Source organism: Pan paniscus, chromosome 19 (assembly GCF_029289425.2).
Source record: "Pan paniscus chromosome 19, NHGRI_mPanPan1-v2.0_pri, whole genome shotgun sequence".
Lineage (NCBI taxonomy): Eukaryota > Metazoa > Chordata > Mammalia > Primates > Hominidae > Pan > Pan paniscus.
This window is the reverse complement of record NC_073268.2, coordinates 88,296,877-88,368,965: the sequence shown is the minus strand read 5'-3', so window position 1 is coordinate 88,368,965 and position 72,089 is coordinate 88,296,877. Positions and strand designations below refer to the sequence as shown.

Genomic DNA, 72,089 nt, shown 5'->3' with positions numbered 1-72,089 from the left:
CAGGTGACAGAAACAGCCCTTGGCTGGTGGGGAGAGGATGATGAGGGTCGGGGGAGGGGATGGACAAATGCCTGCTGAATAGATATGTGGAGAGGTCATGGTGAACGGTCACCTCGGTGGACACGGCATTTTAGAGATGAACCAGGTCCTCTGAATGTCCTCAAGATGCTCCCCATCTAGCAGGCAGAGTCCTGTGTTTGCTGCATGGGTCTCAGGTGTCTGGGAGGCTTCCCTGTGCTGGGAAGCATCCGGTGGGTAGAGTATGCCACAGTCTGGCTCTAAGAGATACTTCGGGATGCCCCTCCATGAGACGCCCCTCCTTGAGACGCCCCAAACTGGGGGAGGGTCCAGAAGCCGCATGGCAGCACCAAGACCCAGTTTCTATGTCTGGAGAGAAGGGGAGAAAGGGGCTTAGTCTGTCTACACAGCCCTTGGCCCACCCTGTCCGGAGCTCAGGAGGGCAGGACTGGTTGTGGGTGGGAGGAGCGGATGGGTGGGTGGACACACCTTCCAACTCAGCTAGCCATGACTCAGCCTCCCGGTCTACTTTAAAGGGCAAAAATGAGAAGCATAGTTTAAGTTACCAGGTCTTAGACATACAAACACTATTTTGGAGTCAAGAGCTTGGGCAATTTAGGGCCTCCTGCCAGCAGGCCTGGGTCCCTGGTTTTTTGTATCCTGAAGTGGAGGATGTGAGCTGGTAACTCTCTTGCGAGGCTCAGTCCACAGTGTGGGAGAGCCAGAGCCTGCAGTGGAGTCAAGAGAGGACCTGGGTTCAGAGGCCTGGGGCTAGTGAAGGCCTTGCCCCTGCTTCGCTGTGTGGCTTTGAGGCAGTTCCTTAACTTTTTTGAACCTCACTTATTTTTTATGGTTTTCTTTTTATTTTTATTTTTTAATTTCACTTTAAGTTCTGGGATACATGTGCAGAATGTACAGGTTTGTTATATAGCTATACATGTGCCATGGTGGTGTGCTGCACCTATCAACCCATCATCCAGGTTTTAAGCCCTGCATGCATTAGGTATTTGTCCTAATGCTCTCCCTCCCCTTGCCCCCCACACCCGACAGGCCCTGGTGTGTGATGTTCCCCTCCCTGTGTCCATGTGTTCTCATCATTCAACTCCCACTTATGAGTAAGAACATGCGGTGGTTGGTTTTCTGTTCTTGTGTTAGTTTGCTGAGAATGATGGCTTCCAGCTTCATCCATGTCCCTGCAAAGGACATGAACTCATCCTTTTTTATGTCTGCATAGTATGCCATGGTGTATATCTGCCACATTTTCTTTATCCAGTCTATCCTTGATGGGCATTTGGGTTGGTTCCAAGTCTTTGCTATTGTAAATAGTGCTGCAATGAACCTTACTTATTTACTGCAATTAAAGTATTCTGCCTCATGTAGCTTCCAGAATCAGAATGACAATCAAGTCAGGTGAGATCTAGTTGAAAGTGTCTTCTGAAAAATACTCTAAAAATGTCAGGTGCTGTTGGTGTTTGTTTCAGGGGGTGCTCAGCCGGGCTCACATGAGCTCAACCCTGAGACAACCCACTTTCCCCCTTTAGCTGGGTTCTCCGCAACTTCTCTAAATCAAGATGTTGGGGCGGTGGCTCACGCCTGTAATCCCAGCACTTTGGAAGGCCAAGGCGGGTGGATCATGTGAGGTCAGGAGTTCAATACCAGCCTGGCCAACTTGGTGAAACCCTGTCTCTACTAAAAATACTAAAAATTAGCTGGGCGTGGTGGTGGGCGCCTGTAATCCCAGCTACTCTGGAGGGTGAGGCAGGAGAATCGCTTGAACCCAGGAGGCGAAGGTTGCAGCGAGCTGAGATCCCACCAGCCTGGGTGACAGAGAAAGACTCCGTCTCAAAAAAATAAAAAAATTTAAAAAAGGAAGTTGTTTTCGCTTATTTGTTTTATCTTCTGATAAAGACAGAAGGCCTCATGAGAGGTAGAGAGTCTCCTGACAGCCAGGCCGATGCCCAAAACTTCTGACCTAGATACTGCCTTCTGGACGCCAGGGCTCCGGTGATCATCAACACCACATGTGGTTTCTCTGCAGAAAGTGGGGACACGTGAAGTTTGGCAAACTGTGCTACTGACCCTTCCAGCTCCTCCTGGAAAAAGCCTGCTCCATACTTCCAGGGGCAATCTGGTCCCTTTGAGCTGGGCCAATTTCTAGTTTTACCTGTGACAAAGTCCATTTCCTAGCTTGTTCCGTCCTAACCCCGCTCATCATGAAACACCACATAAGCCAATGGCGTGTCTCTCCAGGGCTCTCTGACGTATCCTAATTCCTTAATTTTAGAGCACGGTCAACTATTTATAAAAGAAATCTTGTTTTATACATTTAACTTGAGTGTCCACTATAAGCAAAGATACAGAAAAGGTTGATGGGTAAGTTAATGGAAAAGTTACGGAAAACAACAGGCCTATGTTCCATTGCAGGGATTAAGAAATACGAACTTGAACACAAAATGTAGTGAAGCAGAGGGCTTGTAAGGCAAGGCTTGTAAGGATCCATTTTGTCCAAACTCATTTTCGGAAATGAGTAGCCCCCACTTTGGGAGGCAGAGGCAGGCGGATCACCTGAGGTCAGGAGTTCGAGACCAGCCTGGCCAACATTGTAAAACCCCGTCTCTACTGAAAATACAAAAATTAGCCAGGCATGGTGGCGTGTGCCTGTAGTCCCAGCTACTAGGGAGGCTGAGGCAGGAGAATCACTTGAACCCAGGAGGCAGAGGTTGCAGTATGCCGAGATTGTGCCACTGCACTCCAGCCTGGGTGACAGAGTGAGACTCCGTCTTAAAAAAAAAAAAGAAAGAAGGAAAGAAAAGAAAGGAGTAGCTCCAAAGGTTTCTTATTTTTGGAGGGCTCACCCTTCATTTTATCAAAAGCATTAAAATACACCCACATTTTTAAAAATTTCATCTTATGGGGATGCAGAAATGAGGGAGTCTTCATAATTTTTGTAACTTTGAGATTTAAGAAAAAATAGCTACAGTTGGCCTTCTCTATCCATGAGTTCTGTATCTTCAGATTCTACCAAACTCATACCGCAGATAGGGAGGGCCAACTGTATTCTTAATTGAAATTTTATATTCACTGGTAACTACTTGAGGATTGAGTTAAATTACCATTGGCTAGTTAACAGTGTTATTTTGTAAATATTTAACTAAATATTTGGTGAAAATAGGTTTTGTAGGTTTTTTTTTGTTTGTTTTTTTTTGAGACAGTCTCACTCTGTTGCCCGGTCTGGAGTGCAGTGGTGTGATCTCAGCTCACTGCAACCTCCGCCTCCCAGGTTCAAGCGATTCTCATGCCTCAGCCTCCCGAGTAGCTAGGACTACAGGTGTGTGCCACCAAGCCCTGCTAATTTTTTTGTATTTTTAGTAGGGACAGGGTTTTGCCATGTTGCCCACACTGGTCTTGACCTCCTGAGCTCAGGCGATCTGCCCACCTTGGCCTCCCAAAGTGCTAGGATTACAGGCTTGTGTAGTTCTTTATGTCCTGGAGTCAGTCCTTTGTTTTGTTTTTGTTTCTGTTTTTGTTTTAAAGGGTTCAAATGTTTTCATTGGCCCTTAAAAACCTTTAGGCTTTAGTCACTGCCTATATGACCATAAGTCTTGCTGGAGTTGGAGGCATGAGTTTGATTGCTGGTTTTTTCCAGACCAAGTGTTCACTGTGTGATCCCTTTAGTCTCGCTTCCTCCATCTGTAAATGGGGCTAATTTGCTCGCACTGTTCATATAATTGTTGTGAAGATCATCTGAGATAATGAATGAATGGTACACAGCCCAGTGCCTCACTCCTACGTATAAAGTTATCTGGGTAAATACATTCACATTAAAAAGCAAATTAACAAAAGACATATGATTCTAGAGTGTGAAAAAAGAAATGACCTGAATTTGGATGATTTTCTCTTATACCCAAGTAAGATCCTGCAAGCTCAGATTTTTTTTTTTTAAAAAAAGATTGTAATTATCAAGGATTTCATTCATTAAGAATTCAGAATAATTTCACCCTGTCTTAGGTTCACCTTTATTTTTTTTGTGATAAAACAGTTTGTCCAGGGAACTAACGATGTAAACAATATTTAATGGAGAGGGGGAGTTTTTGGTCTACTCAAGCAAACAAGCTCTTCAAGCCCTTAGAAACATCTACTTGGAAACAATTAGCGTGTTAATTAGGGTGGATTCTTATCAGATCCCACAGAACCTCTTCTTGGCCACGCTCTCTCAGCCGAGGTACTGCATACTTGGAAATCATACAGACATCCCTCTCTTCCATAGCTTTCTGTAGCTAAGAGTTTTACCAATTCACACCAGCCCTCCTCACTGAGTTTGACCTCCGGAGCATGTGGAGGTGGGGTTTGATGGTTGTCATGAGGGTCCCCAGGAGGCCTTTCCCCAAGTACAAGATGAACATGAACACGCATGTGACGTGAGTCATGCCTGAATGACTCCAGGTAGTTTTCCCAACACAATATTTTGCAGTCATATTTCTTGTCTTTCTAATTGGAGGGGCAAAGAAGTGGACTGGTGAATGGCAAATTGCAAGCTGGAAAATATGTGGGCATTTCAGAGGAAGTGCTAACAGCCACATGGCGCCACTTTAGTGGGGCCAGTTTCTGCTTCAAGGCCATGGTCTCTTGGTACACTGTGCACACATTAGATTCTTGATGATGGGAAAGCATTGAGATTCAGGACATCTACATTCCAGCTTGGGTTCTGTTAATAATAAACTGTATGACTTCAGATACGTTGCTATGACCATGGATTAGTTAGGGTTTATAGCGTATTGAGTTCAACAAGAATGATATATTGGGGGAAATTAGATGCTTTCAAAGAGTAAGCACTAAATGAATGAGGTTTTACTTGACTTTATCGTCTGGTTAACAGAGTAAATGTGAGCTGGTAAATGGTCTTGTTCGACAGATTCCCAGATGGCTAAACAACCATACCCAAGGTATCAATCAAAGGCTCATTTCAAATCGTAGTTGTGCTATCAGGCTTCATCCTGGTCTAAATCTGTATTGGTGACTTGCCCAAAGATCTGGAAAGGCCAAAGATGCCACTGGGCTAGGAGCGAAGCTGATATGATGGATGTAACATCAGGATCCTTGATAATCTCTGCAGACCCAAATGCCCAGCCAAACCCAGCAAGAGGGAAGACTTTCAACAACTGTTGTTCAGTTTCATGTGGTTTCAAATTCAGAAGCACAAGAACTAGATTAGAGAGCCCTCCGTTGGCAGCAGTTCACAAGAAAGAAATCTGGAAGTTTTAGTTGACCACAAGCATAATACGATCCAACAGTGTGACTGTTGCTAAAAATGCTAAAGTATATGTAGGCTGTCTTCATAGACATGTGGTGTCCAGATCCAGGGAGGTGATGTTGCTGGGTCTTCTGGCATGAGCAGGCCATGTCTAGAGGGTAGGTTTAGTCCTCCTGAGCATCACGTTTGGGGAGAACAAGCATGACCCCTGGGGGCATGTCATGGAGGAGCAGTTGGAGACATTGAAGTGGATTAACTGGTCTGGTGGAGACCAGCTGGATGCTCAGCATTGCATATTCTCTTCCTCGGCATGCTGGAAGTCGGCATTCCCCAGCCTCTCCTGGGGTTAGCTCGGACCATTGGACTAGCTTCTGGCTGATGGAATATGGGCAGAGCCGGTCCACTCTGTTTCCAGTGATGCTTCATGCTGCCCTTTTCCTGAGAGTCTGACAGGACAAGATGGATGGAACGGGGCACCTTGAATCATTTGGAATCCCACTTGGAAGGCTCCCTCCCAAATATCCACTTAGACTGAGACAAGAATGAAAAAATAAACCTTTATTTTGTGAAACCACTGGGATTTTGTCATGGCAGCTGGCAGGAATGACTCTCATACAGCGGTGGAAAAGAAAACCCAAGGAAGATGGATAGTTAAGTACTAATTATATAAACTAATTATATATGTGGCAGATTTTTTTTTTTTTTTGAGACAGAGTCTTGCTCTGTTGCCCAGGCTGGAGTGCAGTGGTGTGACCTCGGCTCACTGCAAGCTCCACCTCCCGGGTTCACGCCATTCTCCTCTCTCAGCCTCCCGAGTAGCTGGGACTACAGGCACTCGCCACCACGCCCGGCTAATTTTTTTGTATTTTTGGTAGAGACGAGGTTTCACGGTGTTAGCCAGGATGGTCTCCATCTCCTGACTTGTGATCCGCCCATCTCGGCCTCCCAAAGTGCTGGGATTACAGTCGTGAGCCACCGTGCCCAGCTAATCCACTGAGATACTGCCTTGGTCTCACAACTACTGGGCACTAAAGAGAACAGAATGGTGATTTTATCCTCCTGGAAAGATTCTTGGGAAAATGGCTACTACTGGGCAGTTATAACCCCTCCCTAAACACCCCCTCCAGTGATAGTTTTTGGTTTTGTTTTCAATGGTCTAATCAGACCTCCCTCGCTTGCTAGTTATATGACCTTGAGCAAGTTACTTGGCTGCTCTGTGCCTCAGTTTCCCTATACATGAAAAGGTTATAATACCAGCACCTGCTTCGTGGAGTCTTCGTGATGATTAAATGAGTTTATCATACAACATACAACAGTGTCAATATGTGTTCTCTTTTTTTTTTTTTTGGTTTTTTGTTTTTCTCTTCTTAAGGGGCTGTCCTCAAGAAACTTGTCACTTAGGTCTTTGTTTGGAAGGTGAGCTGCCGCACTGTCCAAGCTCCCCACAACTGGGGCAGAAATAAGATTTTTTTTTCTTTTTTCCGTAGATGATGAATTCCTAGTTTGGCCTGACCTTCCATGCCTAGTTTAGGGTGGGGGGCGTATGTGACTGCAGGGATTCTTGCAGGGAAGAGTGGTGGCAGGAAGAGGCTAGATGTTCATATGCAGAGGTGGAGCCAGGGGAGGACCCAGCGAGAGAGGTGGTATCTGACCCTGGGGAGGGACCAACACTGAAGCCGGTGTTATGGAAACTGAAGATGGAGGCTGTGATCTGGAACACAGCAACCAGACCTTCCTCTCTGTTCCAGGGGCCACGGGAACCCCGGGGTTTGGAGAGAATGTCCGTAAAGGGCACTCTTAAAAGAGGCTGGGGATTATCTGGCATGGGGCAGATCAGTCCACAGTTACAGGGAGACTGTTGTTGAGGATCCCCGTGTTCCCTCCGTCTCTGCTTTGTAATTGCTGTGTGCCATTGGAAGGGCCACTTAACCCCTCTGCATTTTGCCTTTTCCGTCTGTAAAATGGGAATAACAATATCTACTCTGTCATCTTCAAGGGATGAAAACAAGCAGGGCTGTGGAAGTGGAAGATTTTTCATACTCCTCAATCAGTCACAGAGAACTACCCAAATGTCAGCGTCTTTAGCTCCGTTTTGGCTAAGAAGGAACTTTCTAACCTCTAAAATAGGAGTGAGGTGTTTCACGAGGCAAAAGGCACCTGGGAATCAGATGTGAGGCCAAGAATGTAGGAGAAATGGTCTTACACAAGTGAAGATGGAACTAGACACATGCCGAGGGGACTGTTTTCAGGGCAATAGCTCCCGAAAGAGGTCATGGTTCTGGGAGGACAATGCCCATGCAGCTCTGTAGCTCTTGGATTTTCCCAGCCTTCACCTGAAAGTGAAATTGAGACACCCTCCAGCAACCAGTGGGGTGGGCCAGGGGGATGGGGGAGAGGAAAGCCTGACACCTGAGCATCTCACTCAATAATTCAGGGCTGGTTACAGCCCAGTGAGGTGTTTCACACTCTGCAAAGGCAGATAATGAAGCATTCTTCCAAAATGAGAGAATGTGCCTTTTCTTTTCTTCCCGCCTCTTTCCTAATAAAATCATTAAACCAGGATTTCCAGAGGCCTGCCACCCCACCCACCTTGGCTGTTTCTGTGGGGAGGGAAGGGTACTTGAGTTTTGGTGGGGGTGGGGAAGCTGAGCTAGGGAGGGGGCTTGGCTGGTGACAGAAGGAGAGCAGTCCTACTGAGAAGGGTGTTGGGGTCTCAGAGGGCAGGGGGAGGGGGCCTGCTGATTTCTCACCACCCCAGATGACATATGACTTAGCACGTCCCCAGGTCTCCAGGGCTGCAGCCGGCGCTGTGCTTTCCACATGTGTTTAGTATTATCGGTGTTTTTATAATAATAACTGTGGTCTTGAAAGGGACTAAAATTAATTAAAATGCCTGGCTGGAGAGAACCTCCTTGGGGTAAGTGCAGGGGGTATGGGCGGTCATCTTGTCCATCCCCCTGTCTCTGGTTGGGTCTGGACCCCTGTTGGCCCAATCAGCTGGTCTTAGAAGATGCCAGTGTGGGAGCATCTGCAGTCTTAGAGGTTAAAATTCTTTTAGGGAAATGTTTCTTGGTATTTAAACTACAGTAAGAAAGGAAGAGCAAACACTTAGATGTTGTGTTTGCAATTTGCAGAACCGCACTGAGAAAGCCCCCACTGGTTGTATTTATCAAACTCTGCTGCGTGCCCTCATCCAAAGACCCCTGTCTGAGAGCATCCCTTGGTTCAGAGATGAACAATTTGGCTCTTGATTTAGGGCAGGGTTTCTCAAGCTCATTGCAGCACTGTTGACGTTTGGAGCTGAATCACTCTTTGTGGGCAGGGGTTGTTCTGTGCACTGTAGGATGTTTAGCCGTGCCCTTGACCTCTACCCACTAGATGCCAGTAGCATTCCCAGCCTCACAAGTGTAAAAACTAAAAATGTCCTCAGACATTGCCAAATACCCCTGGGAACCAAATCGCCTCCAGTTGAGAACCACTGATTTAGGGCAAGGCTCTCTGGCATCTCAACCACCTACCCCCATTCCCACACCCCCTACTCCCCTACTCCAGGGAAGCAGTGCTCATCCAGGTTGTCATGACATGCAAATGTGTCACCATCACGCAGGAGAACAAGTGACGGGTTATGAATAACACCCTGAGGTTTGGGAGTGATTCACTTTTTAAAAACAAATCAGAGCAGGTACTAACATAGCAACATCCCTTTCACTCCCTCGCAGTCCAAGACGATTTTCCGAGTGGCCAGAGTTGCCCATTGCTCCTAGCCTGTCTCATGGAGGTCACAGCCAGGATGAGGTTAGCTGCTTTTGCTAATCAGCTGTGAGTAGTCTGGCGATGACAAGTTATTGCCATGTTTTATTGCCTCATCACATTTGGGTTTGTCTGTGGGATCATGCTGCACACAGATCACGTTGCTTTCTCGAAGTTCACTTGGAGGAGAACTGGACATCCAAGACTCTGTTGGCCCTGTTGGCCTCATCTCCTTTTCCTCTCTCATCTCTCAGCACTGTGCTCTATTCAGTTGCTTCTTCATGGACCTCCAATACAAGTCTTCCTTCCTACACTGCCTGGAGCCCTTTCCCGGCTCCTCTGAATATGGCTGGCTCCTCCTCCTCATGTCTCAGCTCACACATGCCCTTCTCAGAGGCAGGTGCACCTGACATCTAGCGAACCCGGCCCTCTTCTAGTAGTGAGTCAGCCTCTGTCCAGGGGCTCTGTTCTTTTTCCATAGCATGTGTCACTACCGACACTCGTGCTGGTGTGTATGTCCCCCACATACCAGTTGGGTTTCCAGGAAGCCAATGCAGAGATGGAGTTATGGGTTTATTGGGGGAATAGGCAACCTATGAGGGAAAAGGGGAGGGAGCTGGATTGGGCAGGGGGAACCATCAGAACGTGAAGGCAACCTGGGCAGTCTCCAGGAGCTTTGGAGCAGAGACTGCCCATTGGAGAAGTCCCATGTGGGTAGAAATGGGTTGGCCCTTGTGCCACCACCTTGCATAGTCATTAGCTAGGGCTGCCTCAAGAACAGCATGACCTCAGCCTGAAAACTGACGAGGACCTCGAAGACACCAGTGCAGTGGCTGTCAGCCAGTCAAGCTCCTCTCAGTCAGGCAGCAAGTCCTTTTTGAAGGATCTGAGCCATGCATCTCCATGTCTACCCTTCCGGGGTGGAATGGACACTCCCTGAGAGCAGGAACCCTGTAGATCTTGCTTATGCCTGATCCCATTCCCTACAGCAGAGCCTGGTGCATAGTAGGAGATCAAACCTGAGCTGATTTTAGTTTTCAGAGAGTAATTTGGTTGCCCTGGTTGCCCTAAACTCAGATTTCTGAGTTTACAAACTCAGAAATAGAAATATTGTAGGCTGGGTGCGGTGGCTCACACCTGTAATCCCAGCAGTTTGGGAGGCCGAGGCGGTCGGATCACAAGGTCAAGAGATCGAGACTATCCTGGCCAACATGGTGAAACCCCGTCTCTACTAAAAATACAACAATTAGCTGGGCATGGTAGCGTGTGCCTGTAGTCCCAGCTACTTGGGAGGCTGAGGCAGGAGAATCGCTTGAACCTGGGAGGCGGAGGTTGCAGTGAGCCAAGATTGCACCACTGCACTTCAGCCTGGTGACAGAGTGAGATTCCATCAAAAAAAAAAAAAAAAAAAAGAAAAGGAAAAGAAATATTTTAGAAAGACAAACATGTGCTGCAGGGGGAAATGGCAGAGAACCACTGCTGCAAGGTATCTCAAACCATGGTTCACCCTGCAGTACTTCCAAGGTTTTGAAAGCTAAAAAAAAAAAAATCATGATGTTGGGGCATCCTGTAACTTGCCTCTTGTAGGGTTAGAAGATGTTAGCTGGGTGACATCTCTCCAGCCAGGTGAGAAGGGGGGAACAGAAGCTCGGGGGATCTCAGAAGAAAAGGCAAACAGAACTATCTGGTGGGTCAAAGGCACATACCAGGGGGCCATGGGTGCCTGTCTAACCGGAATGGTTATCTGGTCTGGCAGAGCCCAGCATCTTGGGTGGCCAAACAAACCTCAGATACAGTGTTCCCAGAGATGGGGGGTTGGAGGATATTATGCTTTCCCTTTAGCCTGTCTCTTGCCTCAGTATCTACCTCTGCCAGAGGATCTGAACTGGGATGGGCTTGTCACCTTGGCTGCTGTCCTTTGATGGGGCAGGTCAAAGTCCAAGACTCCAAGAGAACAGGTCTGGCTGTGCAGAAGCCCGCATGGGTGCAGTGGGCAGGGGGGTGGAGGAGTCTTCTGGGTGGCAGAGATACCCACGGGGCAGGTGCCCAGCAGCCTTGCAGTGAGGAGGGGAGGGAGCAAACTCTATGCACTGTGTGGAGAGGGAGCGGGTGGCAGAGATCTGTCTCGGGGAGGTGCCTGACTCAGACAGCCAGCGTGAACCTCAGTTTACAAACTCAGAAATGCAAGAAATAGAACTCATATTATCTGATAACTCAATTGCACTGGGGCATTTCAGATCCTTCCTACCCTTTTCATGGGTGTTGCCTCTAAGTTCAGGGAACAGGGAAGGCTAACAATGCTCTGGCAATTACGGAGTGGGACAATGTGCTCTCTACATCACATGTCTGCACCGGGCTCATCTGAGACCTCCAACAGGCTGCTATGGGTTCCTCAGCCGTTCATTCACCCTGGGCACTGCCGAGTAGTCTTTTGATCCCAACCAGAGGACATGCCTCTGTCTACTTATTCAGAGCACCCTGGTAGTACCCCTGACTCAGTACCTGGCATATCATCTCAGTACTCAGCAGTACCCCTGACTCAGTACCTGGCATATCATCTCAGTACTCAGTAGTACCCCTGACTCAGTACTTGGCATATCATCTCACTCTCTGCTTTGAGCCTGGCTCCCTTTGCTCCCCCAACACGGAATCTCTCAGCTTTTATCTAAGGGCCGCTTCACTAGACCTCAGCACATGTTCTTCCAAATCTGTTGTATTTGCAATACCTTTCAAAAACCTTCTTTGAAACTCAAGAACCAGGGTGTATTATGCTATTGCTTTGATTTGGGGGTATTATCCACACTCTAACGCAGCAAATTCAATAGGGCCTCACTAACTAGACGAGGAAAGACCAAGTTGTGCAAGGAAATATTGTGTTGGGGGAGACAGAGGTGAACGTTGGTTAAAATACAAAAAACATCCTCCCAGAACACTTGCTTTGGGGAGCTTTTCTGCCCAGAGCTCAGCTCCTCTCCTGCCTCACTTAAAGACTCTTCCCCCTTGTCATACAGGTTGCGCTGGCCCAGCCAGGAGAACTAAGCAGTTGGCACTGTCTTCCATTTCCAAGGGCAGCAAAAAATGTATTAATCATCAGGCACCAATGGGAGGTGAGGGAGGCTGGGTCTCTCCGTTTCTTTCCATAAGCAAGTCCTTCCTCTGCAATGTGGCTGGACCTCCTTGCAGGCAGTCAGGAGGGCAGGGAAGCAGACCCAGCTCTGGGAGGAACGGCACAGCCTACAGAATAGAAACAAACCTAACGACTGCCATTTTGGGACTTCAAGAGTCATTAAACCCAGACTGAAGTCAGTTTATCTGAATCCTCACCTAGGTGGTGTGTTGATGTGGACGGGCCTCCAAGGCCACCAAAGTCAGAGTGACCCAGGTTTAAGTATTAGCCCTACAGGTTAGTGGTCCTGAAAAACACACTTCATTTCCTTTGCCTCCATTTCCACATCTTTAAATGGGCATGATATTTGCAATGATTCAATGCAATAATGTTTATAGAACCCTTAGAATCCTGCTTGGCCTGTCTATTCATTCTTAATTAATGTTAATTCTATTCCTTTCTCTTAGGAGGTCCACAGATGAAGAACAGCTCTCATCTCTATGGTCCCCAGTATTTATTTAAAGCTGAGAATTCACAGGTCAACCAAATCACTCCCTGAAAACTAAAATCAACCAAACGCAGAGGAAGAATCACTGAGACCCTCCTAGCATGTCTTTCTTAACTCTCATACCTGAAAGGATGGGTAATTGGGTGTTTCATATTGGCACGGACCCTAACATGGTGTGACTCAATCTCTTGCAATGCTGTGCATTGCTAGGGCACTGATTTCATTGTTGAGAGTCTCTCACTGGTAAGAAATATTTCCTTATTCAGTATCAATTTCTTCAGCTGATTGGCTCTATTCCACATCTCATTGTTATGGCTCCTCACCTAAGTACAGCTGCAATGCTTTAGAAAAAAATGCCCAGGAAAATTCTTGCCTTTGAGCAGGCCCACCTTATATTGAAACCAAAAGTCTGCAAGAAAAATGGTAGGGAATGACCTTTAAGCCTTGGAGGAAGAATTTATGAGCACAACTATAGCTTCTTCTTGGCATAAAGCTGTGTTCTGTATTCTTCAAAATTCTCAGATTTTGTGCACTGTTGGTTCAAGGTCACAACAAAAAGCCCCTATGCTCTGAAGACAGAGACATGCTGGGATTTCAAGGGCATGGCCAGATTTGAGAGAAAGGAGACCTCAGAGCTTACGACTTGGAAAGGCAGAGTCCAACGACAATGGGTCATTCTCCTGTTTAGGATAAGGGCATGCAAATAGCATGTGAATTGCACATTACATTTCTCAGATGTGAGTATTTGGTTGAGGAATGGGGGCTGTTGGCAACACTTCTGGAAATTGAACTATCTTTATCCTCATTCACAGAGTTGTAGCTGAGCAGGGCATAGAGGAGAAAACAGGGCACTGAAATAGGTTTAAAAAAAAAGAAAACAAAAAAAGCTCTGTTACTACATTTCCCCACTTACCTGCCTCTTGTCTGGTGATGATGAATCAGCAATACCGCCTGTCAGTTCAACAGGGTAGATTTTACTTATTTTCCTTGGGTTCTTCCAGTGGGGAGCCCAGGCAGAGACAGTGTTAAGAACTGGCCCACTTTTGCAGACCTGTTTTGCCTTCTTTGTGCCAAGTAGAAGAGGCAGGATCTGCACAAAGACCCCTGCAGACTCATGACCTGGCACCAGCAGTTTCCAACCATAGAAAGGCTCAAGGCTCAGGTAGAGGGCTAGACTCAAGAGTTATGGCCATTAGAGCTGGAAAGAATCTTGGAAATAATTGGATTCACCCAGTACCCTCATCTTATGGATCAAAAAATTAGGGGCCCAGGACTGGAGTGGGAGGGTGCCCAAGAGCACAAAACCAGTTTGAGATGGAAGTGGAGCGCAGACAAAATACATACGCATAGCCAAATGGGAGCGTAATGTTTCAGCCAAAAATCTAGCTGTGATTGTGCATGGTTTTTCTCATTAGAATGGCTGCTGTGAGTGTGGATTTCCCTGCTTGCCCCTCTCCACTCTGCCCCACCCTGCTCTGTGCTCCAGGAGGCTAACCTGTATGAACTGCATCAACACTCTCCCTGCCCCCTAGGGCTTCTGGTTGGTTTTGGAAAATGGCGAAATTTGGTGGGGGATGGGAGAGAGTGAGGAGAGTGAGGCTGCGGTGTTCATTGTATTAAGGTTCTCTAGAGGGACAGAACTAATAGGAGAGATGTAGATATGAACGGGAATTTATTAAGGAGTATTGACTCGGAGGATCACAAGGTAAGGTCCCACAATAGGCCGTCTGTAAGCTGAGGAGCAAGGAAGCCAGTCTGAGTCCCAAAACCTCAAAGGTAGGGAAGCCGACAGTGCATGCAGCCTTCAGTCTGTGGTCGAAGGTCCAAGAGTCCAAAAGCTGAAGAACTTGGAGTTCGATGTTTGAGGGCAGGAAGCATCCAGCACGGGAGAAAGATGAAGGCTAGAAGACTAAGCTAGTCTAGTCCTTCCACGCTCCTCTGCCTGCTTTTATTCTGGCCGCACTGGCAGCTAATTACATGGTGCCCACCCAGATTGAGTGTGGGTCTGCCTTTCCTAGTCCACTGACTCAAATGTTAATCTCCTTTGGTAACACCCTCACAGACACACCCAGGAACAGTACTTTGCATTCTTCAGTCTGATCAAGTTGACACTCAGTATTAACCATCACACTGTCCCCTCCCCATTCTTCTTCTTTTTTTTTTTGAAACAGTCTCACTCTGTCCCCCAGGCTGGAGTGCAATGGGGCAGTCTCGGCTCACTGCCACTTCCACCTCCTGGGTTCAAGCAATTCTTCTGTCTCAGCCTCCCGAGTAGCTGGGACTATAGGTGCCTGCCACCACGTCTGGCTAATTTTTTATTTTTAGTAGAGATGGGGTTTCACCATGTTGGCCAGGCTGGTCTCAAACTCCTGACTTCAGGTGATCTCCCGCCTTGGCCTCCCAAAGTGCTGGGATTACAGGCGTGAGCCACTGCGCCCAACCGTCCCCTCCCCATTCTATCCCCCTGTGTGGTCACTTGCAGCTGCTCCCTCGAGGGCAGTACTGGAGCCCTATGGGTGGCACTGTCCTGCATGACACACCTTGTACGATAACCCCTTTACTAACTCACCTCAGAATCACCTAACTTGAGTGTGTCATTTATTTCCTGCCAAGACCCTAAATGATACCATAACTGAAGGTTCAATGGAAAAATTTTAGCATTATGATGGCATTTGCTAACAATCTTGCTTACACACTCCTTAATAGTAAGCTAAACTTTTGACAGGCACCACCCAGGAGAATTTGGGGACTAGAGAAGATGGGACAATTCTGAAATAATGACAGGAACTAGCCTAAGTTTACTCACTTTCTTTGTTTATTGCTATTGTTACTGTTGTTGTTACTGTTATCTAAAATCATATAGATGACATGTGACTACATTCTGGTTAGAAACAATGGGATCGGTATATATAGGTTGACTAATTCCATCTCTCTTGCCCCACCACCCATCTCACTTTCCTCCTCTGGGTAACCACTAGAACAGCCTTGTATACTTTATTCTGGTCTTCTTTCTGGACACACATACACACAGTGCACACAAACACACAAATGAAGATAGAGCTTATAGATTTGGCTTATAGTATGCTATAGTCTGGATGTGTCCTCCCATAATTCATATGTTGAAATTCTAACCCCAAGGTGATGTATTGGGGGTAGGGCCTTTGGGAGGTGATTAGGTCATGAGGATGACACCCTTGTATATGGGATTAGTGCCCTTATAAAAGAAGCCTCAGGAAGCTATTTCCCCCTTTTGCCATGTGAGCACATCACAAGGGGTCAGCAGTCTGCAACCCAGAAAAGGACCCTCACCAGAACCCAACCATGCTGGTGCTCCGACCTTGAATCTCCAACTTCCAGAACTGAGAGAAGTAAATTTCTGTCATATATAAGCCACTCAGGCTATGATATTTTGTTGTAGTGGGCTGAACAGACTAAGACGTAGTATATGCATAGTTCTGCCGTTTCCCCATCAGTGTATATGTATACCTTATTCTTTTGTAACTGCAGTATGATATTCCATAGCATGGATATGTGATAAGTGATTTAACCATTTGCTACAAGTGGATAGCCTCTGGTTCAACTTCTGCATATAGTTGACTCTTGAACAATGTAGGAGTTAGGGGTGTTGAGCCACCAGGTAGTTGAAAACCTGTGTATAACTTTTGACTCCCCTGAAACCTAACTAATAGACTTGTATTGACTGGAAGACTTACCAGTGACATAGACATTATTTTAACACATATTTTGTATGTTATATGTACTATATACTGTATTACTACAATAAAGTAAGGTAGAGAAAAGACAATGGTATTAAGAAAATCATAAGGATAATTACCATTTGACCCAGCAATCCCATTACTGTGAGGCAATCCCATTACTGTGAGGCAATCCCATTACTGTGAGGCAATCCCATTGCTGTGAAGACATTTTGTGGATGTCATTAACATCAACAATCAGTTGACCTTGAGTAAAGGAGATTATCCTTGGGAATAAGGGTGGGCTTCATCCAATGAGTTGAAGGCCCTAAAAGCAAAATCTGAGGTTTTCTAGGGAAGAAGAAATTCTCCTCAAGAGTATACCATCAACTCCTGGCTGGGTTTCCCGCCTGCCAGCTTGCCTATAGATTTGGACCTCAAGATTGCAACATCCACAATTGCCACCCTATTGGCCTGCCCTACAGATTTCAGACCTCCCAGTGCCTACAATTGCTTGAGCTAATTCATTAAAATAGATTATCTGTCTATCTATCATCTATCTCTCTATCTATGTATCTATCTATGTATCTATGTATGTATGTATGTATGTATGTATCTATCTATCTATCTATCTATCTATCTATCTATCATCTATCTATCATCTATCATCTACTATTAGTTCTGATTCTCTGGAGGACCCTGACTGATACAGAGATTTAGTACCTTGCCCATGTTTCAACTTTAAGAATTGGGGCTGTAAGACTCAGAGGCTGCTGAGGCTGCAGAATAGAATCTCACAAAGCCATTCCAGCCCAGGTCCTGCCTGCTGCTTCCAGAGATACCTCACTGCTCCTGCTCCTATGCTCAGACATATCTGGCCTCTGGGTTTCCTAGCTGACTGGTCCCTGTCCTCTGTCAGCAACAGAGATCTTCTCCAATCCTTCCTGGTGTCTGTTCATACCATCCCCACGACAAGTCAGTGTCATTGTTTTGTGATCCCAGTCATCCGCGGACAGGCATACCTCCATGGGCCTGCCACTTCTGACTCCCTCCTTCCCAAGCCATCAGCTCCAGGAGCCTGCCCAGCTGTCTCGATTGGGTCACCTGCTGGAATTCCCCGCTAGTGACGACTTCTCCTCACAGGTGCTTGAGGAAGGCAAGACCTGCACAGGTTGCATTTCGGGAAAATCACTCATGATCGATCCTCATTTCCCCATTGAACCATCAGAACACACACAGTTCCCTATCACAGCAGCAAAACAAAAAGAAAAAGAAAAGTGCTTTGGAAAAGATTTGTCCTCTTAAAAAAAGTAATAAAAATAAGACCTCTTAGGCTATTCACCGTTGGGGTGAGGAAGAGGTGGAAACCTTGCCAGAACAGGTCTCCAAAGTTTCCTGTTTTCAGGCAAGCGAGGAGCAGAGTGCAAACATCCTTCTTCATTTACGGTCTTTGTTCTTGCTCAGTCAGTGTGCTGTGCGGCAGGGTGGCCTTCCAGGCGCATGCTCCCATCTGCGTTATCTGCCTCAGATCAAAAGAGAAAATGCATGAGAATGTGCTCGGAAGGCCTGGATAACGCATACATGCCAGCTATAATCATAATCATGAGTGCGTGGGCTGGGACCTCTTGGGGAATCTAAGCCTGTGTCTCTTTCTCTTCGATCTGTCTCCTCTGGTCTAACACTCATTGCATGTTAATGGGTCAGCACTAGGCTGAGCACTGGGTGAGGGGCTCCTCTCCGATGGATCCGTTTATGAACCAAATCGAAGGATGAGAGTTTCCGTTTCTCCCAGAGAACATGAGGACTAAAGAATTCATTCATTCAGCACCTTTGAGCATCCACTCTTCAGATTCTATCTGTGAAATTGCCTCTGCCTTCTCCCCAAAGATCTAAGAAATCCATAGTCATTTGCCCAAGACAGTCCTAGTCGGAGAGTAAACCCTAGGGTCTCACTGTTTATTGCCCCTCTGGGCAGCCCAGAAACAGCCAAGGACTTCTCCTAGGTGCTGGTATGAGGCTTGGCACTGAGAAGCATGCTTGCAAAGAAATGTTGTTGTCAAATGAATTTGGCTATTTGATTATCTAGGGAATTTGAAGCTGATGTAAAGTACAAGGCAGGGATCTGGGAAGGGCTGTGTTTGGCTTCCCGTACAACCCCCACCAAGTGGTTGAATGCTCAGGAAGAGTAAGCAACCAGTGATAGATGGGAGTGGAGTTGGGGACAATGTCCTTATACCAGGAAAAATTAGCCCCAGCTTTTAAATCCTAGCAGCAAGGTGCTGGGGATTCAGGTTAAGGTCTTCATGGAAGAAATTGGGCTTCAGGGCAGTGGCCGAGTTAAGTGAATAAACAAGTGTGGAAAGAATCAGTCTCTGAGCCTGATATTTTGGGCAAGATGTTGCCACACGCCTAGTGGGCTGGACGGCTAGGAATATGTGTCTTTTATTTAGAATTTGGCACACTGGGAAGTATATTTGCATATGTTCCCGCTTAGGGCTCACAGCATTGGGAGGTAGGAAGGATAGGTACTCTCATCCATGCTCTGTTATTTTTGAGGATGAGGAAACTTTTCCAACGCTGCACAGCTAAAAGGCAGCAGAATTCAGAATGTTGGTAAGCTCGACTTGAAGCCCAGTGCTCTTTTTACCTCGTTGTCACGGAGGCCATTTTTGAGGACTGGCAAAAGCACTTCGCATTCTGACAGGGGCTTGGCACTCTCTGCAAAGTGAGTTTGCTCATGGAACCAAGGTTGGGGTTTTGCTGCAGCAGTATTGTACTGTGAGTTGGGAGATGGGGGCAAAGCGGCTGTCACAAAACTGATGTTCTAAGGGATGGTGCTGGCTGATTTTCCTTTCCAATTTGCAGGACTCCTGCCCAGCACACAGCCAGGGGCAGGAACCCAGCCCTGGACACAGGGAGCAGAGGCCAGCCATGCAGGTTGTGTGCAGCGTGGCGAGATCGCGGCAGGGCTGGCTTCCCACTACGTGATTGGGAGCATGCGGAGGCAGGGCGGTTGAACTGCGGGTGACCCCGCGAAGCAAGGAGGCTAATTAAAGCTTCTCTTCCCCACACTTCAGTCACAAGCCCCTCCTGCCCTTCCTCCTGATGGTGCGGCTGATAAGGAGGGATTGAATTTATGAAAAGCGATGAAGATGTTTGGATAAGCCCCGGTACCAAGGCAAGCCGGCCGAACGAGTTAGGGCCTGACAGAGGCAGCAGGGTGGCTGAGAGCGTCCTTAGGGGCAGGCGAGGCAAGGAGTAGAGGGAAAGAGAACCAAATGCTAAACGTGACAGCCCGCAGGCCTGGCCTCGGACTGCACACCTTGGCAGTTCAGGTGGAAATGGACTTGCTGAGAGCTGGCTCTGCTGAGATCGCTGGGCTTGCAACCGACAGCTCTCAGACCTGCCACCAACTCTCCTGAGAGTAAATAGGAGGAAGTGAGGCTGATGAGTGGGAAAGCGGGGAGACTAGAACCTCCTGTCTCCTTTCTCGTGAATGGTGTGGTTGTTCTCATGACCATTGCATGGATGTGGAAAGTGAAGCTCAGAGAGGTTAGGTAACCTGGCCAAGGTCACACAGCTATAAGGGATCTAGGAATCAAAGCCAAACAGTGAACTGAAAAAACATAAAAAATCAAGCAGTGAAGTTAACCTGCTCCAAGCCAGTCCACGGTGCCACATGGCGAGATGGGTGTCCTGGTGTGTCTACCAGGATTGCAGGGTGAGATCTAACTTTTATCCCAGGCGGCCTCGATGCAGCCATTGTCCAGGTGGCTCCTTACCTGCCCCTCTCTATTGGCCCCTCTGGCTTTCTGCAAGGGGTTACAGGGAGCAGGTGCTATCCGCAGACCCGGAATTCTTCCACCCCAAACTCTCAATGTTGGCTGTGGAAGCACCAGTTTCCAAGGTCTTTAGAAGGGAAATGCCCCAACATCTGCCCAACCCCAAACACCCATGCCATGCTGTCCCAGAGGAGCCCTGGGGTTCTTACGGCCACCCGGTCTCCTGGCCTGGCCCACCTGGCCCCGCTCAGGGCTCCTTGCAGCTTCGCTCCTCCTAGGTGCTGCCCACTCCCAATCCTGTGCGTGATTCCTGGGTAGATGATGGAGGCAAGTGGCTGCCTCTGGTGTCCCTGAAGCTGGGGGTGGGTCCACGAGGAAGGCAGGCTAGCTGGCACAAGTATAATGTCCTATGAGATGGATGTGTCACTAACCTCTAAATTAAAAGGGACACCCCCAACCCCAGCATGCTTGGGAAGAAGGTAAGGGCAGAGGCAGGAGTGGGTGTCCTCAGCAGAGTTTCCCTAACTCGAATCTCCTGGGTTGTGACTTTCTCCTGCCTCCTAGAAACCAGCCTTGGAGTGAGGCCGGTAAGCCGCACCTGCAGAGATGGGTCCTCCCAACACGGAGTTGTCTTCCTCCCCAGCTTGCTCCCCTTCCTCCCCAGCATTGCTCATTCATAAAATGAGGACTCAACCCATTGGAATTAGCCAAATTTCATAGCATGCTCATTTCAGCCAACTCCAAAGTCAAAGTCAAATTTGCTCATTAATACATTATTTTGAACGCCAGATTTTCCATCCATTTCCCAGTTTTGGGGAATGCATTTTCACCAAGAAGGTAACACTATGATCCAGATAATTAAGGCCGGGACCATCTGGTTTGGTCTGGTCTGATCCAGTTGGGGCTGGGAGGTAGTCAGAAAGAATAAAACCAGGATGGAGGGAATGTCTGTGCATTTTGATATAAAATACCCACCATTCTGGTTAAATGCAAGGCACGATGTATAAATCAGCCTGAGTCATTTAAGTGAACAGTTCAGACTTGGCTTTAATGTTGGTCATGGTGCCCACGACTCACTTCATTAGTGTCAGTTTAACAGTTGGTTACATGGGCCAGGGGTAATATTAATGATTACTTATTAGTTAAGTGGACATGGAGCTTTTACATAAAATGCCAGTGGCACAGAGACCTTTCCAATGGCCGTGCAGGCTGTGATGGGCAGGGTAGGGCTGTGGACCTGGGAGAGTTGGAGCTCCCAGGAGGATGGCTTACAAAATATCCCCTGAACCCCAGCATGTCTGGCTGGGCCTCACCTGGAGCTCAGCCCAGGAGGCCCCTGGAAAGGTGAGCTGTTGCCCCTTTGGGGCCGAATCATTGTCTGAGCAAGAGCTTTCTCTGCAGAACCAGAGACCAGCCCAGGAGGCAGCTCCCTAGAGCCCAGAAGAAATGGAGAGAACGGCACCTGGGCCTCCCTCCTGGAGAAGAAGCTGCCTGTGCAGTCTGGATTGGGTTTTTCTTGTGCCAAGAGGGGAATGCACACCGATGATTTACGCAGACATTTATAGAAAGCATACGGCTTTGCTCATTCATAAAATGGAAGAACAGTGTGTTTTCTGCCCTGGCTGGGCTCTGGGGCAGCTCTCAGGGTAGTGCGGCTGATTGTAATTGTTTCTGGACATGCCCTGATTTGCCTGCGGGGAGAAGGCCAAGGTTGCATGGGAACAGGCCACAGATGGAGCCCCAAGTGCAGGCAGCCTGCCCCGTGGAACAGGGCCAAGTTGAACTGTTAGAAGGGTCCTCTCCAGGTCCTGCTGTCCCTCCAGCCCTCCACCTTCCCATGCCTCCTTCCACTCCTCCGTCTTCCAGAGCCTCCTGACTGCTAGGATGGCAGCAGCCAGGGTCAAGTGACATGAAGACATGGGGTTGGTGGCGGGGGCGCCTTGTGAGAATGCAAGGGAAAGGGGATTCTTCCTGGCCTGCCTGGTCAGTCAGGTAAGGGGCTTCTATGCAGCCTGAACTGATGCTGGCTGGCAGCCCCATAGGAGCCAAGGTCGGGTCTTCCTTTGCCTAAGCAGCCATTGTCTCAGGTGAGCTGACTGTTGACTCAGGGTTTCAGCATCTTCTCCACATCTGGCCCAGCAGCCTTGCCCCCCCAGTGGGTGAATGGGCAATAGAGAACTAGCTTGTCAGAAGCCATGGACCAACAGTGAGGGATTTTATTCAGTGCTGCTCTGATCCCCAGCTCTGATGTCAAGGGCTATGGCATGGGCTCTGGGGAGGGATGTGTGTGGTGCTAGTGGATCTGGACTGCGGTGTTTTTTGTTTTTTTTGTTTGTTTGTTTGTTTGTTTTACAGAGTTTCACTCTTGTCGCCCAGGCAATGGTGCAATCTCGGCTCACTGGAACCTCCGCCTCCCGGGTTCAAGCGATTCTCCTGCCTCAGCCTCCTGAAGTAGCTGGAATTACAGGTGCCCGCCACCATGCCCAGCTAATTTTTTTTTTTTTTTTTTTTTTTTTTGGTATTTTTAGTTGAAACGGGGTTTCACCATGATGGCCAGGCGGGTCTCGAACTCCCGACCTTGTGATCCACCCGCCGTGGCCTCCCAAAGTGCTGGGATTATAGGTGTAAGCCACCACACCTGGCTGATCTGGGCTGTTTTAAGTGAACGCTCGAGCTGGGCAAAATGAATAGTGGTGTCTTTTCTGTTTTCCACCCCCCTCTTTCAAGCCAAAGGCTCAGGAACTTGGTCAAAGAGGTTGGAGGCGTGGGCTAGATGACCCATCCCAATCCCATCCCCTGAGGAGTGAGTTCCAGCAACGCTTCACCGTGGGCCAGTTCTGGATGCTGGACACCGAAGGTCGGGGTGTCTGCAGGTTTTTTCTTTCCTCCCGAGGCCTCTCTGTGGCTTAAAAACTGGCTGCCTTCTCCCTCTTGCTGCGTTCTCAGCTGGTCTTTTTCTCTGTGCTTGCACATGTATGTGTCCTAATCTCTTCTTCTTCTTTTTCTTTTTTCTCTTTGTTTTCTGTTTTTTTTGTTTGTTTGTTTGTTTGTTGTTGTTGTTGTTGTTTTTTACGTTCCAGCTGGTCTCTTTTTTTCTTTTTTTAAAAGTCAATTTAATTTAATTTTAAAAAATCAACAAATAGTAACTGCGCATATTCATGGGGTACATAGCGATGTTTTGATCCACAGACTGTATAGTGATCAGATCTGAGTGATCAGCATAGCCATCATCTCAAACATTGATCTAATCTCCTCCTTTTATAAGGACATCAGTCGTATTGGAAATGGGCTCACCCATATCACCTCATTTTACCTTAATTACCTCTTTGAAGGCCTTTTCTAGAAATACAGCTGTGCTTTCAAAATATCGAGGCTTCTTCTGGTCACTGGGCTAAGCACAAGTGGAAAATACATTGTCTAAGTTCAATGAATCCTCAGGTTATGATACAGGATCAAACTCTACCTGAAAAACAGTTCAAAAGCTATGGAAACACATTATTATATCCTTGTGGCCCATGTTTATTAATTGTATGTTGTAACTTTAGCTCTAGTGATTAGCACTCATTTGCATTAAAGAATTATAAGGACAGGTGAGCTTAGAAAAAAAAGAAAAATACATTGTCTAATTTAACCATAACACAGCCCTGAGATGTCGGTATCATCACCCCCATTTACTGAGGAAACAGGCTCGTGGAGGTTAAAGGAAATTGTCCCAGATGCCTGATTCCAAAGCCCCATCTCTTAAGCAAAACAAAAATGCAAGGATGCTGGATGGAAAGCATCCAAGAATAAGGGTTATGTGGTGCCTGCATCAGAAACCGCCCTGCACTCTCTGCAGCCCTCTGGCCTCCCCATTTTGCTTAGGTGGAAACCACTGTTGTCTACAGTCCTGTTATGAGGGGCCAGTGACTCTGGTGTCCCCTCTAACTAGCACTGCCTGACCCATGTGGAAGCTGATAATTTCCTGTCCCTGGAGAGACCTTAAGGCAAGGCTTCTGAATTGGGGGAAACTCAGTGTCGCCATGTGTACAATGCGAGTGGAGAAACCTCGCCCAAGTATTATTTATTAGAAGATCAGCATAGGGGGATGGAGTAACCCAACAAAGAATTGGACAGTGCTGGCACCAAAAATGAAGATGGTCACAGGGACCCTTGTGTCCAGGCTGTGAACAACTGCTAAGAATGTGGCATGCAGAGCTGCACTGGTGGAAGGAAATCATATCTTCACAAGGCAGAGGCCTTGTGCCTCTACATCCTTTTCTTTTGGCTCCAAGAATCTGTTCTGAAAGGGAACCAGCACTTTCCATAGAGTTGATTCTTTGAGTTTCTTTGTTTCTTTTATTTTTTCTTTTCTTTTCTTTTCTTTCTTTCTTTTTTTTTTTTTTTTTTTTGACACAGAGTCTCACTCTATCACCCAGGCTGGAGTGCAGTAGCGTGATCTCGGCTCACTGCAACCTCTGCCTCCAAGGTTCAAGCGATTCTTGTGCCTCATCCTCCTGAGTAGCTGGGGTTACACCACCATGCTCAGCTAATTTTTGTATTTTTAGTAGACATGGGGTTTCACCACATTGGACAGGCTGACTTCAAGTGATCTGCCTGCCTCAGCTTCCCAAAGTGCTGGGATTACAGGCGTGAGCCACCGCACCCGGCCTAGGAACAGGATATTTGTATCATCTTAAAGTGTGTCCTTTCTGACTGCTTATTAATTTGCAAGGGAAGAGAAAAACCCACAAAAGCAACTATTATTTGTGGGAAAACTGGGCAATATCATAAGCAGGGGATCAAAAATACAATCACCCAAGAGGGCAGATGACATCTCGTGCCTCCAGAAGGGACACCATGAGGACATAGCATCACCTAGTAGCACAGCTGCCCGGAATGTACAAAGTCTATTTGTTCACCAGGAAACATCAGACAAAAGCCCTAGGCGGAACAGTCTATTAAAGGAAAAGAGGTGTAAGCTGGGACTGTATTCTTTAAAAACGTGATTGTTATAAAAGGGTGAGAAAGCTGTGCAATGTTTCAGATTGGAGGTGGCCAAAGAATCAAGGCAGCTTTATGCAACGCCAGTCTCTAGATTGGATTCTAAGCTGGAGGGAAACCATGGAAGAAAGGAAAGTATTGCATTAATTGACAAAACTGGAACATAGATGGAGATTAAAGTAGTTTATCAATGCAAATTTGGGAAGGTGGTGACTGCACTGTGGTTATATAGGAGAATATTGTGAATCCCAGAACTCTGGGAAGCTGAGGTGGGTGGATTGCTTGAGTCCAGGAGTTCGAGATCAGCCTGGACAACATGGCAAAACCCTGTCTCTACACACACACACACACACACACACACACACACAAAGCTGGGCATGGTGGCACATGCCTGTAGTTCTAGCCACTTGGGAGGCTGAGGTGGGAGGATTGCTTGAGCTGGGGGGAGCAGAGGTTTCAGGGATTTGTGATTGTACCACTGCACTCCAGCGTGGGTGACAGAGCAAGACCCTGTCTCAATAAAATAAAATGTTAATAATAGAAAACCCTAGGTGAAGGGTATACAGGCATTTCTTTTACTATTTCTGTAACTTTTTATAAATTTGAAATTTTCCCAAATACAAAGTTTAAAACATGGCCCAAAAGAGAAAGCATGCATTGCAGGAGCGCCACCTAGCATTCTGGTGTGCCGGATCAATTTTTCTTGACACCGTGAAAGGATCAGCATCCAGTTGGTAAAATAACCAAATCCTGTTGCTCTAGTCCACCTCCTCATCCCTGCCAGCTGCCTGGTACCAGCTTCATTCCCAGTGTTTGGCTTTGGCTTGTTTCTGCTGTCTGCAATGCCTTTCCCTCTTCTTTCTGCCTTCCTGGCTCTTGTCTATTCTTCAGAGCCTGTTTTGAGCCCATCTCCTCCATGAAGCCTTCCTGGACTGCTGCAGCTCACAGTGTATATTCCCCAAAGACACAAGACCAATTTTACATGTCTTTGTGTGATAGTCATTAATGCTGCTGCTGAATATTTCTAGCTTTCTGATTATGGTGAATTAGTTAGGACTGTACTTCCTGGCCCTTGTTGGGGTTGGGTGGGGTCATGTAACCAGTTATGGCCAATGAGTTATAAGCAGCAGGGTGTGTCACTTAAGGGCTGAGCCCTCCTTTTCATCTTCGCTGGTGACCAGCAATAATATTCCAGTTGTGGCTGCTCCATCAGCCTGGGTCAGAGAGTGGCCACAGCATGGAGCAGAGTCGCTAGCTGACTTGCAACGGACATGTAGCAAAAACAAGAAACAGACCTTTGTTATCTTAAGCCGTGGAGATTTGGAGGTTGATATGGTTAGGCTTTGTGTCCCCACCCAAATCTCATCTCGAATTGTAATCCCCAGGTGTTGAGGGAGAGACCTGGTGGGAGGTGATTGGATCATGGGGGCGGTTTCCCCCATGCTGTTCTCAGGATAGTGAGTGAGTTCTCACAAGATCTGATGGTTTTATAAGAGGCTCTTCCCCTTTCACTTTCTACACATGCTCTCTTACCTGCTGCCATGTAAGACATGACTGCTTTCCCTTCCACCATGATTGTAAGTTTCCTGAGGTCGCCCCAGCCATGTGGAACTGTGAGTCAATTTCTTTATAAATTACCCTGTCTCGGGCAGTTATTTATAGCAGTGTGAGAACGGACTAATACAGGGGTTATTCATTCTCTTATCTAACCTATCCTGTCCTGCACTTATACGTCATACCTTTACAAATGTTGTTCCCTCTACTTAGAATGTTCCCCCTCCTTTCACCTGGCAAGCGATCATTAATCTTCCAAAGCCCCGTTCGAGTATCACCTCTTCGCTAACGTCCTCTAGAGTTAGAAACATCCTTCCAGGCACTGCTTCTGTTTGGTCATTCAACATATCATGTGTTTACTGTATAGCAGGCTCTATGCTAGGTGCTGGGTTCATACAGCCTCCATACAACCAAGCCCCTGCCTTCCTGGGGCTTCCATAGGGAAGACTTAAGTTTACAGCCTCAGTCTCCTTCTCTTGATATAAATGCCACGAGGGTAGGACTCAGACCTAGTCACGTTTGTGTTTCAGCACCTGGCAGAGAGTAGGACGCCAGTAACTATTGATTAAAAGTCAGAGTTGCACCTCTTTTTTTTGAGAAAACCCAGCCCTCATCCATCCTACTCATGTATGCAATTCACACATGTTTTCATGACCCCTGTTTTGTCCCCCTTCCTGGATCTCGGGCCCTTTGGGAGTGAGGCTGTGCCTTACCGTTCTGTGCATGTGTGAGTCGGAGCTGCTGGTCCAGGGAGGCCTGAACACACGCGAGCTATGCAGCAGATATCTTGCTCACAGCTCATAGAGATGGGGATGGAGACCATCATAAACTCATTCCAACAATGACATTATTTATGCAGAAAGTGGCAAACAGGTGACATTGAGATCGAAGGCTTTCCATCTGCAGGTGCTGCTACTGTGTTGTGGGCTTGTCCTTGGGAATGAACAGTAGACTGGAGACAGAGTCCTAGGCATAGCCCCAGAGTCACTGGTGACTCTGTTGGTCATTGGGCTGGTCCTGTCCCTTCTCTGGGCTTTGATGTCCACTTTTCCAAAATGGGGAGTGGTTGGGGGATCTTCACTTCTCTGTTTCCTCAAAGGCAACCTAAGCAGGTTCATGTGGGATAACCCCAGAAAGATCCCAGGAGGAGCATGTGGGGGAACCTCCTTTTTATGCATAGTTTAAGGGGAGGGAGAACAGCTCTGGCCTGGTCCAAGCCATTGCACACACTGTCCTTGTGGCCTGGACTCCCGGGAACATTTCTGGCATTTGGGGGGAAGGTTTGAGTTTGCTATTTTCCAAGCAGCGCTGCTTCCCCGTCCCAAGAGAAAAAAACTGGCAGAGGAGAGCCGTGCCCTCTCACCCCTCCTCTCTGCATGGTGGTAACACTTCAGTGGGCTCTCTAATGAGCCTGCACCCCTCCCTAAAGCCATGGCTTGTTTGCTTCTCCCGGGAGCCTGGCACTGAGCCCTAGATGCTGTCATTGTCTTGGGGACAGACTCCCCTCTCCCCAGCTCCTTACGTGGCTCACACCACTAGGTTGGGCAACTTTGCCCCGAACCAGGCTCGCACTCTGGAGATCCTTGAGCGGTTCCCCCATCCCCGGTGGCTGCTGAGAGCAGCACAAATCGGCTCAGCTGGTGCTGTGTGCACGTGTGCGCCTTTCCGTCTGGAAAGTTCTCAGACTGGGCGAGGGGGGCCGATCTGCAGACATTTCATTCACAACTTGTTGTTGGTCAGTATTTCTCTTCCAAGGGAGGTGGAGGTGTGGTTGCAAAATAAATCTTAGTTTTTTTTTTTCTCCTCCCCAAAGAAATCATTGTGTTGTAATGCGGGGAGAGCCCGAGACGATGACATTTTTATGGGGCTGCCTCTGGTGAAGACTGTAGTGTCTGCTCGGGTCATCCAGAGGGTCCGTAGATCTCTTTCTCTCTCCCATCGCCATCCCCCGCCCCCTTTCTCTCACAGTAATACAACTTCAGTTCAATACTTGTCTAGAATTCTCAGTGGGGCTACCTAGGCTAAGAGGGGGCGGGGGCGGGGGAGATGACATCATATCCTCACCAGCGGATTGGCTGCTTGCAGGCTTCAGGAATGATATCATCTGGGCTTGTGCCTCCCCACCCCCCTTTACTTCCAGTCCTTTCCTGGCCGGGCAAGGCCCCCCTCCCCAGCACCCCACCCCAGGATACCCCGTTGCCTTGGAGACCACAGTTTTCCACCCCGTTGTCTGAAGGAATAGCAATTCATTATATGTGTGACGTGGGGGTGAAGGGTGCAGGGAGGGAGACCCGGGCTGGACGGTTGGGAAGGAAGGTCGTGGACAACAAAATAATGAACAAAAATATGTTTCACGCATGAGAAGCTGTCCGAGATGGCAGTGAGGGAGAGGTCATGGCAAACGGTGTTTATGGCATGGAAAAGTGAAGATTCAAAAAAAAACCCAAGGAGAGGCCAAGATAGTGTGGAAAATATCCACCCCCTCCCACAGACAGCTCATTAGGAAGGTTTTGGAGGGAGACTCGCAGGAGGTCAGGGGCTGCTGTGTTATCTTTGGAGGAAAGGCCATTCCTTCTCTTCCCCTCCGCAGACGTATCCAGTGAGACAACTCTCTCCCCAGCAAGCTTTCTCAGGGAGCAGGCAGTTTCTTGAAAAAATGAACCAGATGAGGATCCACCCACCTCCAGAAACAAAGACTGTGGCTGTCTCCAAGAATGAAGCACCAGTCTCTTAGTTGGTATCCCCAGGAGACCAAGGTGGGAGGGAAGCATTGCCCATCGAGGTTGTATGTGGTGTATGTCTGTATCTGGGTATGTTTCCATGATCTGTGGATGAACTGCATATGCCAATCATATTCACTAGGGAATATTTCAATCCTTATTTCCCTGGGACAGGTTAAAGACAGCAGCTCACAAATTCCCCTGGGTCCTGTCCTACCTCCTTGCACGCCTTCCCCACTCTTGTCTCTTTCCAGAGGCACTCAATCTCTCTGCTTGCACTGTTCATATGTGTCTATTTATTGTATTTCTCTAGGTGTGTTTAATGTTGATTTTCTTGTCCAGGGCATTCTTTAGATTCAGCAATTCAAGGTTTGAGGTTTAGAATATTGGCGGGGACTCCTGGCAGGGATTCTGCTTTTTTGGATCCCTAATGATGTGTCAACCCCCAACTCTGTCTCTTCTTGGCCTCTCATAGGCTACCTCTGAGGCTGTTACAGGTGATTCTGAAACTACAGCTTTCTAGTTAGAAGGAAAATAATCACATGGCAAAAAGAGATGTTAAACAGCTACCCGCACCTACCTGAGTGTTGAAGAATGTTGGGTAATAAGGAGAGAGTCAATAGATGCATTTTAGGAACAGATTGTTTTAAAATGTGTGTGCAGAGATTGGTGTATATTTTTTTCCCTATGTCTACAACATACTAACAACTCAATAAATGTTGGCTATTGTTATCTTCTTGTTTATTCTTACAGATTTTGTCAGCTAAAAGTGCATTTTAAATACCAGCTAAAATGGATGAAAACTATATACACTATACACAAACATACACATACATGTGCGGGTCTGTGTGTACGTGCATGTCTCTATATATACATATATGTCTCTGTGTGTGGGTCTGTGTGTGTGTGTCTATGTGATTGCATTTCCTTATTTCTGTTTTTGAGCTTTCTCAAATGTTTTGCAGTGAGTAGGTATTACAAATATAATCAGGGAAAAGAAGCTATTTTAAAAAATCGGTCATTGGGCAGGATGTTCCAAAGGGCAGATGAATGTAACTTCCAAGATGAAGTAACCGGATGTCTGTCAACTCAGAAAACAAGGTATGCGTTTGTCCCCTGTGGGGTGGTGACGTGAACCTCTCTGGAGTCCTGTGGCTCCTCTTCATTCTGCCTTGGCCTCATTTCTCTGCTTTAGAGGAAACGCAGCTCCTCTGAGTGCCAGGAATGGAGGTGATCTCGGGCAGCCTTCTAATCCATCCTCCTCCCATCTAAACTGAAAAGTGGATATTAATCCAAGATTTCCACAATCTGTCACCTCAGAATCCACACGCCCAAAACCAAAGTCATAATTTCTGAAACTATCTCCTACCACCCCCTAAAGTTCCTGTGTTTGCCCCAAGAACTACTATTTTTATCCAAGCCAAAACATGTAAAGTCATTTTTGATTACTCTCCATATGTCAGTCTCTAAGAGTCACCAAGAACAGTTCATGTTTCCTTCCAAGTATGTCATTGCAGTCATCTTTTCCACTGTCCCACTTTTCTAATTCAAGCCATTTCTTTCAAATTCCAGCTTAAATGCCTTCTCTTCCATGAAGACTTCCTTGATCACTCCTGTCTTTACAGATGAACGGCTAACTGGAATACCAACAGAATAAACAGACTTTAGTCCTGCCATCCGCCCTGGCCCATGCAGCCTGGCATTGCTTAGGGGATCATACCTGGCTTCCCACCCAGGCCACATGACTCTAGAGGGCAAGACTTAGTAAGGTCACGTAGTAGGAGCTCAATATAATTTATTGGTTAGACAAGAGGAAACCACTTCTTCTCTTGACAAGCCATGTTGGTATTTTACCTTCTTCCTTTTGTAGATATACCCTCCCAAACACCTGCCCTGAATGCCTACCATTTAATTTAAGCTAGCTTTTCTCTCTCTTTCCTAGTCTAATTTCTCACATGTTCTTGTCCTTTACGATATTGATGAAACTCTACCTAAACTCCACCTTTAGAGTTTAATTATTCTCCCAGTAAGTAGTTGATTCTCTTAGTTGATTTGAAAGGCAGGACAGTCCAAGGTTTAAGGGTGTGGATTCTGGAGCCAGACCACCTAGATCCAGGGGGTCTAATATGGTAACAACTAGCCACATGCACCAAGTAAATTTCAATATATTATAGTTAAATAAAATTTAAAATTCACTTCCTCAGTTACACCAGTGACTTTTCAAGGACTTAATAGCCACATGTGGCAGTGGTGACCCCACTGGAAAGCATAGACATGGGACATGTCTATCACTGCAGAAAGTCCTAATGCAGAGCACAGGCTAGATCCACTGTGTGTGCAACCTTAAGCAGAAATACCGTATTTGACTTTCTGGGCCAATTTCCTCATGATTCCTACCTCGTTGAGTTGTTCAAGCCTTAAATGAGTGAATACACATAAAATACTTGGCATATGTCTAGTGCATAACCACCACTCACTCATAGTTAGTTGTTACATTCTGCGCAAGCTTGTGTTCTAGCTATCAATTCATCTCTGTGACCTCATCATGGGTCTGTCTTGCATTTTTTGGTAACAGCATTCTCAGGGCCTTCTGCCAAGGGCCCGCTTTGATCTCCCTTAAAGGACAGCATTATCTGACCAGAGGTATTCATGGGGCCCACCTTCCTACTCAGTCCCATACACATTTCTTTATAAAGCCATCAGCGCCCCCTTAGAAGTAAGAAGTGCTCCGTGTGGGAGCTGGGGAGGGGCTGTGAGGTTGGCAGTGAGCCCCTGTGGCTTTCAGGATGGGCTCCTTGTCTTGGTCACCACCAGGCCATGGAAGCTCTGTTTTCTCCCTGGGACCCGGTGCAGCGAGTAGAGAAGCTGGAATGATGTTTAATCAGCCTGGGCATTCCTCACTGGTGACCTAATGAGCCGGCATGACTAAATGACCATTAGACGGAATGTTTGTGTGAACTGCAATAGAAAAGTTCCTCTCAACTTCCTGAAAAGGAAGATAATATATCTAAATAGCTTCCTGTCTCTTTGCTGCCAAGCAGCAGCCGCAGCAGCAAAATAGATTCTGCAGCAGGGAAATATTTAGCACATTGGGTGTGCTCAGCCCCTCTCTGTTTGGAAGGGTGAACCCAGCAGGGAAGTGAGTGGGGCAGGAGACATTCCCAGATGCTTGTGATGTTTGGAGAGATGATTGACGATTTGTTTCTGGGGTGGAGATTAGGAAGACACGGGCCAGGTATAGAGGGTATTGAGGAGCATAGGACAGAGATGGGGTAACCTTTCAGGATCTTGTTGCTCACCTTGATGTGGTGTTGTCAGGGCCTGGAGCAATCTTTGCTTTGGTTCTTAGAAACCTCGGTTCATGTTTTAGCAGGAAAGGGAAGGACAGACTGCTTCCTGCCTGCCAGATTGCTTCCAAGCCCCTATGCATGTCTCTTTGGAAGACCTTGCCATTGCTGTTAAAAATATGCTTAGGGGCTTTGTTTTGAATGGAAACTGCTACTTTACGCAGTCAAACCACAAAACACAATCCAGAAAATCCCATCTTCCATTTGCCATGGCTCGAGAGGGAGGAGGAAGCACGAGGTGTGCCTGTCTGTGCTGCCCTGGCTGGCAGTGTCCCTGAGGACCAGCTCTTGCAGACTTAGCCAGGTACCTGTGGGCTCAGCTTTGCTAGGACTGTCCCAGGTGTGGGCCCTTCTCTCCACACCCCTCCCCAGACCTCGTTTATCCCTTTCTCTAACCACAGGCTACACCAAGCCCTATTAGCAGCTGTTCTTGGGATCCAGACCAGAGATTGGCAAACTTTTTCTTAAAGGGCCAGGAAGCAAAAAAATCCTAGGCTTTGTAGGCCAAGAGGCAAAGTTAAGGCTATTAGGGAGGTACTTATATAATCATTTTAAAATAAAAGAACGCTTTTTAGTTAGAGGGCCATGCAAAAGTGGGCAGTGGGCTGGATTTGGCCTGTGGGCCGTAGTTTGCTGACCCATGATATAGGTTGTAGACTGATGAACAATTTCTGTTTCATGGATGGGAAATATTCATTGAGAAGTTACTATGTACTGGATGCTGTACTGAATGCTGGGACATAGATGAAAAACAAAACAAAACAGTGGAACACAGGCTGTGTCTTTTCTAATTGCTCGCTTTCTCATGGGATGGTAGATTTATTAAGAAGTTGCTTCAATACTAGATTGTAGGTAAGTTCAGGGGCACACATGTTCAGAGGGATGGGGTTGGAGAGGAGTGTGTAGCCCAGCTACAGCACGTGGGGTGTGTGTGCGTGCAAGAGAGCGAGGAAGTGAGCAAGCAAGAGCTTGCCATATGTGGCTATTTCAACTTCAATGAAGTAAACTCAAATTAAAAATTCAGTGCTCGGTTGTACCAGCGACACTTCAAATGCTCAGTTGCCATGTGCAGCTAGTGGCAGCCATAATGGAAAGAGAAGGGGAGAGAAAGAGAGAAAAAAAGAGAGATGACGAGAGGGGAACACGGGATAACAAGAGAGGAGAAGATGGGATGACAGGAGAGGGGGAAGATGGGATGACAGGAGAGGGGGAAGATGGGATGATAGGAGGGGGGAAGATGGGATGACTGCAGAGGGGAAGATGGGACGACAGGAGGAGGAAGATGGGACGACAGGAGGGGGGAAGATGAGATGACAGGAGAGGGGAAGATGGGACGACAGGAGAGGGGAAGATGGGATGATAGGAGGGGGGAAGATGGGATGACAGGAGAGGGGAAGATGGGATGATAGGAGGGGGGAAGATGCGATAACAGGAGAGGGGAAGATGGGATGACAGGAGGGGGGAAGATGGGATGACTGCAGAGGGGAAGATGGGATGACAGGAGGGGGGAAGATGGGATGATAGGAGGGGGGAAGATGGGATGACAGGAGAGGGGAAGATGGGATGATAGGAGGGGGGAAGATGGGATGACAGGAGAGGGGAAGATGGGATGATAGGAGGGGGGAAGATGGGATGACAGGAGAGGGGAAGATGGGATGATAGGAGGGGGGAAGATGGGATGACAGGAGGAGGAAGATGGGATGACAGGAGAGGGGAAACAGGCTTTCTAGCTCAGAGCTCAGAAGATTCCCTATTCTTTAGGTCCCTTGAGATTGATCAGGAATTTTCTTGGCCAAGGCAAGGCAACCAGAAGGGCAGGGAATCCAGGCAGAAGGCATGACATAGGCAAAGATACCAAAGTTGAAAGTGCATGGAATTCTGGGAGCAAAAAACGCCAGCCAAGGAAGAGCAGGAGATGAGACTGGAGAGTAGGCAGGAAGGCAGAGCACCAGGTCTGCCTGTATTTGTTATTCTCTGGTGGAAGGGGTCACTAGGGGACTCGGCATCCATTGCCCTTGCCTCAAAACAACTGTGAAGTGCACTCTTGTGATTGTCTCTAACGTTACAGAAGAGGGGACTGAGGATCAATTTAAGTGATGCCCAAGGGCACAGAAAAGAGAAGATAGGGCTGTAGTGAAATCAGGACCTTTGTTTGTGCTCCTTATACCATCCCATCCTCTGTCCCTCATAAATGTCACCGAGCCACCCAGATGCTACTACTGTGCCCTTTGTTGCCCTCAGCCCACAGAGGTTTTGACAGGAGCTGTGGCTCTCCAAGCCACAAGCTCTCTGTGGCTATTTCAATTTCCATTAATCAACATGAAATAACATTTAACACTCAGTTGCTCATTTGTGCAAACCATATTTCAAGTGCCCAGTGGCCCCGTGTGGCTGGTGACCACCATATTGGACAGCACAGATATAGGACAGTTCCATCATCACAGCGAGTTCTGCTGGACAGCGCTGGTCTAGATTCACCAAACTTGGGAGCAGAAATCTCTGTTCTTTGCTGGGCTTTGGGAAGCTGTGAGACATGAAAAGAAGAAAAGAAAAGAAAGCTCAGCTCTTCTTCACAAATGGGCTGTCCCTTGCAATGTGGGAATGTGTCACCACCCCTCAGTGCAGTGACCGAGGGAGAGGAGGCACAAAATGGGGCTGAGGTGGGGACTTCGTGTTTTCCCCAATATTACTAAGCAACCGCGTCCTAAAATCTCCAAAGCCAGCCACAGAACTTTGTTTACCAGGAAGAAAACACTTGAAAAGGAGAATATTTGGCGGAAATGCACTTGGGATTAACAGGTCCCCCTCCCTTTCTTTTTCTTTTAATGCTGTTTTGTTTTTCTTCTGGGTTGTTCAAGGTAGTGACCTAGCACTCAGCCCCTTTTGCCAAGAAACTCTTTCCCTGCCTAATTAGCCTGCGGTATTGTTCCTGGGTTCTGGGAAGGGAGGGGAGGGGAGGGTGGAGGGAAGGAGGGCAGGGCTGGGCAGGGCCAATGAGGAACTGGAGAGAGGGGGCGCTGGGGCTGGTCATTAGATGCCGAGGTCTTGAAAATCTCTCTGTAATTAATTTTCTCCTGCATTCATTAGAGAAATGTTGGAACTGGTGGAAGAGGGAGGGATTTGTTGCCCCTGGGCTGCTTTTCAGGGCAACTTAAGGGAAAGATGGTAATCTGTTGGAGAGTTGGACTGAGGATGCCGTGGCCAGGGTTTGCAGGAGACTCTCCTGCCCATGATAGGAGAATACAACTCAAAACAGGGGCTACAGGGAGGCACAGGGTTCATTTCAACTCGAACTGGGTAATGGTATACAGCTCTTCAGAAACCTGGAGTGTGTGGGTTCGAGTGTGTGAGAATGTGTGTGCTTATATGTGTGCGTATGTATACACACACACACACACATACACACACAAATCACTGCTTCCCAAACATTCACCCATGGATTCTGAATATACAGATTTAGGACTCTCTCTCTCAAGAGCTGCTTCTCCCCTCTTCCTTGTCCCCAATCTTACAAATACAGTCGCCTTAAATGTAGATTGAGCGTTGCCGGCTTGCATTCCCTGAAACGATTCCATTTTAGTCTGAACAGATGTGATCATTTTCCCCGTGCTTTTTCTCAATTATTAAGAATTCATTGTGATTACTTTCTTACAATTGAGTTTCTAGCACTGTGGAAAAGAGTCCCAAGAAAATTCCAATAAACGCTTCTGGAACCTGCCAGCCCACAGATGTCCTATCCTGAGACCCCATGTGTTGACCATGACATTTGGAGGCTGAAAGTCAGCACACATTGAGAATTCAATGCCGATTCCCTGGTCCTGTTGGCCACTTTTATGGAAATTTGAGTTGAGCCCCATGTTTTCTAGATTCTGGTACTGTATGGATTCTATCAATTTGACCAGTGGCTTAGTAGGTTTTTATAAGTGGTGGTCCACATCCAACAAGCAGTAATACCATATCTTTAAGCTTGTCTCCAAGGCTAACACCTTCCATTTACAATTCAATGAAGTTCTGTCCAAAGAGGGAGGCTCAGCCTATTTGATCCTGCTACTATTTTCAAAGTGGTCAAACCAGTGAATAAGAAGTATGGGTTTAAGCTCTGGGATCATATGGCGTCCTCTTCACTGATTGTTAGCTAAAATTAATAGATCTCTGGTAGAAAGAGGTCGCACGGGATGGACAGGCTTGTTAATGGAATAGAAGACGGCTGGTTCACCTGGGACAAGTGCTTTGGCTCCAGCTGTCTTCTGCTATTGGCTGGGCCCAGGCAACTTGGGAGGCTAAGTCAGAAACAGCAACTCTGGCCCTCTAAACACAGAGGCACAGCTCCCAGACACTCCATCTGCAATCCCTGTTGCCTGGTGAATGCCTTGCTTCCCTAAGCCTTTCAGGCCAAGGGTGTTCTTGGTGGGACAAAGGCCCTGAGGACCACCTCCCCAGCTCTACCCACTGGCCATCACCAAGTCCTCCAGCAGTGGGAAGAATCTGACCCATTCCACTTGAGCACATGGCTCTTATTTCCTTTGATGGAGGGATTAGAGGAGAGAAGACACAAAATAAATGAGAAGAGTATGGGGTGCATGCCCCTGGTAGGAAATGGGGCTGGGAATGAGGGTGATAAGAACAAGATGGAATCTACTATCAGTGCCCCTGGGAAGCTGTCCGTGCCCTCTCTTTTCTCTGGCTCATCCCTACTGCATTCTTCCCAGCAGCTGTTTCAACTCTTCTCCTCCTTCCTCAGGCCTCCACATCCACCCCCATCATTCACAGAAGATGACTTCACCTCCAGCTCACTGAGAGGACTGAGCCATTGGTCTATACTGACTCCAAGTGGCCCACAAGTCTGGCTATGCCATTGGAAAGACCTGGATTTCAATCCACCTTCTGGCATTTTTATAGTGGTTTATGAGCAACTTAATTAACCTCTCTTGGGCTCAGTTTTCTCACATATAAAATGGGGCTGTTGTGAGGATTAAACAATGCAGAGAACTTGCATGTAAACAAAAAGTAAGATTAACCATTCATTGTTACTACTAATGATGTTATAATACTACTACTATAGGCACCACCACCTGCAGCATTCACTCCCTCCAAGTGCAGCCTCGCTTCCTTCCAGAGTCCTACCTCTTGTCTAAGGATGGCCTCTCCACTGGAGCAGAAACCATCTGTTCCTACCTTATTCCAAATGGTTATCTCTGGGAACTTCACACCCCCTCTTCTTGCCACTGTCTTCCTCTTGGTGTTCAAATATGTTCAACTTCCACATTTAACTTCCCAAATGCTTCCCTGCCCCTTTTTTTAAAAAAATTATTCCCTCAAACCACAGTCTCATCTCTTTCCTTCTTTTCACTAACAGATTTATCCAAAGAATCATCTGTACTTATTGACACCACTTCCTTACCTCCCACTCCCTCTTCAACCCACTGAATTTGCCTCTGCCCCACTGTTCTGGTGCAATGGAACTTTCAAAGGTCTTTCCCATCGTCCTCTTCCAACCTACTCACTCCTGCAGGAGCGTCTGGCTCTGTTGATCCTGGCAGTCATCCCCAAACCTTCTTCTCCACAGGTGTCCATGAGCCTGTTTCTCCCTGAATCTTCTTTTCTTTTGCACAAGTCTCAGTATCATCTCAGTGTACCCTCACTGTCATCTTTTTGACCCTCTCCCTGGGTGGTCTCACACCCTCCCTCTTCAGCCATGATTGTCCCCAGGATTCTGCCATCTGCCAAATCCACATCTCCAGCTCTGGCCTCTTCTGTGCTCCAGATTTTCATTGCCAGCTCCTTGCCCTCTTACACAAGAATGTCCTACTCAGCCTGTCCAGTCCCCATATCTGATACTAAACTGTCAGTCATCTAGTGGGTCTGCTTATTTCTTTCTCCATCACTCGTCTGGTAATCAATCGGTCTTGTTGAATCTGCCTTCAAATTGGTCCTTTGATCTAGTACTTTGCCTTCCCATGAGTTCTCTGCCTTTGGAAGTCCCTACCTCCTGCTTGGATAGTTGATATGGCCTCTGAATGGCTCTCTGGTCCAGCCTCCTTTTGCCCCTGGTTTCTGTGTCCCATGGACAGCAGGGTGATCTAAACTGAGAGTGATCATGTAATTCTTCATCTAAAGGAAAGTGCTTTTATGAGTGAATGGGGGTTCCATTGATAATTATGCCAGCGGATTATCCTGGGCAGACAGAGATGTGCGTTCACTGTGTTAAAATGATGTTCTGATTATGTAATTTCCTGGTCTGAGAATCTTATGCGCCCCTCCCCCATGATAACATGTAATCTTGCTCATGTTTGTAATCTCAGTGATTTGGGAGGCTGAGGCAGGAGGATAGTTTGAGGCCAGGAGTTTGAGACCAGCCTGGGCAATATAGTGAGACCTCTGTCTCTATAAAAATAAAAAAGCTTATCCTGGCATGTTGGTACATGCCTATACTCCTAGATACTCTGAAGGCTGAGGCAGGAGGATGGCTTGAGCCCAGGAGGTGGAGGCTGCAGTGAGCTATTGTTGCACCACTCCTGCCTGGGCGATAGAACGAGACTCTGAGTCAAAACAAAACAAAACAAAACAAGAAAGAAACCATGCAATCTCAGCACTGCATCTGTGGCTCTGTCATGATCTGGCCTCCTTCAGTTCTTTAAGCCTCACTCATTCTGGGCTCTGTCTGCACCTGACTGTCCTTAATGCTTCATCATTTCCTGAAATGCTTGTCCCCTCCTGTCTTCAGCCTGTGCTCTCATGGTTCCCTCCCGGAAGCCCTGGCTGTTTCTCCATCCTTGTCCTTCAAGGCTCAGCTCAAATGCCGCCTCCTCCCTGAAGCCTTTAGTAATACTGGCTGTTTGGATGAATTTCTTCCTCTTTGTTCTGGCAGCACCTTTCACAGTGTGCCCAATATTCTGAATTACCTGTGTACACAAATGTTTTCCCTGAAGACTCAGCACTTGGGGGACAGGGCTGGGTAACATCCTTCTCTGCAACTCTGAGAGCTGTTAGCATGGTTTCTTGCTTCAAGAATGAAGTGCGGGTGGAATGTTCTAAGCACCTTCCCTGTGACAGGTGATCACATAGCCCCTGTTCCAGCTTCACAGCCCTGCATGATGGAGATCATATATATGCCTCCCACTCCCACCCTGTTCCTTTCTCTTTTTTATTTTTTATTTTTTGAGACAGAGTCTCACTCTGTCGCCTAGGCTGGAGTGCATTGGTGTGATCTCGGCTCACTGCAACCTCTGCCTCCCAGGTTCAAGCGATTCTCCTGCCTCAGCCTCCTGAGTAGCTGGGATTACAGACATCTGCCACAAAACCCGGCTAATTTATTTATTTTTAGTAGAGACGGGGTTTCACCATGTCAGTCAGGCTGGTCTCAAACTCCTGACCTCAGGTAATCTGCCCACCTCAGCCTCCCAAAGTGCTGGGATTACAGGCGTGAGCCACTGCGCCTGGCCATCTTTTCTTCCTTCAAATAGAAGGAAGATAAGCCTGGAGAGACGAAGTAATCCACATAGTTGGGGAGTGACAGAAATGCTTTTCAAACTGAGTCTTGTCTTCTACAGAGAAAATGCCTACCATGTGGGAGCATGAATGACTTCTAATCCTATGGCCTTCCTGTCCACCATGTTGCCCCTAATGATTGTTTATTGAACAAGATTTCATAAAAAGATGGTATGGGACAGTGAGATTCACAATGGGCTCTCAACGTACCCTTCCTCCAGCAAGACAATCACCAAACATTTCTATGCAGAGGAAATTAGAGTAAAATATCCATTGAAGTCAATATTGAGCAGAAAAGTAAGTCACAGTGCAACTGCCTAACAGAGATTGTAGGTGGATGTGAGCGTTGGGTACAAATGTTTTCTGCCTTGGTTATGGTGTGACGGAGCTTTCCTTTTTTTTTTTTTTTTTTTTTTTTTATTTTGAGATGGAGTCTCGCTCTTTCGCCCAGGCCTGAGTACAGTGGCGCTATCTTGGCTCACTGCAAGGTCCGCCTCCCAGGTTCACGCCATTCTCCTGCCTCAGCCTCCCGAGTAGCTGGGACTACAGGCGACCGCCACCACGCCTGGCTAATTTTTTGTATTTTTAGTAGAGATGGGGTTTCACCACATTAGCCAGGATGGTCTCGATCTCCTGACCTCGTGATCCGCCCGCCTCAGCCTCCCAAAGTGCTGGGATTACAGGCATGAGCCACTGCGCCCAGCCGAGAGATTTCCTTTTAAGCAAAATGACCTATTGGAGCTTTTAATTTTTAAAATGCAAAGTCTCCTTGTTCTCTTCTCTTTCCTCATCACTGTTTAACAGGATGGCTGGGTCTCTAAGGAAAGTTGAATAATGCCAGCGCCTGCCTCTTGGGTGCAATAGAAAGTATGATAGTAAGATCAAACCAGTCAGGGGAATCAAACCCAAAAGCCAGAAGAGGTCATTGGGAGGACCCCTGGATGAGTGACTTGTCTTGCCACGTGGGCCATTTTCACTTGGTGGTTCTCAACTTTGTATTTGCGGTGTTTGTAGGGAAAAGTGACAAGGAAGTAGACGCCTTTGGAATGCCACTGTCATCCTATAACTCCCTCACTCACCACCTGATATGTGGGCTGCTCTGAGATGTCATTTCTGCCTCCTGGACAAGGCCTCAATGTCTAAAATGGTTTAAACAAGGGGACTCTACTGGAAACATACAAAAAGAATTGGAGCAGGAAAGGGAAGGTGGAGAAAGTAGAAAGGCTCCCTACCTATACTGGGTAATGACCTGTGCATATATATATATGTATATATACACACATATGCATATATATATACACATACATATATATACACACATATATATGTATATGTGTATATATATATATTTTTTTTTAAGATAGAGTCTCACTCTGCTGCCCAGGCTGGAGTGCAGTGGCGCAATCTCCACTCACTGCAAACTCCACCTCCCGGGTTCACGCCATTCTCCTGCCTCAGCCTCCCGAGTAGCTGGGACTACAGGCGCCCGCCACCATGCCAGGCTAATTTTTTTGTAATTTTAGTAGAGACGGGGTTTCACTGTATGAGCCGGGATGGTCTCGATCTCCTGACCTCGTGATCTGCCCACCTCGGCCTCCCAAAGTGCTAGGATTACAGGTGTGAGCCACCGCGCCTGGCCGACCTGTGCATATGTTAAAGTGAGTGATATAAGACTCCACTCTCAACAAGGGAACTTACAAAACTTTGTATCATACACATATACTTATATGTTTACATATGTTTATGGTGCGTCCTTGCTGTGAGGGTTCTATTTGTCTCTCTAATATAAAACTTTCCCCACCAAAAAACCATCTTATGGACCCCTCGGAGCAATGCCTGGGATGCAGCACACTTACAGTTCATCCTTTGTCTCTCTCCTTCTCCTCCTCTGGAACACAGTGGCCAGTAGGAAGATGGAGCCACAAACCCAGGAATCTGGAAACCTCATTGCTGGTATTGTGCTGAACCCCTGTCAACTCCAGTGGGGATGGCACCAGGTTGAAGAGGCTGGAGACGAGACCCAGAACCAGCAGATGAGACATGGGCTAGGGGCTTACATACAGGAAAGAGAGTCCAGTGGTGGTGGGCTGGGCAGGAGCTGCTTGCAAAGAACGTGCAGTTTATGTGACATTTTCACTTAGCACCCTTCCCCTGACAGTCTCCACCTGGCAACATTTACTGAATCCCCAAACAAAGGGCCTCTATCCCTGCATGGCCCATGTTCTGCAGGAAGGGCTGGGCATTCAGATGTTCCTCATAGATAAAAAACGAATCTCTGCATTGGCTCCTCCCAGATTCCTTAGCTTGGAACTCTGAAAACACAGTCAGGTGCATCGGCCATACAGCCTTGTTCTCAGGGTATGCTTAAGTTATTGCTATCAGGTGCATTTACCATACTGTTGGTAGAGAGGGGATATCTCAAACTAGCCACCAACTGTTCCAAGTCTCTGCAGCCCCTTTCAGTCATCACTGGGGTGTTTGGCTTTCTTCACCTCCTATTACGCCAGATGGGATAAGGGCTGCAGTGGGTGGTGGCAAAGGAAGGACTTGGAGGGGGCACTGATGAGCAAGAAGAGGGTAGACCCATGCAAAGAGGCGAATACTGATCAGCCTGGGAGTTTTGGCCTGTTCGGTTTCCGACCAGGGCCGGTTCACCCCTCCTGAGGCAACCTGGTGGCCTCGTGCTCTCAGGAGGTCACTATATTGATCATGTTGATGGTGAATTTAGTGCAGATGTCTGATCAGCCCAGAACTCCTGGACCCAAAGATCCTCTTATCTTAGGCACACGGGAATGAAATAATGTCTTTTGCAGCAACTTGGATAGAGTCGGAGGCCATTATTCTATGTGAAGTAACTCAGGAATGGAAAACCAAATATTGTACGTTCTCATTTATAAGTGGGACCTAAGCTATGAGGATGCAAAGGCATGAGTGATATCATGGACTTTGGGGATTTGGGTGGGGATAAGGTTGGGAGGGGGTTAGGGATAAAATACTGCATGTTGGGTACACTGCTTGGATGATGGGTACACTAAAATCTCAGAAATCACCACTAAAGAAGTTATCCGTGTAACCAAAAGCCACCTATATCCCCAAAACTATTGAAATAATAAAAACAAAAAGAAAGAAAAAAAAACCAAAGAGGCGAATAAACACAGCCTGGGAGAAGTGCCCTGGCTGACTGCTTCTCAATACATTTCAGAAGGATTGACTCACTAGGAATATGGAGACAAGAACCTTACTTCACCCCACCCTTCTAGAAGTTTCCCCAACTATACTTGTTTGAGACTATACATAATTTGGGCCAGGAGAGATTCAAATCATCTAGACTAGGTGTCGGCAAACTAAGGCCATGGGCTAAAACTGACTTGCTGCATATATATATAAAATTATATATATAAATATATATAACTATATATATAATTATATATATAGTTATATATATATAACTATATATATAACTATATATATAGTTATATATATATAATTATATATATAATTATATATATATAATTCTATTAGAACACAGCCATGCCCATTTGTTTCCATATTATCTATGGCTGGTTTTGCCATACAACAATAGAGCTGAGAAGTTGCAACAAAGACTGTATGATCTGCAAAGCCTAAAATATCTGCTATCTGGCCCTTCCCAGGTAAATTGTAACCACTGAAAGTCTGCTGTTTCGATTCTGGGCAAGATGCTATGGCAGAAGAGGGACCATGATGAACTACTTAGAAAAATACATAAGGCCATGTGAGCTCTTAAACAAGTTTTTTGGTTATATAATTGTAAAGTAGAAAGTAAAGAGCCACCCCTAATTCTATCACCCTCTAGTAAGAACTGTCAATATTTTGCTGTGTTTGCATGTAGCTGTTTCTATGCACATATAAAAATATAAGTATATATAATTACATAATTAAAATCCTACTGTGTTTAGTTTTGTATCTTCTATATGTTTGTGTTTTACAGTTTTTGGTGACCATTTTAAATGTCCTTGAAAATTCCTTGTTAACAGGACTTTTAATAACTTTTTAATATATGTCACAACACCGTAATATATGTCACGACACCATTTGACTTCTAGGTAGTTTTTGGTTATTCCTAATTCAAAATATTGTTTGCTATATCAAACAGCATGAACAGAAATTTTTGTCTGATTCTTTGATTATTTCCTTGAGATAGATTCCCAGAAGTGGAATTACGGGGTTAAAGGGTAAGGACAATTTTCAGGGTCTTGATAACATATTGCCAAATTGCTTTCCAGAAAGATTGTACCAATTTATGTTCCCACCAGCAATGTACGAAATTGCCACCTTACCCTACTCTCACCAGCACTGTGCACTATCATTTTAAAAAGTTACCAAATTGATAGGCAAAAATTGCATTTTGTTGTTTTGATTTGAATTTCTTTGATTACTGGTGAGGTTAAACATTTTTTTCATATGTTAAACACTTCTTCGTATGTTTATGGCCAAAGGGAATCTTAATAATGGTCTTCAAGTGTGCAAAGGGGTTATTTAGTAGATTGGGACCAGCTGTTCTCAAAAAGAAACTGGAAACATTTAAACTTCAGCAAGAAAGCAATAGGCCAAAGGTCCCTCAGTGAAAGATGGTCCTAAGAGTGGTCAAACCCTACTGAAACTTATGATGCAGCTCAGCATCTCTTTACTCAAGATGCAAGGAGAACCAAGAAAAATAGTTGTAAATTGTTGGGTGCTTATAAGTGCTAGAGATACTGCTCACGTTTACATACGTTTGCATTTAAATGCTCACAAAAGCCCTATGAGAAACATGGTGCTTAGAAGTAATTTATTATTAATTATCCAAAGTAGGATTGAAATCTTCACCCTAAAATCCTGGATTCATAACCATTTTGCTATACTGCCTCTGAGAGAACAGAAAATGAACTTTTTTGGCTCAAAGGTTTTGTAAATTCTTCATAAAATGAAGGAAATGTGAATTCATCTCCTAACTCCTCAGCATGACATCTTCTCTCCAGCACAAATCACAGCCTAGTTGTTTGCTGCATAAACCTTTTGTTGGCTGCCCTTTCCTTAGGATGAGAGCAAAACCTTCAACTTGACCCGTACCATCAGCCTGGGCTTTGCTGATTCCTGCTCTCACCTCTAGTTTGCTTCTCTTCAGCCCACCTACTGGACTAGATCCCTACGTATCTCAGGACATTTTGCAAAAGTTGTTACCTTTGCAGAAACTGTCTCCTTACCACCAGCCTCTAACCACCACATGTGTGCATGCATGCATACACACACAACAACATACATAGTTCTTTTGATATGTCTTGTATTTTTCCTTCAAAGAAATAATGTGTGATTTTTCGATGAATGCCTGTCTCTCCCACTGGGACCATCAGCTTAGAAAAGAAATGATGTGGATGTGCTCACCAAGTTATTTGCAGAGCTTAGCAGAGTGGGATAGAAGGGGTATGGAACAAATATTTATTGACTGAATAGATGAATGAGTGAGTGAATTAATATAAGCTCCCTGCTGCTATACCTGGGCTGTGCATGTTCTCAGTATTACATCCAACCTGGTCCTGGTTTTTCCCTCTGCCTATCCTATCCCTCTATTTACCCCTAACCAAACAGATTTCCTAACCTCTTCAGTCCATCCGATTGTCAGCTCATTTGGAAGTTCATGGAGGGTAGGAACTGCCTCTCATTTCTTCAGTGGCTGTCTCAGCATCTAGCAAGGGGCCATAGACTTAATCAGTGCCCAGCATTATCATTGAATGAATTCATTTGGACAACTGGTGGCTATCAACCTGCCTCCTTCTTTTCGCAGACCCATGCAGGAGACCTCTCCAGGTACACATATTTCCTGCTGCTGAATGGCTTAGACTGGGATTTGCAAGGAACTACGAAGTCCAAGACCTTTGCCTTTCTTTTAGAAGAAGGCACCAGCTGGTTCTCCAATGTTGAAGGTCTTCTCCAGAGATGTGAGTTCATTGTAGGACACGTCCCAGCATTTAAACATAGCTCTGACCCTTTGTCCAGGGCAAGATAATCAGATGGTCAGTGCAGAGGACTCCCCATGATACCAATTCTGGCAGTGGTTGGGCAGGGTTTGCTCTTGTGATCAGACACAGGGTGAACCTGGGCAGGGATTTTTGGGTGTTTTTATTTAAGGATATCCCAAACCCTTTGAGCAGTGTCTGGCACATAGCAGATACTCAAAATTGGGTGGAAGGATCTATATATTCCTGGGCCACAGCGGCATGCAGAAGGAGTGAAAAAACAAGAAGGAAGACAAGGAAGACATTGTTTTGGCTGCTGACATTTCCTGAAAGATCTGAGGATTCCCCTTCACTTCAGGCGTGGGACCCAGATGGCTGAGTGATGGGTGGGCAGCCCTTTTTCTCCAGCTCTGCTTGCCTCATTCCCAGCCCTCTATCCTGAGCTCCAGGGAAGGCCCTCATGCAATTTAGCATCAGAGCTCTAATTAGATGACTTTCTTACCCTGGGCACATGTCTGGACCTTCTGGGCCACTGGTGGAGGAATAGAGGAAGAAACCCCAGCCCCTCTGGTGTGTGGTAGTCTGGGCCCCTTCAACATGGCCGCTTCCATATCCCAACCCCAAGCGCACCTGATCACCATATCCCTGTTACTCCCATGGAATGACTGTGATGGTACCTGGGTCAACACATACATTTGGGCATCTACATAGCGCCATATTATTTTCCATTTATAACTTATCTATTTTGTGATCCATCTAAGCACCCGTTAATCACTCATTCATCACAAGGCCTCTGAGACTATACTACATTTTAATTATGTTTCTAGGGAGGAAGGATGATACAGACCTGAATGAGACACCTCTGTAGCATTTGGGGCTTCCCTGTACCCATCCTCATTCACTGTCCATGTCAGGGAAGCAGGGAGTGTGGTGTGGAACAGGGACTAGGGCCAGACAGCTCTGGATTGGAATATGGGTCTGCCACCTGCTCTGTGACTCTGCAGCTTAAAGAGGTTAAAGGACATTGAAACATAGAGTTGATAATAATACCTACCTCATGATGTTGTAGAGAAACACAGAGAAAGCCCTCAATGAAGTTAATGGTTGCTATTTTTATTTACAGACCTTAAGGTGTGGGGAGATTACAACTTGCTCAAGGTCTCATAGCTAGAAGATGTCAGAGTGATAACTCAAACCATGTCACATGACTCTAAGCCCAAAGCGGCCTCTAGAAGGTTGTTTGATCTTCTGATGGAAGCACAAATCACCATTCCAACATGAAAGATGGAGAAACTTAAGTCTAGAAAGATTTAAAGGACTTGTCAAAGGCAATGAAACAAGTGGTATGTGAACTTAGGTCTCCTGGCTCCCAGTCCAATGTTCTTCGAATATAAGTTTGGCAGTGGTCTACCCAGCTAGTATGCAGAGTGTGCAGCCACTCTTCATGGGAAGTTCTGGGAGGGGTTTCAACAAGCACACTCACTCCTGCTGGTTGTGACCAGCAGGACAATTGCTGAGCCACATTCTGAGCACCTGCAGGCGGAGGTGGGATCTTATAGAAATCTAGGGCATAAGGGAGACAGGGAAATTAGACCCTGGCTACTTTAACATACTCACTTTACAGATGAGGAAACTGAGGCCCAGAGAGGATAAATGACTTGCTCAAGGTTAGCCAGTTGGTCAATGGCAAAGATTAAACCAGAACCCAGATCTCCTCTCTCCAGCCAGAGTCTTCAAGCAAAGTCCCTAGGAGGTCAAGCCAACTCTTGCTGCTGCTGCCAATCTAAGGACAGATGTGGCCACTTTCTCCAAAGGATCTCAGAAAGCTAACTTTATGGCGTTCTACAGAAGTCCTATCTTTCCTTCAGAGGAACCCCATTCATTTGCAAGATGGAAGGCTATTTTTAGCATTGACTTTTATTTTCTCCTAAGTGACTTCCTCTCTCATGTACCATTTGGCCTTCACAGTGGCTGAAAAGACAGTTCCTAGGAAAATCTAGAACATTTAAGCTTATGTGTGTTGCAGTTCTCCTTAGTGAGTGGAAGGGCAGAAGCCCATAGTGGGTGGTGTTTCGACTGGGAGGAGGGAGACGCTGCAGCCAGCCAGGGAGTGAGGTCTAGGTATGTTCCTGTCAAGTGGGATTTGTTCCATTGCAAGTGAGAAAAAAGCTAAACTTAAACTAGACTTTAAAAAAAGAAATCTATTGGCTCATTTAAGAACTACCGCAACTCCTTCAGGCACAGCTTGATCCAGAGATCTAAATCATGTTGAATCATTTAAACTACTTTATTTCCCTCCATCTGTGGTGGAGACTTTTGGGGTTCATTCTTCAGTAGTTCTTACCTTCTGCGCCACATTGGACAGCCATATTTCCCTGCCCCTTTGAGTTTAGGTGAGTCACACGACAACTTCTAACCAATAAAATGAGTGTATTATGTCTCTATTTCCTACTTCAGGAACTCTGAAAGCCACATGTTGAGATGGCCCCATTACAGGATGGAGAGCACCTGAACCCCCAAGTTATGGACAAGAAGAAGACAGTTGCCTTGGAAAATCATCTGACCCACATTGGACTTTACGTGAGGGGGAAATAAACCTTTATTATGTTAAGCTACACAATAATAAATAACAACAATAATTGTGTTTATTTGTTACCTCAGCTTAGCATGGCCTTCCTGACACAACATCTCTGGGTTTTGCTTTTCTCGGCATTGGTTTAATTCTCAAGCAGGTTCTCCCTCCGGGCTCCTGGGCTCACAGCCCCATGTCCAGCAGAATAAGCCACCTCTCTAGCCATGTGCCCATTCATGAACCAATCCCTGCAGCCTGAGGGATGTGCTGACTGGCCAGGTATGAGTCAGGTGCCCTCCAGGGCAAGACTGATACTGGGTCTTCCAGAGAAAAATGGGGACAATGGTATCAGAAGAAAGGTGAACATCAAAACCAAGATGTCCACACAGGTCTGGTGAGTCCCCACCTCAATGATAGTCCCCCTGCACCACCATGGATGAAGGTTGTCCTGGCAGCTAAAACCCAGGCTCTGGAAGTCCATGCTTCCTGGTCCTCAATCACTTACTATAGGTACCACCTTGAGCACATAGGTGAAACTCTTTAAGACTCAGTTTTCTCACCTGTAAATAGTAATAATAATGGCGCCTAGTTTATCAGGTTTTGCAATGACCTGAGCAAGGCTAGCTGGCTCTTGAGGGCAGCAGTTGAGCAGGAAGGGGAACTCTACGTGGATTGCTGTGAACCCCAGGAATGAAAGCCTAGGACACACCAAGGTGCCTCTGATGATCACAATTACTACCCTTCCTGAACACGGAGGTATTTTAAAAACAAATCTTCCTTCTGTAGACCTTTGAGCCCAGGGGAGCACAGAAGTTTGCAGGTTTTCAGCTCGTGCTTCTCTTCTCCAAGCCTGTCTTTTGCACTTAAGGTAACTGCAAAGCAAGATAAGGTACTAAAGTGAGCACTCTTGCAGGGTATTATTTATGGGCAGCAAATGGGAGAGAGACTATTTCCCCTTCCAGGGGGCTCAGGGTCTCTGGTATAAAAATGTAGGACTGGGGTGGTGAGAGTTCAGAGGGTGGGAATGGTGATTGGCTTCTGAATTTGCAGGCACAGCCAGATGGTTCTGATGTCGACATTACCCTTCCCAGGCTCACTGCCATCACTTGTGGGGAAACGCCAACTTGTGTGCATTTTGAGTGTGTCTTTGCAAACATCCTGCAATCACATAAATAACTGGGCTTCATCCGCCCTTCGCCTCCCATTTTGTACCCACATTTCCCATAGCATTCCACTTCTCCACATTGTCCCACTGTGGAATTAAAATGCTCCTTTCCAGAGCAGCAATTAGAGAGATTATTTGACCGGACCAAGACTAGGGACTGGTACTTCTTCCAAAAAGACCGGGTGTTTATTATGTACCAGGCACAGGGCTTAGAACTTTGAATGTTTTATCTGACTTAATTCTTGGAAAATTTCAGTGAGGTGGATATCAGTTTCTTCTCCATCTTCTGCCGGCAAGGAAGCGGAGACAAAGAGAATTTATAGACGGGAGCCTGAAGCTAGCAAAGAGTTGAGACAGGGCTTCAATTCAGGCGACTAGAGTCCAGAGCCCCTGTGTGTAATCCCAAAGCTCTGTCTCCTACATCCATTCAGAGTGGCTTGGTTACTCTGTTGTGCAAAAGACAAGACAGAATTTGGGAATCCTCTGAAACTCCCAAATTACGGTGCTCCTGTAATCATCTCCCATGAAACTATCCCTAACATTTTGTGGTGAGGAGAATGTGAGCTTTGGCTTCCCAGACCTGGATAAGAAATCCCCTAGGTGTTTTTGTTTTTGTTTTTGTTTTTTGAGTAATTGTGAGACCTGCACAGGTCCTCTGATCTTCCTTATCTTGACTTCTCCTTGGAAACCAGGTGATATGGTTTGGATCTGTGTCCCTGCCCAAATCACATGTTAAATTGTAATCCCCATTGTTGGAGGTGGGGCCTGGTGGGAGGTAATTGGATCGTGGGGGTGGAGTTCTCATGAATGGTTTAGCACCATGCCCGTGGTGCTGTTCTCGTGATACTGAGTGAGTTTTTGTATGATCTGGTTGTTTAAAAATGTGTAGCACCTCCCTCCTCGCTCTGTCTTCCTCCTGCTCTGGCCGTATCAAATGTTTGCTCCCCCTTTGCTTTCCACCATAATCATAAGTTTCCTGAGGCCACCCCTGAAGCCAAGCAGATACCAGCATCATGCTTCCTGCACTGCCTGTCGAACTGTGAGCCAATTAAACCTCTTCTCTTTATAAATTACCCAGTATCAGGTATTTCCTTATAGCAATGTGGGAACAGACTAATACACCAGGCATGGCCATCCCTGATAGGGATCTGGTCAGGCTTAAGTGACAGCAACATGGGTTGCTCAGAGCCCAGCCCACACTTTCCCCTCCTTCCTCTGCTTTTGGGCTGAGTGGCAGTGGCAGTGCCAGGGCTGAACACACTCTAGACATCATTGAATCCCGTCATTAGACCTGAACTCCCTGGGGCATTGCCACCTGGATCTCGTTTCTCTCCCTCTTCCTCCCTTATTTCTTTTCTCTTTGTCATTATCATCATGGTCGAGTGCCCTCTTTGAACACCCTTCCTGACGCTGCCAGTATTTGCCAGGGTTTAGAAGGACCTAGATGAGCTGCAGCTCCCTGCCGCCTACCTCCTGTAGGTGTGCTGGGCACACACCCCTAATCTCTCCATCCTCCAATCATGGTGTTTCTCAGCTGTCCTAGAACAGCATTGCTTAAACTTTCATGTGTATAAAATCCCCTGGAAACCTTGTAAAAATGTAGATTCCAGTCCTGGCTCTGGGGTGGGGCTTGAGAGACTCCACCTCTAATGAGTTTCCAGGTGATGCCAATACTCCTGGTCCACAGAGCGCCTGTTGAGCAGCAATGCCCTGGAATATTCTCTCCCATGCTATCTGACACATCTCTCAGGAAAGAGATTCTACAGCTGCTCCACAGTAGTCATTGTGTCTAGAGATTCTTTTGGTCCAATAGACCACTTTAAAAGGGAAATACAGGCCCAGTGTGGTGGCTCCCGCCTGTAATCCCAGCACTTTGGGAGGCCGAGGCTGGTGTATCACCTGAAAGTCAGGAGTTTGAGACCGGCCTGGCCAACATGGTGAAACCCCGTCTCTACTAAAAGTATGAAAAGTTAGTAGGGCATGGTGGCAGGTGCCTGTAATCCCAGCTACTGGGGAGGCTGAGGCAGGAGAATCACTTGAACCCAGGAGGCAGAGGTTGCAGTGAGCTGGGATTGTGCCATTGCACTCCAGCCTGGACAACAGGAGTGAAACTTTGTCTCAAAAAATAAACAAATAAAAATAGGCCAGATGTGGTGGCTCACACCTGTAATCTCAACACTTTGGGAGGCCGAGGCAGGTGATCACCTGAGTTCAGGAGTTCGAGACCAGCTTGGCTAACATGGTGAAACCCCATTTCTACTAAAAATACAAAACAAAAACAAAAACAAAAACAAATTTGCCAGGTGTGGTGGCCCATGCCTGTAATCCCCTACATGGGAGGCTGAGGCAGGAGAATTGCTTGAATCCAGGAGGCAGATGTTGCAGTGAGTGGAGATCGTGCCAGTGCACTCCAGCTTGGGCAACAAGAGCAAAACTCCATCTCTAAATAAATAAATAAAAATAAAAGGGAAATACAAACATGCTTGCGGTGCAGACTTCGAGGCAGGGAGGCCCACATTGCATCTTATTTACCAATTACAACATATATGCTTTGGGGTCAGTGGTTCTAACAGTGTGGTCCCTGGGAGCCACCTGAGTATCCCCTGAGAGCTTGCTGAAAATGTAAACTCTGTGACCCACCTTTAGACTCACTGAATCAGCCACTCTGCAGTTGTGTCCAGAAATCTATGTTTCATGAGCCTTCCAGGTGTTTGAGAACCACTCCTTGGATAATTCTTAACATAAGGGGTCTCAGTTCTGGTGACATGTAAGGGTCACTTGGGGTGAATTTTTAAAACATAGACCAATTATATCAGAATCTCTGGAGTGTAGAGAATGGGCATCCAAAAACAAAAACAACTTTTTTGCAGCCCAGTTTGAGAGCTACTGGCTTCACCTCTCAGACGCTATTTAGCCATATCTGAATGGAGATGCTAATTCCTAATGCCAGTGCAGTAGAAGGGAAGACACAGGGGTTAGCAGATGAGAAGCACCTGCCAGGGAGAACATTCCAATAAGAAATAACTTCTGTGAACCTGGCCCCAACTCCATTCAGATGGAGACTTGCTTTTTTCAAAGAGGGCACTTGACTCTGACATTAATAATGACAGAGAGAAAAGAAATGAGGGAAGGAGAGGAAGAGGAACAAACAAGATTGGGTTTGTGGCAATGCCCCAGAGACCCGTGATCTCCGTTGTTAGCCTACACATAGAGGGAGAGGTATTGTATCTCTTGATCTCTGCCATCTCTGCTTCACCTTCTATTGGGAAGTGGCTGTTGGTTTTCAACTATAAAGTTCCCTTGAGTGTTGAGATTCCTAATCTAATGTTTACAAGGCATCTCAAGAAAAAACAGAAAACTATTAGATCACCTTTCTAGCCCTGGACCACCTACCAAGAACCCATCCTCTGCTCTGATGTTTTTGCTTTTTTATTTTTGCTGGATGCATGAGCGTGCAGGGCTAGAGCTTCAGCTTCCTTCCTTCTTTCCTCCTCTTTGTCTCATGTCCACACTCTGCTCTGGAGGAGCCACACATATCAGGTGTGTGATTCATTCCAAGCTGTCATTTTCAGCAGTGCATTGGCCAGGTCCAGATTTTCTTTCTTCCTTCTATATCCTCCCCTCGCGGTGGGGATGATGATCGAGGTAATGAAAACCCTCCACAGCCCTCTCTCTTTTCCCCAGCTCTCCTCTCCACCACTCAATAGGAGCTTTGTCTTCGCAAAGAGCAAACCTGAAACCCATCCGGCCCCAGCAATTGTTGTCTGCCGGCTCCTGTGCTATTTGGATCCTGACTCTGTTAGAGATCTTGTAATTTAAACTTCAACCTGCTTATTAGAAATTTGAAAGAAATTATCTAATAATATTTAAAATCTCAGGAAAAGCAGACAAAGACTCTTCTCTCCCATCCCCCTTCCTGTGCTTGTCTTGCACCCCTCCTTTTGGGTCACTCTGAGACCCAGGCTCCCTACATGGTGCTGGGAATTGATTCATCTTAAACAAATGTCATGAATCGCTCACCTGTTTCCAGGGTTCTAAGGGCGAGATGTGGCTGGCTGGAGTCCTTTTATTTTGGGGGAGGAACTGAAAGTGCAGCTCTGGTTTTTCTGTCCCCTTGGGTTTTCAGCTGAGAATTTCAGCAGTCTCATCTTCTAGATGCTTGGAACTGTTTATTCTGTGTGGTCAAAATTGAATTATTACTCTGACTAGTGTTGCTGCAAAAACAATGAGCTTTCATCTTCCCACTTGCCCATTTCCTACTCCCTGACTCTTTGGAGAGCTGGCCTTTGTGAACCCGTGTGTGTGTGTGTGTGTGTGTGTGTGTGTGTGTGTGTGTGTGTGTGTGTTTAGCAGGGAGTGGATTGAGGGAGCTGCTATTCTTTGTTCATTTCCCCTTGAGATGATAATTCAAATATTGTCGTTCCAGGAATGGGCTTGATCCTGCCCTCCTCACTCTGAGTCAGAAGGTACTTGTGCTGCCTTGAACAAGGAAGGGTAGCTTTACTATTATGGGAAGAGTCAAAAGGTCTAGGTCACTATGGCTCTGCCCAGGCTTGCTGTGCGGCCTTGAGAGCATGGCTTCCACCCTCTGGGTTTATGTTCTTTCTTTTTATGGTAAAGGGAATTTGGCCACTACAGCCCATTCCGTCTCCAAAAGCCTGCATTTCCACACTAGTGAGCATCTCCAGAGTGGTGAACAACTTGCGTTTCCAGAGTCAGTGCCTAGACCCCTTGGCCCTTCTTCCCCAAATCTCAGATCCACCTTCCCAAGCTCTTCCATTCAGCTTCGTCTCTTACATCAGGAGTAGAGGGGAGATCTAGCGATGGCAATGGGTTTGGATGTATGAAGGATAGTTAGTTCTCTAGGCAGGTGGATCTCCAAGAACGGGGCAGGACCAGTGGGATTTGCATCACTGGGGAACTTGTTGTAAATGCAAACTCTTGGGTGAATAAGACATCTCGGGGATGGGTCCCAAGAGTCCGGGTTTTAACAAGCCCTTTAGGTGACTCTAATGGATGTTCAAGTCTAAAGCTCACTGTTTTGGCCTCAATTGGAAGAGGTCAGCAAGAGAATATAGACACAGCCTGCATCCTTTTTGGTCCATTACATACTGGATCCTTTGTTCTCCCATGGACAGGAGCAGGGCCATGTCCTTCTGGAGAAGCCTGACATTCTCTACATGGGCCCAGGCTCTCTAAATGTCTTTTTTTTTTCCTGGAAAAGTTGACTTCTTCCCCCTCTGAGTGTGGCAGCCAGATTGTTTGGATTTGGGAAAATGGCTAAAAGTGGGAATACAAGAAAATAGATCAAATGAAGAAAATGTAGTTTTCACTTGGGCCACACATTCAACATCAAGTGACAACTTAGTGGTAATCGTCATTATTATTCCTCTAACATGTATTATCTGAGAAACCACAAGGCATAGCTGAACTGCAAGGCAAGTAGGTGCAGAAGAAGACATGCCATCTGATCCACAGTTCAATGGTGGGGCAACCTGACTCTGTTTCTGGTAGTGAGATGACATATGCCAGGAAGTTCCTTTCCTTTACTCAAAGCTAAAAGCTTCTCTCCCAGGAACTGAGCTTCTAAGCAGCTGACTGTTAGGTCCTTAATAAATTTAAAAAACTATTTATTAAATATTTACCTGCATGTGTCTCAGTACTGAAAATTTCTAAAAAACAAATAGTCTTTCAAAGCTAATCAGTTTTCTGTATTATCCAGAAACCATGCTCCCACCCAGATATTTATCTCACTCATTTGAACACTGTAGTCCACAGAAAATTCTACACATGAGTGTTTATAGCAGCTTTATTCATAATTATCCAAAACTAGAAGCAACAATGATGTGTTTCAATAGCTAAATGGGTCAGGACACTTTGATGCATACATATGATGGAATACTATTCAGTGACACAAAGGCATGAGCTATCAAGTCATGCAAAAACATGGATGAATCTTAAATACATATTGCTAAGTGAGAGGAACTGGTCTGAACGGGTACATGCTGTGTGATTCTATTTATATGATATTCTGGAAAAGGCAAAAATATAGACAGCAAAAAAAACAGCGGTTTCCAGAGGTTCTGGAGGGAAGGAGTTGAATAGGTGTTGTGCAGGGGATTTTTTAAGGGCAATGGAATTATTCTGTTTGATTCCGTAATGGTGGATACAGGACACTATGCGTTTGTCAAAACCAATAGAACTTTATGGCACATTGAGAATCTTAATGCATGCAATTTAACAAATTGTTTAGGAGATTGGGAGATCACAGAGTGGAATGAAGAATGTGACAAAATAATCTAGATATATTATAGTTGTATGAAGCAAGCTAACTGAAGGGGTTGGTGGGAAAAGGTGCTGATCTAAGCAACTTTGAAATGAGGGGGGTAAGACTAAATGCAAAGGAAACGCCCGCAAGCACTCTACTGTAGCTGATAAGGTTGTTTTCCATGGGGGTATGGGTCAACAATTCTGATACTGCTATCCACGTAGACTGCAATTGAACAATCCTGTAAATGGTTGGTGAATGGTGGGAAGCTTGTTTTTCACTGTGGGAGTGGGACTTTAAAGCTCAGCAATGGGGGGAGTCTAGGATGATCTATGTGGTAATGGATTAGAGTTGGAAAAATATCAGTATAAGTTTATGTTTAGCTTAATAGAGATACAGATGATTACATATAGAAATATTTGTAAATACATGTGTGTGGAGAGACATGGACTAGTATATGCACATACCTTTCCTTGCTTTGTCAGCTGGAAGGGCTTAGAATTAACCACACCCTAGTCACAATGAGCACACTGAGAGCCCAGATCTTGTTTTCTAGTACTATTCTGCAGTAAGAAGAACTAGAGCTCCTTGAAGAAATAGCTGATTCTAGAGGTAGGGCAGGACATATCCAAGATATGCCTGGAACATCAGTAGAGCCAGAAAGTAAGGAAATGCTCAAAATACAAGCAAACAAAATTACAAAAACTAACAGACACAATGATGGGGATGGGTCAAAGGAACACTGGCACCAACGGAAGGAACTCCCAATGGCCAAAGCTGGATCAATTTGAATAAGAAAATAAAGTTAACTAGATTATAACCCAAAGTATAAAACAAATACCCATGAGTCCATACTGCTATAAAGAAATGATTGGATCAATAAATAAATGAGAGCTAGTAGACAAATCTCCCATACAGAAGAATTCAAAATAATTTAGGTAGATACTCTGCCCACAAGGAAGCAGGATCTAGTAACATCCTTTCAGAGAGTACAGTATGGAAATGCTGGAAATCAAGTAATGTTCAGTGGAGAAAGCAAGAAACACCAGTTCAGCCAGGTGATCAAGGTCAGTATCAGCAGTGATGTCATGTTTTATCTGCACCATTGATACAAGATGATAAGAGTGGCACTTTACCTCTGAGATCTTCTCTCCCAAAATTCATTACACCTGTCTAATCAGAAAGACATCAGACACATCCAAATTGAGGGACATTGTACAAAAGACTTGACCAGTACTCCTCAAAACTGTCAAGGAAGGTCATGAAAAACAAGTGTGAAAACTGTCACAGCCAACAAGAGCCTAAGCAGACATGACAGGTAAATGTAACGTGGTATCCTGGATGGGATGGGATCCTGGAATAGAAAAAGGACATTAAGAAAAAAACTAAGGGACTCTGAATAATGTATGAACTTTCTTTAATAATAATGTATCAATGTTGGTTTCATTAATTATGACAAATATACCATATTCATGTAAGATATTGACAACAGGGGAACTAGGTGTCGGATATATGGGAATTCTCTGTACCAAATTCACAACTTTGCTATAAATCTAAAATCATGCTAAACTTCAAAGTTCATTTTAGAAAAACAAAACAGAGAAGGTTCTTGTCCTTAGAGATTAAAGTCAAGATCAAGACACTGATAAGGAGTCATAATAAAATATTGAGAACAGATTGGATATTGAACTGTCTGTGAATGAAATCAGTGGTAAAGTGAATATATTTTCTGCCCAGGCAAATATGTCGGCTCCTGTAAGCTCCATGAAAACAGGGACTTGCTTAGGTGGTGAGGGGGATGGAGGAACTTGGGGATGGTGGAGGGGCTGCAGTTTTAAATAGGGTGGTCAAAGAAGATTGGCTAAGAAGGTGATATTTAAACAAAAAACAGAAGGAGGAAGTAAGCCAGGTATCTAGTAGGAGGTGGGGTAGGGAAGGTTGAATTTAGAACTCTGGAAATAAAAACATCATTCATCTAAGGATACCAGGGGGTGGAAAGGCAATACTGCATTTAAACAATAAGTGTTCTGCTGTGTGTGAATGACCATAATTGCAATAGAATTTTAGCAAAGGGTGAAATGAGTGGGGTTTGGAGAGTTAAAGAAGGCTTTGGAGGAGGGACGCTGAGCTTGCACTGGGATTGGAGGAATGGGAGGAGGTTGGAGAGATACTCTGCATGTCTGAAGGCACTGAGCATGCAGTGAGAGAGGAGGGATGAGAGGAGGCACGTGCCTATGTACTGCAGAAAGCAGAAAGTCAGGCCGTCCACAAGAGAGGGGATGGGGATCAGGCACTTGAAAGGCAGGAGAGTTCTTGACCTTGGTATATGGAAGATGAGAGTGGTGTCCGGGGAGTGAAGCCCCAACAGGAAGAGGTGGAAGGATTGAAGGAGAGAGACGAAAGATTAGGGTCCAGAGCTTTCTCTAGAAATTGCTGGGATCTCTGGGTGAAAGATGAAGGGTGCTTTGCCTTGGAATTGGCAGTGGGGATGAAGAGAAAAGAGTATATGGAGGAATGAACAATTAGATTGGTGGCAGGTGAATCAGAGAGTTGCTGGAGAGGGAGCAGTCACAGATAAGGCCAAGGCTTCTGCCAAGGACCCTTGAAATTGGCAAGAGGAGGACAATGGCCATACATACGTTCAGTCCTTGGAATCCATGACACAGCCTGTGGGCTGCCCCACCTAATGAGAGTGTACACGGAGTCAGTGGTGCATTCTTATTTACCCAAATTGGATTGGTGGTTGTTACTGAGTAGAAAAAGAAGGAAGTTGGATGTTTTCGTAATAAGAGCTGTAATTCCTTCAGTGCCTACTACAAGCCTCACATTGTTCTGAATATTATTCTATTATCAGCAGCTCTCAACTGGGGACATATGGCCATGTCTGGAGACGGTTTTGCTTGTCATGACTTGGGAGAGGGGTGCTCCTGACATCTCGTGGGAAGAGGCTACGGGTGCTGCTAAATGTCATACAATGCACAGGACAAGACCCCCATGACAAAGAACCATCCAGGCCAAAATGTCAATGGCACTGAGGTTGGAAAATGCTGCCTTCTATACACCTAAAATCTCAAGTCCCACCTGGGCTTGGTGGCTCACGCCTGTAATCCCAGCACTTTGGGAGGCCAAGGCGGGTGGATCACCTGAGGTCAGGAGTTCAAGACCAGCCTGGGCAACATGGTGAAACCCCATCTCTACTAAAAATACAAAAATTAGCTGGGCGCAGTGGTGCCATGTCTGTAATCCCAGCTACTTAAGAGACTGAGGCAGGAGAATCGCTTGAGCCCAGGAGGCGGAGGTTGCAATGAGCCTAGATCATGCCACTGCACACCAGCCTGGGTAACAGAACGAGGCTCCATCTCAAAAAAAAAAAAAGAGAAAAATCTCAAGTCCCTCATAACCTAGGAGGAAGGATAATGTCTTTCTCATTTTAGGAGTGAAGTTAATGAGACTCACAATGATTCAGGGGTTCCCACCTGGATAGGGCACCACCCCCTAAGGGGTGTTTGGAATGTGTGGGGTGATTGTGGAAGTCCCCAATGCCTGGGGGGAAGTGCAGCGCCCTGCTGGCAGGGAGTGGGTGGACGCTAGGGGGTTGGAATGCCCTGCCATGTGTGGACGCCCCTGCCGATACTCCTCCCATAGACAAACCTTGGAATGGAGATGCCCAAGGCCTGATGGCTGCAGGAGGTAGAACCAGGCTTGGAACTCTGGCCTGTCTATCTCTTTCTCCTCCAGGATGGGTTTCCTTGGCTCAGAAGAACTTACGGCTCCCTGGCCCTCCCCTGTCTGTTAGCAGAGCTCTCCTCATGGGGGCTCCCTGGCACACCCTCTTTGCACCTGATTTTTTTCAGCCATCTTTCATGACTACTGTACAACAACTAATGCCTTTGTATTCTCACCTATAAAACGGTGTAAACATCCACACTCATTTTGTTCCTGGGGGTGAAATGAGATAGTCCAAGTCTCAGTCTATTGCTTAATGCAAAGCAAGCATGGAAAATCCGGGAGGAGGCCATGTTCATAGAGCTTGTTGCAGAATATGTGCTGGGAGCCCAGCACCTTGCAAAAACCATGTGAAATTATCCACATCTTCAACTCTGCGAAAGTCCCCTGCAGGACACCAGGGTTCACTAATATTCGCTAAAGACGGCCCTTCAGTATAAGCTGTTATTGGTGAGTGCATTCACTTCCTGGGAGGGCTTAAACAGCAGTACCATAAACTGGGGCGCTTAAGCAGAAATTTATCATCTCCCAATTCTGGAGGCTTGAAGTGGAAAATGAAGTGTCAGCTGGGTTGGTTCCTTCTGAGGGCTGTGTGGGTGAATCTGCCCCAGGCTGCTTGCCTAGCTGTGAGGAGACCCAGGCATTTCTTGGCTCGTGAACGGCTTCCTCCCTTTGTCTTTACATCATCTTCCCTCTGTGTGTGTTTGTCAAGTGTCCAAATTTCCCTTTTTTATGAGGACACCAGCCCTGATGGATTAGGGCCCATCTATATGACCTAATTTTAACTTGGTTACCCCATGTAAAGGCCCTCTTTCCAAAAAAGTCACATTTTGAGTCAATAGGGGACTTCCATAGATCTTTTTTGGGGGGGGGCGGGGGTGTACAATTCAATCCACACAGTGAGACAATGAGAAGGCACAGCTGAATCACCTCCCCTTGCTGTCAGAGGGAACCCCAGGCTCTGTGATTAGTAACCCCTAGCCTGTAGCTCCTGTTTTTTGGGCTCTAACATTCCCCATAATTTTTTAAGTTTGGAAGGAATAATAACCCAACAACGCTCGTCTAGCGTAGAAGGGTGAATGGGAACTTTTTTTTTTTTTTGAGATGGAGTTCCACTCTTGTTGCCCAGGCTGGAGTGCAATGGCATGATCTTGGCTCACTGCAACCTCCGCCTCCCAGGTTCAAGTGATTCTGCTGCCTCAGCCTCCCAAGTAGCTGAGATTACAGGCGCATGTCACCACACCCGGCTAATTTTTGTATTTTTGGTAGAGGCGGGGTTTTGCCATGTTGGCCAGGCTGGGCTTGAACTCCTGACCTCAGGTGATCCACCCGCCTTGGTCTCCTGAAGTGCTGGGATTACAGGCGTGAGCCACTGCGCCTGGCTGGGAACCTCCTATCAGAAATCACCGCCCTTCTCAGCCAACCCGATTCCTCTTCCTGACATTTGGAGACACACTCTGATGCTCTGATAGTCCAGCCTTGAGGCAAGCACATCACAGCCTGCAGTCTGGCTCCTCCATGGCCAACGACAAGGCCCGGAGCAAAGCAACAATCCTGCTGCTATCCTGGAAAGCAGAGTCACCTCACCTAGAGAAACCAGAACTGTGCTGGGCTGTTTTGCAGATGACATGTGCAGTGAGAGCATGCAAATAGTTTTGCATCGGGCGTTCCTCGGCAGGAACGTGAAAAAGCATATTTGGTTAAGCAGTGTCTGCACCGTAATTATTACCCGCCGCCTTTTTGCTTCAACATCTTACCTCTAACCCTAACATTTTCCTTTGGGATGCTCTTGCTATGACATCCTGTGGTTTCTGTTCTGTTATAATGAATTCCTTACTATTCCTTACTGCTGTTATCTCATGCAAATTCACCAGGGACGTGGAGCAGCATAACCTGGTGGGAGATGGTGGTACCACCGCAACTTCCCTGTTCTCTTTGCTCTGCAGTTAATCTGTTGATAAAAAATGAACAGATGGAAGAGTCAAAGGCCAAGGAAGAGCCACTATGTGGTCAGTCTGAGTTGTTTCCACTGGATTCACAGAGGTCAGGAGCTGCTACGAGTGGTTCTGGGCATGCAGCAATAATGCTACCTTCGAGATCTGCCAGAGTGACGCTTTTCGGATGTTACTGGGTGATCCTGCTACTTCCCAACTCACTTGGAGGAGCACAGTCCCAAGTCTTGCCCTGGTTGGGGAAGTTTTGTCCCTCATTACCTTATTCTTCCCCATGGTCACCTGCCTGAGCATCTGCTGCAAACTTCTGCATTTCTTGTTCCCACTGCCTGGAACGTTCTTCTTCTAGACGGTCTCATGGTTGGCCCTTCATGTGGGGGTCTGCTCAAATGTTCTCTCCTGGTTGGGTGCAGTGGTTCCTGCCTGTAATTCCAACACTTTGGTAGGCTGAGGCAGGCAGATCACCTGAGGTTGGGAGTTCCAGACAAGTCTGGCCAACACAGTAAAACCCTGTCTCTACCAAAAATACAAAAATTAGCTGGGTGGGGTGGTGTGCACCTGTAGTCCCAGCCACTTGGGAGGCTGAGGCAGAAGAGTCACTTGAACCTGGGAGGGGGAGGTTGCAATGAGCCAAGATCACACCACTGCGCTCCAGGCTGGATGACAGAGTGAGACTGTCTCAAAACAAACAAAAACAAAAATGTTCCCTCCTTAGAGGGAGCTTCCCCAACCCCTCTATTCAACATTGAACCCCAGCTGTCCACCAGCCCTTGCCCTGTTCTCTTTTTTCTCATATTTATTTGTACCACCCAACTTACTTCTCTCTCTCTGCATTGTCTGCATTTCCTGCTAGGATCTGCACCAGTGCTCCTAGCCTCTGTCTGTCCAGTTACTGCTGAGCAAAGTCTGGCCCAGAGGAGGCCTGCAATGAGTGTTTGCATAAACAGATGACTAAAACTTGCTTTACAATTTATGGGGAGCTTTTGTCCCCTACAGTGGCCCAGGGAGGAGGGGTGTTTGCTACGATCACAATTGCTGCTGTTATTATTATGACTGCTCCCTTGACGGGTGTCTTTGGGCTGTTGAGGCAGTTGAGGGTAAGCTGTGAGATCCTCTGTCTTCTCATCTTACATCTCTTCCACCAGCCCATGGAGGGTTCCCAGTGGCAGTGTGTGGAGTAGAATTATGCTACAGCAAGCAGGAAGCAGCTCGTAGATGACCCAGACATGCATACAGGGAATCATGGTCCCTAACTGCACATACTTAACCTGGCTTTATGGCGTCCCTGTTCCACCAGATTCAGTAAATACACTGCTGTTCTGTTTCATTTTTTTCTAGACTTGTCCAATATAAACTCTCATAAACTCTCCTCCTTTGCTTATTTCCTGCTGCATTTTGGATCATCACACTTGCATGATTTCCTTCTCTCCCCTGATCAAAATTGTTTTGCATCACAGATATTTTAAAGCCGGCAACTGTGCCTCAGTGTCCTGACCCTGGCTCTGACCAATCCAGAAGAGATGCTTGTGCCTCTGCAGTAGGCTGCTGGGGATGGCTGGGAGGGGTGCCTTTTGCCAGAGGCTGGTGATGATACTTTCTCTAGGCTTTGAAGCTTTAATGTCAACAGACAAATATACTCTCACTTATTTCCATTTGTCCTGGCTTTTCTTGGGAAGATTTGGTATTTGCTTTGTAAACCATGTCTGTAGGTGGCTGGGCATCTTAGTGACAGTCTTCATGTCATTCATCTGTCTTAGTGATGGCTTTTGAGGAGGGAAGGAGGCCCTGGTGGGTGAGGCTCTGATTCCCGCCTCACTTCCACTATATCATCTTGACACTGTTTTGCTTTATTAAGAGGGCATTCACATAGAAGTGTTTGAAATTCTGCAGCTCATATTTTAGAAAATCGCCATTGTATATTTCTATGATTTGGAGCACTTTTCTGAGATTTCAGTGTACAGTGGTGTAAACATCTTTTTCCAGAGAAACACATCTCCAAGTCTTACAATAAATGGCCTCTGAGAAATAAACTTTGGTCCTTGGAACTGTGCTTAAAGGAAACTTTCCAGGAACGGAGATGCTTCAAGTGGGATACTCACGTAACAGGCCGGGAGTGGTTTGGATAGATTCTGCTGCATTCTGTTTTCATTATAGCATTTATTTATTCATTTCTTCAACACATATTTATTGTTTACCCATTATATGCTAGGCATTAAGCATATAGCAGGAAACAAAAGAAACCAAATTGGTGCTCCAATGAGCACCAATGGGATTCACTGTTATTATTCCCCATCAAATCAACAGGACATTTTCCCCCAAAGCCCCACAAATACACACATCCCAGGGCAACTGAGCATTTTGGAGAGGACTCAGTGGGACTCTAGTGAGAGAGGCAGATAATACATTTGTACCATCATGTTAGACAGTGACATATGCTATGGAAAAAAAACAAAACAGGGTAAAAGGGTAGATAAAGAAAACACAGGGCTGTCTCAGGTAGAGCGGCTGAAGAGCCTCCCTGGAGGAAGCAGAGCCTGCAGGAAGTAGAGAGAAAGCCACTGGCAGGTCCGCGGGAAGAACATTCCAGACAGAGGGAACAGAAAATCCCATGGCCCTGAAGTGGGAATATTCTTAGCACATTTGAGAAACAGCAAGAAGGCTAGCGTGGCTGGAACACAGCAAATGAGGCAAAAGGAGTACAGCATATGTTCAAAAAAGGAGGTAGGGAATCAGATCACATAAGGTCTTAATGGTCAGGGAAAGGAGGTTGGATGTTACTGTCATTTAAAAACACGTCTATGGCGGGCAAGGTTGCTCACGCCTGTAATCCCAGCACTTTGGGAGGCCAAGGCAGGCAGATCACCTGAGGTCAGGAATTCAAGACCAGGCTGGCCAACATGGTGAAACCCCGTCTCTACTAAGAGTACAAAAATTAGCTGGGCATGGTGGCGCGTGTCTGTAATCCCAGCTACCAGGAGACTGAGGCATGAGAATAGCTTGAACCTGGGAGGTGGAGGTTGCAGTGAGCCGAGATCGTGCCACTGCACTCCAGGCTGGGTGACAGAGCGAGACTCTGTCTCAAAACAAAACAAACAAACAAAAAGCATCTGTTCATCTGTTATCCTTATGGACTCTGCATTCCTAGAAAGAAGAGAGTATGGCTTCTTTGTTTGTGTGTTATCTGGTATCTAGTATCATCGGGGGATAGAGTGGGTGTTTAGTAAACATATGTCAAGTGGCCTCTTCTGCTTTAGTGTTAAGATCCAAATGGATCCCTGGTCGGTCTTCCTTGTGGTCCCAGAGAAGGAAGGGGTGTGACAGTCATTGATGAAAGAATGCAGAGTGTCTTGGGGGTCCAGTTTGTGTGGGAGAATCTTATATCCCTGCTGTCTGTTTTTTCCTGTCCTTTCCTCACAACGAGGTCAGTAAATGCAGATGGCCCACTGAGACCTCTCCAAAATGCTCGGTTGCCCTGGGATGTGTGTATCTGTGGGGCTTTGGGGGAAAATGTCCTGTTGATTTGATGGGGAATAATAACAGTGAATCCCACTTTGTTTATGTCCAGCAGTTTTTAAAGAACTCTTATTGACATTGTCTAATTAGATCCTGGCTTCTAGTACGTGTGTCTGTGTGTGTGTGTTGGTAAGGGGATGAGTGGAATTGAAATAAAGGCATAAAACGTGCCTAAGGGCTGAGTTTGCATGAAACAGCCCAAATGATAGCTGAGAAAGCACAGTCAGCATAAAGCATTTTCCTTCTCAAAGCCTCGCAGGATCTTTCAAAGCCGGGTGAATGCAGCTAGGGAACAGTCATTTCCCTGGTGGTGCTGGGTGGAGATGAGATGGGCCAGGGGAGAGATGGTGGATTTCTCTCCTGAGTGAATCCAAGAGCCAGTGAGTCTCAGCCTCTGACCAGAAATGGAGATTTATTTCTCACTGGCTGGAAGAGCGAGGTATTTCAAAATCTTCCTCCATTACAAAACTGCCCCTGGGAACGCGGTTGGCTAAAACTGCCAGTCTTGGTTTCTCAGTCTTTTCTGCATCTAGAGTTACATCCTAAAAATGAAGGTTTGGGTTCTGGAAGGGCATTCCTCCTAGGCAGGCTCGGGGTCCCAGCCATCCCTGTAGCTGGCAGCTGCCCCTCTGGAAACGGGGTCCCCCTTCAGGTGCCTCTGCCCCCCCACCCAGTTCTTTTTGTGCATGTAGATAAATATTCACTCTCAGCCAAGAAGCCGGCAGAAACAAATCTCTGGCAAACGTGTAGGGGAGTTTTGTTTGTTTTTCTCAAAATGTTTTCATTTTAGGTTTTGTTTTTGTTTTGCTTTGCCTAACTCTCATGATAGAATGCTCAGCTTTTAACCACAAATAACTATACTTGAGCCCCAGGAAGTTAGGGAGTCCTGGGGTGAAGGAGCTAAACCCTCCACAGGGGAGGCGTCACCACTGGCTGCATCAGCTTTTGAATGGTGACCAACACTCATGTCTCTGGGTTCACGTGGTGTCTGTGGTCCTATTTGTTATTCTTTATGGCGTTGGTCACCATCTGAAGGTACCATATGCTTCCTTGGTTGTTTATTTTTGTCCTCCTCCCCATCCCTGTTAGCACGTACATTCTATGAAGACGGGGATTTTTCTGGGGTTTCGTTCCATGTTTTATTTCCAATCCCCAGAAAAGAATCCATTCAGAGCAAGTTCTCACTAAATGTTTGGTGCAAGGACAAACAAGTGAGCAGTTGCTAGTAGCCAGGCACTGAGCTGGACACTTAAAAACATTATCTTAGTTTTCCCTTTTTCCCCCCATCCAAAATTCCATCACGTGGGTACACTCATTATTCTGAGGTGGATGAGGAACCCGAGGCTTGGGAAGGCGGCAGCACCTGCCTAAGCCACAGGGCAGGTAAGTGGCAGAGGGATTTGAGGGCTGTGGAAGGTCCAGGACCTGCCTGCAGTGCATGGCCCTGGTGTGGGCACCTCCTGGTGCTTGGGGCCTTTGGCACTTACTGGCCTCCCCCGACCCCTGCCTGGCCTGGCTGGGCCACTGAAAATCTGAGCGCTTCAGCTCAAGGTCTGGCTCTTGTGGAGTGATTTTATGCACACGCGCACACCCACACACTCTCAAACATACATTTACACACCCACACACACCAAAAGACGCACACACTCAAACATATATGCACACACCCACACACTCACACTGAAACACACACAAACATGCACACACCCACACACACTGAAAGACAAACGCAATCAGACATGCACACACCCACACACTCACACGGAAACACTCACTCAAACATACATGCACACACCCACACACACTGAAACACACTCAAACACACATGCAACACACCCACACACTCACACTGAAAGACAAACAGATGCGCCCACACCCACACAGAAACACACACACTCAAACATACATGCACACACCCACACACACACTGAAACACACACATAAATACACACACCCACACACTCACACTGAAACACAAACATAAATGCACACACCCACACACACTGAAACACAAACACAGACATGCACACACCCACACACTCACACAGAAACACACACAGATATATACATGCACACACCCACACACTCAGAAACACACACTCATGTATGCACACACCCACACACTCACACTGAAAGACACTCAGACATGCACACACCCACACACTCACACTGAAAGACACATACTCATACATGCACACACCCACACACACTGAAACACACTCATACATGCCCACATCTGCACATTCACATTCAAACACATGCACACACCCACACACTGACACACACAAATGCACACACTTAAATACACATGCACGTACTCACACTCAAATACATATGTACATACACATATGCTCATACATACATGCATACACCAACACCCATGCTAACACGTTCATACACCCACATGCACACACACTTACACATACTCAAACACACATATACACACCTAAATCCTCACACACGCACACACTCACATGCACACACACCTGCACATTTACCTACATATACACTCTCACACTCAAATACACATGCACATATTCACATACTAACACAGTTACATACATTAACACATATCCACACACACACAAGCACACTCAAACATGCATGTACACTCGTGTATGCACAGGTACACACACTCATATACATGCTCACACACACGCACACACTTGCCCACATACACACTCTCACAGTCACAGACACACACACAAGTATACACATACACACACACCCCAACTTTAACAGAGATCATGGTATTCTGGTCTGATTTCACTGGGAGCCAAGAGATGGACATAAAGTCAGCTACTGTCCAAGTTTACATCAAAAGTGAGAAAAATGACTCCTCTGGGCCTGGGGGCTGGCTTCTGGAAAAAGCCTTCCACCTGATTGAAACAAGGTTTTCTCCAGCCAAGCCCCAGAGAGCCTCCTAGCAGTGGCTCCCAAGCCTGGATGTCTGAACGACCACCTGGAACCTCCTTAACAAAACCCACCCACGGGCCCCGCTCTCGGAGAACTGAATTCATAGTTCTGAAATGGGACCTGGAGTCTGGATTTCCACGAGGCTCCCCCAAGTGATTCCGATGCAACCAGTCGGTGGTCAGCCAGAGCTGGGAAACCGCTGGAATCCGCTGAAGGATGTCTCCCTAAGGACAGAGCTGGACATTAGAATCCAAGGGGAAAAAACTTGTGACTTGTATTTCTTGCAACTGAAGGCAGGTATGTCTGAACCCCTGTTTAGCTCTAACATCATGTTCATAGAAGATCAACCACAAATACCTTTTGAAGTTATTTACCATCAGAGGAAGAGGCAGGAGGAAATTCTAAATTGTTACCAGCTCTGTAAGAGCCCAGGATTTCCCCAGACATTTCCTAGACCTTAAGAGCATCAAAACCCATTGACACTTATGCTTACTTTCTTACTGAGGTGAGCCCACATCAGCAATGTTGAAAACTCCCCAGCTGATTCTAACATACCACTAAGGTTGAGAATCACTGCTCTAGGCCAGGGGTTGGCAAGCATTTTCTGTAATGGGCCAGGTTTTGAGGGTCACACCATCTTTTTCATAATTGCTCAACTCCACCGTTGTATTGCAAACACAGCCATTGACAATATATAAGCAAACAGGCATGTGTTCCAATAAAACTTTATTTACAAAATCAAGCTGCGGGCCAGATTTGGCCCATGGACTGTAGTTTGCCAATCCCTGTTCTAGAGGGTCCTAGTCTTAAAAAGTCATTGTCAAAATCACCTGAAGAACGTCTTAAATTGCTAATTTCCTGGCCCCCTTAGAGGATCTTTTCCTCAGTCTGGGTGGAGGCCTAGGAATCTATATTACAGAGAAGCATCCCAGAATTTGGAGCTGCTCTGCTGTTGTGGTAGGGGGGCCAGTGGGCCAGACTTTTAGAAACATCGGACAACCATCTAGCTACTCAGTGACCCCAGTATCTCTCCAGGCATCTACCCATCCTGGGCTCCAACTTGACAGATCTCTCAGGCCAACTGGTCTGCTCACCTTTTCTTTCTCTTCTCTGTCTGTTCTCTCTCTTTTTGGCTAAGTCCTTCTCAGATGTGGGCTATCAGCTTAATGAATTTGAGGGCACAATGTGAGTCCTTTTGGCCAGAGAGGGTGAGAGTGACATGGAAAGGCAAGGGGCCTCCTCCTGCCTGCCTATGAGGATGGCCGGGACGTGGCTCCAGTTGAGTCTGCTCTGATGGTGTTCTCATCGCCCCTCCCCGCACCATCCACAGGCTTTGCTGAGCATCCTGGTGGTCATTGCTGCCTTGTTTTCACAGGTGAAGGTGATGGCCCTTCCAGCTTTCTGGTTTGTGATGAGATGCTTATCTCCTTGGCCCTCTCCAAGCTCAGGGGTGATGGCCCTGCAGAGACCTTGGCTTTTGCTCAGTTGTTCTTAATTAAATTTGAAATCAACTAGAACAAGAGGGCTTTGGGAGCTTGGTGGGCTGAGGGCCAAGGGCCTGAGCAACTGCCACGGACTAGCACCACCTCCCACAGTCCTGATCCCTGGGACATGTGTACAGATTACAGAGAAATCCCTCTGCAATGAGGTTATGTTAACTCTTTAGCCTAGGTGCTGGGTTTCAAAAGCAACCAGAGACCAGGGGCAGAGGACCTTGCTTTTCTTGCTGAATATTTACAGCTAGGGATTATTTGGAGCAGTAGAAATCCAAGTCCCCCAGAACTCTCAGGGTGACAACTAGGGGTCCCTAAGTTCTGATGCATGATCCCTGCCCCCACCCTGACCCCAGCTGTACCTCTCAACATTTATTAGAGGGTTTTCCCTTAAAGCAGCCCAAGGAACTGGCATATCCAGAATAGCATGTTTGGGGATCAGAGGAAGAGTATGGAGCCAGAGACTGGGGGGATGCCTGGGTTCTGTGAAGAGGAGCAAGACGTTTGGAGCTGATTTTGGGTCAGCCCAGCTAACATGCAAACCCCTGGGTGACCATTTTTGAATGTCTACATATGCATCACACACCAATAGGTGGTGAGGAACATTTGTTATCTGTTGTGCACATAGGAAGCAGTTGGAGTTATCCATTGTAAAGTGGTTAATAATAACCACCATTTGTTAAATGCACACGTTTTACAAATGCTGTTATCTAATCATTGCAATAACCCTGTGAGTTACCATTATCTCCACCTACAGATGAGGAAACTGAGGCACAGAGAGGTGAAGTAACAATTTGCTCCAGGCCATATGGGTGGTATGTGATAGAGCAGGTACTAGATCTCAGGTCAGCTGACACCAAAAAAACTTAGACTATACCAAAGGTGACAGGTTACCCTCATCACAACTAGAAAATGTTTTCAAGGCAATTCAAGAGCAAAGGCAGCATTCGTGGCATGGTAGGCTTTGGAGGGAGTTAAATCTGGCAAAAGGTTATTAGGGGGACTGAGTGCTCTGGGAAATGGAATCAGTAAACAGACCTCCCAATTCTGCAAAGCCACCTTCTGCAGGTGCAGAGGGCCAGCTTGCTCATTTCACCTGAGAGATGAAGGTCAGGTGCAGAAGGAAATGGTGGTGTCCCCATTGCAATAGCCATATGAAGACAGGTCAAGGGCCAGGCTCTGAACCCCACCCTGGGCACTGTGGTAAGTGTGCATCCCTCTCCCTGTCTCCCTGGGGGCTGCTGAGATTTTCTATCAGTGCCCTTTTCTGACATTCAGGATCTGTTTCTCCTCAAGCCTTTCTCTGTCTAACTTCTGTCTCCAGGAAAAAGATTGGGTAAGTGTTACGGGTTGAATCGTGTTCCAGTCCAATTCTTGTGCTGGAGTCCTAGCCCCCAGCCTAGTATCTTTGACTGTGATGTCATTTGGAGAGAAGGTCTTTTACAGTGGGAATCAAGTTAAATGAGGTCATTAGGGTGGGCTCTAATCCAAATGAAGTGTGTCTTTAAAAAATGGGAAAATTTGTTGAATTTTTTTTTTTTTTTTTTTTGAGATGGAGTCCTGCTCTGTCACCCAGGCTAGAGTGCAGTGGCGCAATCTTGGCTCACTGCAGCCTCCGTCTCCTGGGTTCAAGTGATTCTCCTGCCTCAGCCTCCTGAGTAGCTGTGATTACAGGTGTGCGCCACCGTGCCCAGCTAATTTTTGTATTTTTAGTAGAGATAGGGTTTCACCATGTTGGCCATGCTGGTCTCAAACTCCTGACCCCGTGATCCGCCCACGTCAGCCTCCCAAAGTGCTGAGATTACAGGCATGAGCCACTCTGCCTGGCCCAAAATGGGAAAATTTGGACATGGAGACATGCATAGAAGGAAAACAATGTGAAGAGACGCAGGGAGAAGATGCCATCCACGAAGCCAGGAGAGAAGCCGGGGACAGATTCTTCCCTCCAAGCCTTCAGAAGGAAACAACCCTGTGGACACTTTGATTTTGGACTTCGGCCTCCAGAACTGTGAGATGAAAAATATCTGTTGCTTCAGCCACCTCGTCTGTGATACTTAGTTACAGCAGCCCTGGCAAACAAATGCAGTTTAAGTAATTTATATCCTAGCATGAATCAGGGTTAAAAGAATTCCAGGAGCATTTTCAACTTAAAAGAATAGGAAATACACCAAAGAAATGTGTTTTAAAGGATGGTATTTAGAATACTCTGAAATTTGGGGCTAACGTTGGGGGTCACAGATCTCTGCAGGCTCCCAAGTGTTAGTTATTTCACTCACTCTGTCCCCAAGGGCATGGGAGGCCCGTCCC

The 72,089-nt window shown here is 46.5% G+C and overlaps 1 long non-coding RNA gene across 1 annotated transcript; it reads left to right on the top strand.

Moving 5' to 3' along the window:
* The first annotated feature begins 18,853 nt into the window (after positions 1–18,853).
* Positions 18,854–48,820, top strand: LOC117976599 (uncharacterized). The gene is made up of 4 exons (XR_004667337.3): positions 18,854–19,053; positions 46,006–46,159; positions 47,301–47,520; positions 48,635–48,820. It is a non-coding gene; the product is annotated as an uncharacterized LOC117976599 (long non-coding RNA).
* The last annotated feature ends 23,269 nt before the right edge of the window (positions 48,821–72,089 follow it).